This window comes from Triticum urartu, chromosome 6A (genome assembly GCF_056163025.1).
Source record: "Triticum urartu cultivar PI428250 chromosome 6A, HENAU_Tu73, whole genome shotgun sequence".
In the NCBI taxonomy this organism is placed as follows: domain Eukaryota; kingdom Viridiplantae; phylum Streptophyta; class Magnoliopsida; order Poales; family Poaceae; genus Triticum; species Triticum urartu.
In genome coordinates this window covers 604,639,400-604,709,178 of record NC_141878.1, presented here as the reverse complement: position 1 = coordinate 604,709,178, position 69,779 = coordinate 604,639,400, and the positions used below count along the sequence as shown (strand labels likewise).

Genomic DNA, 69,779 nt, shown 5'->3' with positions numbered 1-69,779 from the left:
ATCATCGTGGAGCATGTGGGAGCCAACATGGGTATCCAGATCCCGCTGTTGGTTATTGACTGGAGAGTCGTCTCGGTCATGTCTGCTTGTCTCCCGAACCCGTAGGGTCTACACACTTAAGGTTCGGTGACGCTAGGGTTGTGAAGATATGTATATGCAGTAACCCAAATGTTGTTCGGAGTCCCGGATGAGATCCCGGACGTCACGAGGAGTTCCGGAATGGTCCGGAGGTAAAGAATTATATATAGGAAGTGTTGTTTCAGCCATCGGGACAAGTTTCGGGGTTATCGGTATTGTACCGGGACCACCGGAGGGGTCCCGGGGGCCCACCGGGTGGGGCCACCTATCCCGGGGGGCCACATGGGCTGTAGGGGGTGCTCCTTGGCCTGTATGGGCCAAGGGCACCAGCCCCTATAGGCCCATGCGCCTAGGGTTTCCATATGGGAGGAGTCCCACTAGTGGAAGGCACCCCTGAGTGCCTTGGGGGGGAGGGAAACCTCCCCTGGCCGCCGCACCTAGGAGATTGGATCTCCTAGGCTGCGCACCACCCCCCCTTGGCCCTCCTATATATAGTGGGGGAGAGGAGGGATTTTATACCTCAGCCTTTGGTGCTTCCTCTCTCCCCGTTACGTCTCTCTCTCGTAGTATAGGTGAAGCCCTGCTACTGTGACGCCCTGCATCCACCACCACGCCGTCGTGCTGCTGGATCTTCATCAACCTCTCTTCCCCCCTTGCTGGATCAAGAAAGGAGGAGACGTCATCCGTTCCGTACGTGTGTTGAACGCGGAGGCATCGTCCATTCGGTGCTAAGATCATCGGTGATTTGAATCACGTCGTGTTCGACTACATCATCCCCGTTCTTTGAACGCTTCCGCTCGCGATCTACAAGGTACGTAGATGCATCTAATCACTCGTTGCTAGATGAACTCCTAGATGGATCTTGGTGAAACCGTAGGAAAATTTTTGTTTTCTGCAACGTTCCCCAACACATATCACATCACAACATGCCCTGCAAAAACAAGTTAGACGTCCTCTACTTTGTTGTTGCATGTTTTACGTGGCTGCTACGGGCTTAAGTAAGAACCAATCTCACCTACGCATCACAACCACAACGATAGTTTGTCAAATAGACTCTGTTTTAACCTTCGCAAGGACCGGGCGTAGCCATTCTTGGTTCAACTAAAGTTGGAGAGACAGTCGCCCGAAAGCCATCTCTGTGCAAAGCACGTCGAGGGAACCGGTCTCGCGTAAGCGTACGCGTAATGTTGGTCCAGGTCGTCTCGTCCAACAATGCCGCCAAACCAAAGTATGACATGCTGGTAGGCAGTATGACTTGTATCGTCCACAACTCACTTGTGTTCTACTCGTGCATATGACATCAACATAAATAACCTAGGCTCGGATGCCACTGTTGGGTTTCGTAGTAATTTCAAAAAATTTCCTACGCACACGCAAGATCATGTGATGCATGGCAACGAGAGGGGAGAGTGTTGTCTACGTACCCAACGCAGACCGACTGCGGAAGCGATGACACGACGTAGAGGAAGTAGTCGTACGTCTTCACGATCAATCGATCAAGCACCGAAACTACGGCACCTCCGAGTTCGAGCACACGTTCAGCTCGATGACGATCCCCGGACTCCGATCCAGCAAAGTGTCGGGGAAGAGTTCCGTCAGCACGACGGCGTGGTGACGATCTTGATGAACTACAGCAGCAGGGCTTCGCCTAAACTCCGCTACAGTATTATCGAGGTATATGGTGGCAGGGGGCACCGCACACGGCTAAGGAATAGATCACGTGGATCAACTTGTGTGTTCTAGGGTGCCTCTACCTCAGTATATAAAGGAGCCAAGGGGGGAGGGGGGCGCCGGCCAGGGAGAGAGGCGCAGGAGGAGTCCTACTCCTTCCGGGAGTAGGACTCCCCCCCAATCCTATTCCAACTAGGATTCCCCAAAGGGGGAAAGAGGGAGAGGGGTGGCCGGCCACCTCTCCTAGTCCTAATAGGACTAGGGGAAGGGGGGAGGCGCGCAGCCCTTGTGGGCAGCCCTTTCACCTTTCCACTAAGGCCCATGAAGGCCCATATGGCTCCCGGGGGGTTCCGGTAACCTCCCGGTAACCCGGTAAAATCCCGATTTCACCCGGAACACTTCCGATGTCCAAACATAGGCTTCCAATATATCAATCTTTACGTCTCGACCATTTCGAGACTCCTCGTCATGTCCGTGATCACATCTGGGACTCCAAACAACCTTCGGTACATCAAAATGCATAAACTCAAAATATAACTGTCATCGTAACCTTAAGCGTGCGGACCCTACGGGTTCGAGAACAATGTAGACATGACCGAGACACGTCTCCGGTCAATAACCAATAGCGGGACCTGGATGCCCATATTGTCTCCTACATATTCTACGAAGATCTTTATCGGTCAGACCGCATAACAACATACGTTGTTCCCTTTGTCATCGGTATGTTACTTGCCCGAGATTTGATCGTCGGTATCCAATACCTAGTTCAATCTCGTTACCGGCAAGTCTCTTTACTCGTTCCGTAATACATCATCTCACAACTAACATATTAATTGTAATGCTTGCAAGGCTTATGTGATGTGTATTACCAAGAGGGCCCAGAGATACCTCTCCGACAATCGGAGTGACAAATCCTAATCTCGAAATACGCCAACCCAACATCTACCTTTGGAGACACCTGTAATGCTCCTTTATAATCACCCAGTTACGTTGTGACGTTTGGTAGCACCCAAAGTGTTCCTCCGGCAAACGGGAGTTGCATAATCTCATAGTCATAGGAACATGTATAAGTCATGAAGAAAAGCAATAGCAACATACTAAACGATCGGGTGCTAAGCTAATGGAATGGGTCATGTCAATCAGATCATTCAACTAATGATGTGACCTCGTTAATCAAATAACAACTCATTGTTCATGGTTAGGAAACATAACCATCTTTGATTAACGAGCTAGTCAAGTAGAGGCATACTAGTGACACTCTGTTTGTCTATGTATTCACACATGTATTATGTTTCCGGTTAATACAATTCTAGCATGAATAATAAACATTTATCATGATTATAAGGAAATAAATAATAACTTTATTATTGCCTCTAGGGCATATTTCCTTCAGATCGAAGGAGTGATCAAGCCGTCAAAACACGGATACCGGCCATTCTTCTTCCCCTGGATGGCCACCACCGCCGTGTCGTTGATCTGAGACTGGGCGACCTCAGCAACTGGAACATCCGGATGCAACTCCTGATAGTGATGAATGTAAGACCCCAGGTGCTCCTCGGTCTTGCCGTAGTACTGGCTCTCGCCCTCCTTGCGATGACTCCGCTCGCGGGCCAGCTTCCACGACTCCATGTCTGAGAGCGGCCTCTTCAACTTGTCCTCCTACAACGTCAAATAGAAGTCAGCCATACATAAGAACATGACGTAAATAAGAACAAAAATGCATCATGCACATAGATATACCTTCATGGCCTTGAAGCCCCAGTGGTTCCTGTTTCCTTGGCCGTGTGTCCCGTCGTCTCCACGGTTAGCCCGGGCCTTGATGCTCTTGGCAGCAAACTCTGCATCGGCGCCGAGCCACCTATCCACCAAACTCGCCCATCCGTCATGCCTTCCATAGCACCAACGAGGAACAACCTATGCAAATTTTGGAAGCATGACATGTGAGCACGAAACATATAGTTGACTGCTTGAAACAATGAAAAGTTAGTAATAGTTACCATCATGAACTGCTCCTTGCTCAAGGTAAGTCGTAGCTTCTGCACTTGAGTTTTGGTCATCTTTTGGTGCAGGTAGTAGTGGTAGTACCGCGAGACGGCAACCCAGCGCACCTCGTACTGCAACTGACGAGCTTTCTTCTTCGCAGCCGCAAGCAAGACCACGTCGGCTCTGGCCTTGTGCTCGTCAAGAACTCTATAGAGTTGCTGCAATCATGCATAAACCAGAAGCAAAAAGGCATGAGTTGAGTGATTCAATGATAAACTATGAAAGAAACTGAAGACAAGTGATTCAGAAGAGAACTTACCCAAAATTTGGTGATCACGGCCTTAGCGGTCGTCCCGTACTCCGCGTTGCTGCAAGCCTCGTAGTGGGCCCAGCTCGTGGCCAAAACCCGCTGCTGCAGGTCCCTGTCTGGCCGCGGGCAGAATAGGCCAGGCCAAAACTCTTTCAATAGGACAGTGATAAGGCTGTTCGTTTTACGGCCCTTTCCGCAAAGGATCCAGTTCTGCAAAAGAATCAAATGATTGCCATGTGTACAATAAGAAAATGTTGTCATGTGTTGAAAATATGATTGAGAGGCACTTACTCTGTCCCCACAGGTTCAATGAGCCACTTGTGCTCCTCGATAGAAGGTGGTGTAGGTAGTCCGGCATTACCACGCAGCCACCCCTGCGGAGCACCCGGTGGCAAGTCACCCCACAACGCGGGATCAACCTCCCCTCCACCCTCCTCGCCCTCCTCCTCGGCCTCCTCCTCCTCACCCTCCTCCTCGGCCTCCTCCTCCTCGCCATCAGGAACATACTCCTCCTCCTCAGACTCAGAAGGTGCCTCTGTATAGGAGGGCATCGAAGAAGACCCTCCTATTTCAGACACGGCCCGGAGTTTTTTGCCCCGGTTGCCTCTCCCCCCACCTCCTCCTCCTCTAGGGGCTCTCCCTCCACCGCCTCCTCCTCTAGGGTCTCCTCCCCCGACCCCTCCACCTCCCTGTGAGGTGTCATCCTCGCGTAGTCGGGAGGGAACCTTATGGGCTCGTCCACTCCGAGTAAGTCCTTTAAATTTACTGAGGAAACTAGCGCCGCTGGACTTGTCCATGATTAGCAAACCTGCATTGAGAAGAGAATAAACAATTAGTAAGGATATCAATTAAACAAGCATACAGGAAAAACATTAATACCAGAAGAGCACATTAAGCATACTATTGTAATGATCATTAAAAGAACTTACATTTTCTAGAACCCATATGAATCATCACTATTGTAATCTATTTGTGGACCGGTCTCATCATCACTATCACGCATATCTTCTTCGTTGTCTGACGGAGGTGGAGGCTCTTCCTCATCGTCAGCGTCTTCATTTACTTTTTCCCTTTACTTTTTCCTTTGCCCTCGCCCTCGTCTTCGCCTATGGCTTTGCCTTTGCCTTTGCCTTTCCCCTCACCAGCAGGCTTAAGAGCTTTCACCTGAGCAAGCACATCCGCACCGGAAAACGTTGGAATCTCGTTTACTTCATGGACAACTTTGCCTTTTGTGAAGTTCTTCTTGTCTTCCCTATCAGGATGGTCTGGAGGGAGGAACTGTCGATGCAGGTCAAATGCAACATACTTGCCACCCTTCTTAAGCCAAATGAAAATCAAGGCCTGCATGCACACTGGGCAAGGCATCTTTCCACTTGTACACCATCCGCAGAACAAGGCATAACCGGGAAAGTCATGCATGCAATATTGTAGCCAAACTTTCATCAAGAAATTTTTCTGCAGATGTCGGTCGTATGTCAACCTCGGGAAGTACCAAGAATGGTGCAAATCATCCACCAACGGCTGCATAAACACACTCAAATTCTTCCCCGGATATTCAGGCCCCGGAATTATAAGCGACAGGAACATGGTCTTGCGTTGCATTATGGCGCCGGGAGGGAGATTCAGCGGAATAACAAATACGGGCCAACAGCTGTATGGATTAGATGACATACCATATGGATTGAACCCATCACCTGTTATAGCAATTCTGACATTCCCAGCCTCGGTTACTTCCTCCGGGTACTCTATATCGAATGACTTCCATGCTTCACCTCCTGATGGATGTACAATTTTTTTTGGATTGTACCTTTTCCCTTCCTTGTGCCACTTCATCATTTTGGCAGACTCCTTGGTGATGAAAAGGCGCTGCAGTCTTTTTATAAAATCAAGATACTGAAGAACCTTCACAGGGATTTTTAGCTGCTGCTTCTGACCATGCTTATCGACCACCTCAATATACCGAGAGGAACCGCACTTCCTACAGTACTTGTCATCCGCATACTCATGCCTAAACAAAAGGCAATTCTTTGGACAAACATGTATTTTCTCATAGTCCATCGAGAGCGCCTTCATGATTTTCTTCGTACCGTACATGGTTTTCGGCAGTTCATGGCCCTCAGGCAGGCTGTTAGCCCATACTCCCAGATATGCTTCGAAGCAACCTCGGCTACAGTCGTACTCAGCCTTGACTGCCATCAGTTGCGAGATGGCATCCAGCACAGACAGCTTGGCACCCTCATAGAGAGGTTTCTTTGACGAGGCCAAGATTTCCAGGAAGGCCTTTGCGGTTTCCTCCGGCTCCTCCGGTTCATTCGCTGAATGTGACGGAGGTGTCGGCTGTGCAGCAAAGACATCATCTAGCATGTCTCTAACCCCATCGTCCTCATAACCAGCGACGCATTGTCGTATCACATCCTCTCTACCACGGTCCCGCTGGGCAAAGTTTATCGGCATATTAAAGTTGGGCATAAATCCATGCGTGCGAAGGTGCTTAGTCATCTCACTCTTATCTCTGCGGATACGCCTCTTACATCTGGCACACGGGTATTCTGGCACCATCCTCATTGGACTACGGAATATCTCTTTCAAAAACACATCAGTTTTCTCGACCCACTCTGTTGTTACTTGATTCCGACGGAAAAACCCACTATACATCCACTGATTATCTGCCATCTCTGCTTTATTGGAAGCCACACAACAAAATTAAGGATTCATTTAAATTACTCACATCAATATTTTATTTTTTTACAAGGTTGACGAGAAACGACATTTAATCCACCTACATCTCTAATAGGTAAAGATGGGTCCTAATCCCCGAGAATGTGTAGATTGAGTACGTTGTCCATGCTCTACCCCATTCCGAGACAAAATTTCGGCAGCACCTCCCCGCTGTTCTCCAAATACACGTCTCGGCAAAATGCCGAGAGAATGTGCATCCGGAGAACAACAGGGAGGCGCCGCCAAAATCCTGTCTCGGAACGGGGTAGAGCATGAACAACGTACCCAATCTACACATCCTCGGGCTGTCCGTGGAAAGCGCTGGACAATCCGAAAGAGCTGCGGTGATAAATATGCAATTGAATGCATATATATCGATGCAACCCTTTCAGACGGGAGACCTAGGTTACGCGACTTGATGTGAAAATTTAATCTAGTGACATGGAAAAAAAGTGGACGAGGTCATGGAATTGTTGCTCACCCTCAGATGTAGAGGATGTAGTCGATCAAAGGACGGACGATCGTGGACCAACACCTCCAACGTCGACGATCACTCCACGAAGATGGAACACCACAAATCCTGTTAATTCCACCGAGTGAAAAAATTAGGTCATCACCTCACATTAAGCATTGACACATTAAACTATGAAAAAAAATCATATTTTCTCAAGTGTCAATTTTGGAAGCACTTATCATATCCCAATTTAGGTAATCACCTCACATTAAGCACTGACATATCATTTTTTAGCAAGATCATCATGATGAAATAACCACTTATCATATCCCAAATTTGAAGCACATCTCACATAGCTACTTAACAACATCACAAACTGAAAATAAAAACTAAATCATGCATCCATTCATTTTGCCGAGATTCATCCATCCATCTAAGACACATAGAACATTCATCCATCTAACAACCTAACAACATCCAACATCCATCCATTCATGCATCCAACATCCATCCATTCATACATCCAACAGTAGCTAAATCATGCAAAAAAATGAAGAAAAAAAGACAAAGGAGCGCTAGCTCACCGAGGAGAGCGGTGTCGCGGCTGTGGAGTTGGGGCCGGCGGTGTAGGGGACGGGAGGGCCAGGGCGTGGCTGGGCCGGCCAGAGAAGCACGGCCAACGAGAGGGCCAGGGCGGTGCGGCCGGCGGGGAGGTCAGGGCGCACGGGGGTGGAGAGGGCAGGGGCGGGGTCGCGCGCGACGGCGTCGGGCTGGAGAGGCGGGGACGGGGCTGGGCCGGGGTGGAGGCGAGGCGGCGCGGGGTTGGAGAGGCCGGGTCGGGGCTCGGCCGGGTTGGACGGCGGCGGCGCGGGTGTGGAGGAGGAGGCGGCGCAGCGTGGCGGGTGGGGAGTCGGGGCGTGATGGGGAATGGGTGGAGGGGGCGAGCCCGTGAGTGGATAAGGCGATGTATGCCGACGACTAAGCCGTCGGCATATCTGACGATGCCACGTGTCACATATGCCGACGGCTTAGCCGTAGGCATATATATATATTTTAGATTTTTTTAATATTTTCTTATAGTTATATTTTTTCATTTTTTTAGATTTTTAATATTTTCTTATAGTTATTTTTTTAGATTTTTTTATAGTAATATTTTTGCATTTTATGTTTTTATGTATTATTATTTCATATAGATTTTTTAATTCTTTTAACCGCTCGGCCCTCTCCTCTCCCAGAACCACACAGAGAGGAGGGGAGGGGAGGCGCCGAACTCGAGTAGCTTCGTCCGCCGATGTCGTGGCATGGTCGCGGGTCTGGGAGCGCCATGGCCACTGCCTTGCGTGCTCGATTTGGAGCTTAGTTGGTGAGGTGAGTGAAGGGGGAGGGGGTCGTCGACGGTGGGGGTGGGGGCGGCGGCGGATCCAAGTCCGTCGGAGGGAGATGGTTGGCGCTCCAAGACACCTGGGAGCAACATCCGGGCCAAACCCACAGCTACATCCCCTCCATGTAGACCCAACGCGTCCGTTTCCCCCTCCGGATGCCGGCGGCGGCGCCGTCCGTGAGGGGGGCCACACCCCGAAGACGCGTGCCGCCTCTTCGGACATGCCACCACACCACCCTGCATGTATGAGGGCCCGGTGCGACGCTCCGGTGGCATTGTACCCCCTAGGGCCCAGTCCCGCCTAACCCTGTAGTGTTTGACCACAGGATCTAGCCCTTTGACTTTGCACGGACGGGCTTTGACCAGCGGACCTCCCCGCCCGGTTGTGTTAGGTCAGCCCATAGGAACACTTTGGAGCAACAACCGGGCCAGACCCACAGCAAGATCCCCTCCGTGTAGACCCGACGCGTCCGTTTCCCCCCTCCAGGTGCCGGCGGCGGCGCCGTTCGTGAGGGGGGGCACACCCCGGACACGCGTGCCGGGCGTTTGCAACCACCACAACACTTCCAAACTTGTGAGAGGCCGCCTACGCAAGATTTGGCGGCATGCTAGCCCCCGGAGGCCGCCGGCCACAGCCGTAGACGCGCGAAGGGCAATCCGCGTAGAGAGAATTTTTGGGATACTTCTCCATCACCAAAAATTATGAAAAAAATATTATCGTTCCTATAGCACATGTGCCCACGTCGTGCAAAAAAACTCATGATTTTATCGCGCTCCGAGTATTTAATAATATTCACGCCGCATCGTTACCACAGAATGGCTACTACCGTGTCATCGCCGTCCGTTAGGGGGGGCCACGCCCCGAAGATGCGTGCCGCCTCTTCGGACATGCCACCACACCACCCCGCATGTATGAGGGCCCGGTGCGATGCTCCCGTGGCATTGCTACCCCCCAGGGCCCCCGTCCCGCCTAACCCTGTAGAGTTTGACCACGGGATCTAGCCCTTTGACTTTGCACGGACGGGATTTGACCAGTGGACCTCTCCACCCAGTTGTGTTAGCTCAGCCCATAGGAACACTTTGGAGCAACATCCGGGCCAGATCCATAGCAAGATCCCCTTCGTGTAGACCCGACGCGTCCGTTTCCCCCCTCTAGGTGCCAGCGGTGGCGCCGTCCGTGAGGGGGGCCAAACCCCGGAGACGCGTGCCGCCTCTTCGGACATGCCACCACACCACCCCGCATGTATGAGGGCCCGGTGCGATGCTCCGGTGGCATTGCTACCCCCCCCCCCAGGGCCCCTGTCCTGCCTAACCCTAGAGCGGTTGACCACGAGATCTTGCCCTTTGACTTTCCACGGACAGGCTTTGAACAGGGGACCTCTCCACCCGGTTGTGTCAGGTCAGCTCAGAGGGACACCTGGGAGCAACATCCGGGCCAAACCCACAACAAGATCCCCTCCGTGTAGACCCGACGCGTCCGTTTCCCCCCTCCAGGTGCCGGCGGCGGCGCCGTCCATGAGGGGGGCAACCCCGGACACGCGTGCCGGGCGTTTGCAACCACCACAACACTTCCAAACTTGTGAGAGGCCGCCTACGCAAGATTTGGCGGCATGCTAGCCCCCGGAGGCCGCCGGCCACAGCCGTAGACGCGCGAAGGGCAATCTGCGTAGAGGGAATTTTTGGGATACTTCTCCATCACCAAAAATTATGAAAAAATATTATTGTTCCTATAGCACATGTGCCCACGTCGTGCAAAAAACTCATGATTTTATCGCGCTCCGAGTATTTAATAATATTCACGCCGCATCGTTACCGCAGAATGGCTACTACCGTGTCATCGCCGTCCGTTAGGGGGGGGCACGCCCCGGAGACGCGTGCCGCCTCTTCGGACATGCCACCACACCACCCCGCATGTATGAGGGCCCGGTGCAATGCTCCGGTGGCATTGCTACCCCCAGGGCCCCCGTCCCGCCTAACCCAGGAGCGGTTGATCACGAGATCTAGCCCTTTGACTTCCCACGGACGGGCTCTGACCAGTGGACCTCTCCACCCGGTTGTGTCAGGTATACCCATAGGGACACCCGGGAGCAACATCCGGGCCAAACCCACAGCTACATCCACTCCGTGTAGACACGACGCGTCCGTTTCCCCCCCCCCCTCCAGGTGACGGCAGCGGCGCCGTCCGTGATGGGGGGCACACCCCGGAGATGTGTGTCGCCTCTTCGGACATGCCACAACACCACCCCGCATGTATGATGGCCCGGTACGACGCTCCGGTGGCATTGCTACCCCCAGGGCCCCCGTCCCGCCTAACCCTGGAGCGGTTGACCACGGGATCTAGCCCTTTGACTTTGCACGGATGGGCTTTGACTAGTGGACCTCTCCACCCGGTTGTGTTGGGTCGGCCCAGAGGGACACCGGGGAGCAACATCTGGGCCAAACCCACAGCTAAATCCACTCCGTGTAGACCCGATGCGGTAGTTTCCCCCCTCCAGGTGCCGGCGGCGGCGCCGTCCGTGAGGGGGGCCACGCACCGGAGATGCGTGCGGCCTCTTCGGACATGCCACAACACCACCCCACATGTATGAGGCGTGGTACGACGCTCCGGTGGTATTGCTACCCCCCAGGGCCCCCGTCCGGCCTAACCCTGGAGCGGTTGACCACGAGATCTAGCCCTTTGACTTCCCACGGACGGGCTTTGACCAGTGGACCTCTCCACCCGGTTGTGTCAGGTCGGCCCAAAGGGACACCGGGGAGCAACATCCGGGCCAGACCCATAGCAAGATCCTCTCCGTGTAGACCCGACGCGTCCGTTTCCCCTCCAGGTGCCGGCGTCGGCGCCGTCCGTGACGGGGGCCACACCCCGGAGACGCGTGCCGCCTCTTCGGACATGCCACAACACCACCCCGCATGTATGAGGGCCCGGTACGACGCTCGGTGGCATTGCTACCCCCCAGGGGCCCCGTCCCGCCTAACCCTGGAGCGGTTGACCACGGGATCTAGCCCTTTGACTTTGCACGGACGGGCTTTGACCAGTGGACCTCTCCACCCGGTTGTGTCAGGTCCGCCCATAAGGACACCCGGGAGCAACATCTGGGCCAAACCCACAGATACATCCACTCCATGTAGACCAGACGCGTCCGTTCCCCCCCCCCTCCAGGTGCCGGCGGCGGCGCCGTCCGTGACGGGGCCACACCTCGGAGATGCGTGCCGCCTCTTCGGACATGGCATAACACCATCGATTGTGGTAGGTCATCCGATATATATGAACACTTGGAGCAAAGTCCCCTTCGTATAGACCCGATGCGGCTGTTCCCCATTCCAGTTGCCGGCTGGCGGCGGCACCGTTCATGAGGGGGATCACACCGTTCTGTACAGAACCGAAAAATAATGTATGTATGCTTATTAACACGTACTGTATGTAAGTTAGTTAAATAATAATAATAAAGAAAACAGTGAAGAAAAAGAAAAAAACTATATGTATGCTTATTAACACATACTATATGCTTATTAACATACTATATGCTTATTAACACATACTATATGTATGCTTATTAACACAATCTATATGTATGCTTATTAACACATACTGTATGCTTAATAATAATAATAATAATAATAATAATAATAATAATAATAATACTATATGGAAAAAAAGAAAAAAAGAAAAAAGCTATGCCGACGGCTAGCTGCGGCCAGGGCAGATGGACAGCGCCGCGGATCGATGACGTGTCAGCTATGCCGACGGCCGTCGGCATAGGTCCTGGTCGGTGCGCTCTGGATCGGTGACGTGTCACCCGTATCTATGCCGACGGCCACCCGTCACGGCCGTCGGCATAGATTTGACGTCGTTAGCCGGCCGTGATGAGTGTTGTCGGCGGGCCCGCATCTATGCCGACGGCCTACATATGCCGACGGCAGCTGTAGGCGTAGTCTGGGATAAGCCCACGGCTGTTATGTGCCGACGGCTGCTGTCGGCGTAGACGGGGATAGCCCGACGGCCATTGTACGCCGACGGCCAGGACCTAGCTGTCGGCATAGCTCGGATTAGGCCGACGGTGGCCGTCGGCATACATTTGGCTGTCGGCTTAGAGCCCTGTTCCGGTAGTGCGGGTCCTGGATCCTTCTCGCACCACCTCGAGGCCGGCGAGTAAGACCATCGAGACGCTGATGTCCCATTCCGATCCGACCTCGGCCATTATGTGAAACCTTCCGTAGATGCAGAACCTTCCCCGACGTACACGAGACTGTCATGTGATGGGTACCAACCTGACACCGGGCCGATGTCTTGCCACGCATATACCATTAACATAGGAGTTGCTTTGTCCGTCCTGACACCGGATATGTCTATGGCGCAGAAATGGTGGTGAGACAAGACCTCAATGACGAACATGAGGTCATCATCCAGCTCAGGGACATGCAAGACATGGGACAGGAAGGGCAACGTCGACTCACCGGCCTTGGTGCACTTGCGGGCGCCCGTGTGGAAGAAATATGTGTCGGTGGGGTCAGACCCCTGTCCTTTCATCGATGAACGACCGAAGGAGACGCAGATGGTGCTGCTCATGGCCATGGAGGTGTCCCAGGTGGGTGGCCCGGAGAGAGCTGGCGCTAGTGCCATGCGTACATGTGGGTGCCCCTGTGCCTTTTTGTGTGGATAAAGGGCACTTTTCTTAACTTAAAATGTAGCATCAAGTAGCTACAAAGTATAATGCACAACACTCGACCTCTGGATAGCTAACATGGTCACACTCAACACCAACGGTCCGATAAATAGATAAAGAGAAATTGAAATATCGGCAACAAAAGAGTCATATGACTGACACTATGCCTATATCGAAGAGAGTGATGGACTTATCCAGAAATTATGCTACCACACATGTTCCATAAAAACCAGACCGAACTAGTTACCTGGGCCTGCTTGGCTATCGGGTTTAAAGCGTTGCTCATTGGTTCCATTTCAAGTGGTAGTAGCTCAAACTAACAGAACCGTCATGTTCAAACAATGACTTCAAAAGGAAGCACTCGTGTTTTCTATTTAATAAAAGAGTTAAAGATCAAAGCAGACCCTGCACCCAGTGGCGAAGCCAGGAGTTCAAAGTTGTGATGTCAATTTAAAGTTGTGATGTCAAATACATATGCTTGTATGAAATTTGTACCGAGTTTGTTTGATGTCTATTAGTACATGCCAAAATGTTGTGTAGTCCGTTGACTACACAACTAACCCCTGGCCACCGCCACTGCCTGCGCCGTTGCCCAGCAGGGCGACTTGGGCGTCGCATCTACCCATCCCGCCCATAGAACTGCTTGCTCGGCTCCTTCCCCTTGCCGCCACCGGCCGGCGGCGGTAGCAGGGCGTCTTGGCTCGCCATCCTCTCCTATGGTCCTTGCTGGATGTCCATGGTGGCGGATGGTGTGGTGCATGAGATGGTCCGGGAGTGTCGCAACGCCGGTTCCTCGTGGCTCCTCCATCGTGCTCGTGTTCCATGTGTGGCAGCCTGCTCACTTCGGAGCAGGCATGGAAGTGCGGCGATTGCTCATGGTGATGGCTAGCGATGATGACGGCTGGGCGGCGAGCGGCCTTCACGCATCCGGCTGAGGCCCTCTGTAGTTTGTCTTCCTCGGATTTGACGACTCGTGGAGTGGCGGTTTGGCACGCGTCAGCTGGGCTCCTCGGCTAGTACAATGTTGTTTGCCAGCAAAACAATGTGCACAGAATTTTAAGGATATACCTTTCAAATCAGGAAGGTACTCCATGTGAGCAAGAGTATGCATACCCTTCTCACTCATATGCCCAAGCCTTTTGTGCCACAATACAACCGAAGTGTCTTTTTCAGCAATGTTCAACACCTCATTGCACAACTTGGTTTTAGTCACATAGAGATTACCTTGCTTAGTTCCTCGAGTCACAATCAAAGAGCCTTTGGTGAGCTTTCATTTTCCTTCACCAAAATAACTAGGATGTTTGATGTCATCAAGCTTGCCCACTGACAACAAGTTCAGCCTTATATCAGGAACATGCCTCACATCATCGAGCACCAATCTGCAACCTGTGTTTGTTTCAATGCATATAGAGCCCTTGCCAACAATTGTTGACGAACCACTATTTCCCATCCTCACTTGGCCAGTAACACCACTAGTGTAAGATGTGAAATACTCCTTGTGTGATGTGATGTGGAAGGACGCACCTGAATCCACAACCCAACTCATGGCATCATCACGAACAACTATAGAAATCTTCATCTTCAATGACTAGATAGTCTTCATCTGTTGCTGCCATCGCTGAACTGTTCTCAGCCTTTTGCTCGGTTTTCTTTGTGAGTTTCCCCTCTGCAAGCTCTCTTTTGTATTCCCTGCACTCGCTCTTTATGTGTCCCGGATTGCCATAATGAAAGCAAGTAATATATTTTCTCTGTTTTGACTTTGATCTCCCCCTAGATTTGTTGTTGCCTTGCTGAAATCCTGTATTGCTGCGTCCATGGTTCTCATTCTTTTCATGGGTTTCAGCCACATACGCATCAGAAGAAGAGGCATCACCCTTTTCCTTCTTTCTGTCTTCTTCATTCAGCATACTGTTCTTCACCATCTCCAAAGTCAGCTTCCCATCCGGAGCTGAATTGCTAAGTGACACAACAAGTGTGTTCCAACTATCAGGCATGGAACCCAGCAGCAACAATGCTTGCACCTCATCCTCAAAGTTGATCTTCATGACTGAAAGTTGATTTATATGGCATTGGAAGACATTCAAATGCTCAATCACGCTTGTGCCATCTCGGTACTCAAGCTTTGCAAGTCTTTTGATCACCGAGGCTTTTTTCATTGATGTCTTCCTCTCATATGTAGACTCGAACTTCTGCCACATCTCATAAGCATTTGTGTCATTTGGAACATGGTGGAAAATATTGTGGTTGATGTACAACCGAATCATACCTACTGCCTTTCTGTGCAACACTCTCCATTCTTCTTCCGTGACACCGGTGGGTATCTTATCTTTCACAATTGGCTCATACAAATCTTTGCAATAAAGGATGTCTTCCATCATGGGTTTCCATAATGACTAATTGGAGGAATCAAGTTTTATCATGCCACTTGTAGTAGCGCTTTCTTCCAAAGCCATTGTGAGCAGCTCTTCCAGCAACAATCAAGCAGCTGGAATTTGCAAACCTTCTAAGCAACCAAGGCTCTCATGCCACTCTGTTGGGAATTAGCACACTAATGCACTTGTGGTTAACTGAAAACTGCAGCGGAAACAAGGTAATCTCAGCACCACATCATGTACTAACTCAAGGATCGTTGCTTACCACGGAAGGAAACATACGCAGCAGCATATATGGAGGCAGAAAATGTTACTCAGCAGGCACGACACTCCTCAGCCTAGTGTCTTGTGGTAGGAGTAAGTTTCTGGACAGCAACAAGCATCAACAAAGAGACACCAGATTTTTACGTGGAAAACCCCCCAACTTGAGGGGGAAAACCACGGGCCGAAGCCACCCAAATCCTCTTCCATTATTATCAAATGTGGGATACAACAAGTTCTTCTCTAGATAGCACTAGAGGATCTCATACATCAAGATTTTTGAATCTTGGATGAACACAACAAGATTTGGGGCTCAAGAACTAGGGATTGGAGCAATCTCACCAAAGATGGTGGAACCGAAGCTTGTACTTCTTGGTTGGATAATCTGCTCATCAAATCCAAGCTTGTACTTCTTGCGATTGATGGATAACGTATTTCAATATAGTTCTCTTCATTCTCAATTGCTCTTGAATCAAATAGGACATGCTCCATGGTTGCTTGAAGGCACTCAAGTTCAATCTCTATTTGCCTCATCGTTGGTCTCTCCTCTCCGTTTAATTTCAAGCAGGATGCAGCTAGGCAAACTACTTCCTGGAGTTCACTACCTCCTTCCGCCACAACTTGTGAATCTAGTAGGTCAACTAGATTGTCTTGTTCAATAGTTTAACAAATTGCATAACAAGTCCATCGCCTTCAGAGGACCTATATGTGATTGGCATCTTCCTTGTAAGCAACTCAACAAGAAGAACTCCAAAGCTATAAACATCACTCATTTCTAATAGTTGTCCTGTGTAATAATACATAGGATCAAGATATCATATAGTCCCTTGCACTGCTGTTGCTATTATCCCCGTCTGGTCAATAGGAATGTACCTTGATGCACCGAAGTCGGATACCTTTGCTGTCAAGGCATCATCAAGAAGTATGTTGGAAGATTTGATATCTCTATGTATAACAGGGATTGAAACAGCAGAATGGAGGTATGCAATGGCTTTGCCTACTTCACCTGCGATCCTTAGCCTGTCTCTCCAAGATATTGATCTTGGTGATCCATGATGAAGATGCTCACTAAGGGTTCCATTAGAAATGAACTCATATGCTAGCAATGGGACTTCAGTCTCGAGACAACATCCATAAAGTTTCACAACATTCCTGTGATAATTTGTGATAGTATGGCAACCTCATTTAGGAACTCGTCAATATCTCTTTGAACAACAATATTTGACTTCTTGATGGCCACCACCTGTAGTTCTGACAATATACCTTTGTACACGGTACCATGGCCTCCTCCACCAACCTTACGAGAATGGTCAAAATTGTTTGTTGCCTTCTGTAGCTCCTTTAGAGGGATAATCATCCTCTCTCCAATATCAGACCTGTTGGATACTAGTTGTTGCAATAGCTGCCCACGATTTTGATTAAAGAACTTCATTGTTAGCTTCTCAGCTCTGTGATGCTTAAGCTTATGGATTATTAAGATTCCAACGAGAGCCAAAAGTATGAGGCAGGGGACAACAGAAACCGAGAGACCAATGATTAAACCTGCAAAATGAACATACATGTATATTTATTAATCTTCTTAAATTATATAGCAATTATATACATGTATATAAAGATTAATTTTCAGTGCATATACTACATTGACCACTGGACTAGCTGTTTGCTGCATATCTGCTAAAGTTGAGAATACTGTACATTTTTTTAATATTCACTATCGTTTCCTTTCTAAAGTTCAGACTGGACACAATGTGTGTAGATCACAATGTGTGTAGATCATGAACTTACTTATAATAGATATTTGTGTGGGTAATTAATAATTTTATATATCTCCCTGTTTCTAAGAACAAAGACACCACAAATGGTCGTAATTCTGTCAGCTAAGACATTTCTTTCAATGTTTGCCAAGTTCCCCAATAAAGACCCCCCATCGCTCTTTTAGGCACTTCCATATGTCATATGAGGACGATCCGCCAACTAACATTCAACCCAATTGGAAGTGCAGATTCCCCAAACCAATCTAGTAGAATATCCTCTCTGAGTTAGCGGCAATACCATGAGTTAAATGGTAACAAACACAACATTTGTTAGTAAGGGCATTTCGTGGCAGAGTAAGAGGAATATATACGATATATGTGTGAACCATAGTCAAACAACAATGACGATACTTAGATGAACAAACATTTTCCATACATCGATCAACTAGTTTTATTTATATGTTATATACAAAATGTTGGCAGGTCGCGGTGCTCACTTGTGTTCTTTATGGTCTTGACACAACCATCCGATTTGCTGGCATTTCCATGGTATCCTTGTGGACACCAGCCGTCGAATGATCCATTCTTATTGCTGCACTTGCCGAAACAGCCATTTACTTTTGGGTGCTTGCACTCGTCGATATCTACACGTATAACAAGGCTAACATTTCTCCACTTGACTTTAAAATAGCAAATTCGTAACTAGTTCAGAGGGTTCGATTGCATAACAGTTGACTTTCATGAGTTATCCTCGATAAGATGTACACAAATCACTTGACTAAACAAAGATAAAAACTATCACAAAATTATATATCCAGTAGAACAAAAAATCAATTCAATGCTAAACAAGAGGAAATGTTTCTTAGTAAGAACCACTCAATGATCATAAAAATTGTTTCTTACGATTGTTTGAACTCAAGAACTCGGTGATCACGACGACTGTGCATGATAACTAGACCTAATAACATGTGAGACCTATTTTAATGTTACTAACTAGTTTAGAGGATTCGATTGCTTAAATGGGCTACAGTCACTGCGACCTATTTTAATGTTAGTTTCTAAAAGAATGTAAAAATAAATATAGGATATTCCTGTATTACAAATAATTTGTACAAAAATAAAATACCTTTTTTGAAAGAATGTTCATGTGACTACAAAAAATATTCCCGTATTATAGAGAAAAATATTTCTATAAGTAAAATAATATTAATGAATTATAATAATGCTTGTATAATTTCAAACAATAAAAAATATATTTAATAAAATATAAGAATAATTTCTAAAAGTTTATATATTTTAATAAATTTTCGTATAATATTTTTAAAGTTTTCACGTTTTTATTCATGTAGTATATGAGAAAGTGTTTTTGTTGCTCCAGAGTGTGTTCACGTGTCTCAATAAAGTTTATGTGTTTCCAAAATACTTTTATATTTTTAAAAAATAATAAATAATTAAAAAGATGTATGTAAAAATAAGTAGAAGTAGTGAACTCATAGACTGCAGACCCTCAAATGCTAACTCTCAAATATTGTTTTAAAATATATGGACATTTTTATAATTCTTAAACATTTTTTAGCTATAGGAATATTTTTTAAATAACAGATGTATAATTTTATTAAATATCCTACAAACAATATGTTCATATTTATTAAATACATTAACACACATATTCTAATCTTATGTTTTACTGTGATTATACTTTGTGTATTTTTACAAATTTCTAAGGCATAAAAATAATAAACGAACATTTGGAAATAGGCCGTGGTGACTGCAACCCATTTAAGCCCCGTGTCCGTATATAAGGTATTAGGCCTAATTATGCTTAATAATGACAAACAACCTGAGCGGCCTTGGTAGCAATCAGAGCTATTGTAATTTGATGTGGTCGGTTTTCCTTTGTACTGTTTCCTGGCGGGCGGGGCCCAACAGTCATAGAGATGTATAGGCTCATTTTGGGGGAATTTTACGAAATTTTGTTTTAGTGTAGGGTGTTTCAATTCCGCCCAGTCACCGACAGTGGGCCTAGTGCCATGCTGTCATGCCACACGAGCGGCGTATATGGCTCTAGACGCGAATTGCACCATACGTGCATGCTCGTACCAGTTTTTGTATTCTTCAATTTTTGGCACCAAACTGCACATGTTGTGCAACTTCATGTACCACCGGTGTATTTACCTCTAGTTAGAATGAATCTGGTATTCGGCTGTAAACTAACATAAGTAGTTATTTAAAATGTTTTATATTACTCCCACTAATTCAAAATAAGTGTCGCAGTTTTGAACTAAGCTTAGTTCACCGAGGTAGTACCGTTTTCTTATCCAATCTATCTATTTGTCATGTAATAGATACTAGAATAGATTATATCTCGCGGATCAGAAACATATTTCCAAACAATGCAAGTTGGGTGTCGATATCAAACAACATAAACAGCACTAGGAGCAGGTAGACGGAGGACGGGAGGAGGACAGGAGGTTGCCTGTGGAAATCTGGCAAGTGGCGGCCGCATACAGGTATTATGGTTAAACGTTTGCTTTTTGTCATAATGAATACTTATAGCACTGATGAATTTATCAATGTAGACTATGTTTACTTATTGTCATAATCTGATCTGTAGGTTGTGATGATTCTTAAATTGCCAAAAGAGCCCTTGATAGAAATCACTCAGGTCTGCTTTTTATTGTGGAAACTCGTTGTATTGTATGTGTGAATTTATTTATACTCTCGGTCTCGGCGCACGGAGCCTACAACACGCCGAATGTTGCTGCTGCTGCTGTAAGCATTTGATTTGATTATGTTTTCACCTGTGGAGTATGTTGATAGAAGGACCAATCAGGAAAACACCCGAAATAAGTTTTAACTCGGGGAAGAGCATGAAGAGGATGTGCTCGCTTGGCGGCTTGTAGCGCATTTTGTGGTGGAGCAACATAGAAATCTTCGTTTCACCATTACTTTACTCTGATGGTTTATTTGCCATATGTTAGATTGGCGAGAGGTGAGGTACAAGGAGGGGGCGACGTTAAACTCAGTGCCAGTGGCGACGATGGTGAACAAGATGAGCTTGGGGCAGCGGCTGCCGCAACAATGCTGTACTCAGAGCCGATGCTATCCGAGCTCGACAATGCCAACATCTTAGTCCTTTTGCAGTCGTGTTCATCGACAAATAGTCCGTACAGTACCTTGGCGTCAACAACCATGGCCATGGTGATGGAGTCTTGCTGGCCGACAGCCTTGCTTCCATGCGCCGAGCAGTCTACTGATTTGAGATGACCGTGAGGACTGCTGGGCTGAAGGGGTTGAATGGTGTTCACCACATGTGGTGGCAACCTGGGTGAGCTACCCTTTGTTGGCCTTTTCTGCTACATCTAGCCTGGTTTTAGTGTTCTGACAGTAATTAGCAATGCTAAACTTGAGACCAAAAGAAGTTGTGAGAAGAAAGGAGTTGTAAGAAGTGTTCCTTACAAATTTACAGTAAACTGCTTGCACATTTTCATGTAGGTTGGCACTCATCTTGGAACCCAATTAGATGAAAATCAGTAGCAAAACACAATCTGCATAGTGGTAATCTAAGCCTAGAATCAAGGTTCATTTATATATTTCGAAGTGGTTCCATGATTTTATTTTCTGCGTACTATGTTTGCACTGTAACATATAACCTGGTATTTTAAGTGTGCGAGTTGATATGGGTTATAATTGAAACTTACATTGGTTCTACTGAATACAGAGAGTGGCTTCTACTGAATACAAAGAGTGGCTTCTAATTGTACTAAAATTTCTAAAGAGCTATAGTAACTTTATTATGTAGCAATCTGTTAATTAAGAAGTGATATCTCCCCCTTGCTTTGAAGTGAATGCAAATTTCGGGGTATGCTCTTATTCATTGCAAGCATCACTAAGCGCAACTTCTGGATCTTTAAATTAATCAAAAGAATACTGAAAAGTATATTTTCATTATTTTTCTACTCCCTTTGGTACGCCATGTCATATAAATGTGATGCAAATAGTTGTAGGTTCAGTTTTACATGCACCTCCGGCCCAAATCACAAGTGTCTATTTCAATATATTCCCTTTTTTTCTATTTTACAAAATACACTTGCCTCCATGGAAGTGGCATGTGTTATTCATGAGAATAGGTTTAGTTTGAGTTGATACCATATTTTTTTCTTTTCCATTGGCTAACAACATCTCCTTAATTTATAGGTATTCTGCCAGACCGTTTGATTTTCTTCATTGGAAGACTTATGTAATACTTGATGTCTTGTTTTAATAGAAACTTCATCTTTGCTTATAGTTTTGCTGGTGTTGTTCTGCGCCTGATTCCTTAATTCGGATAGAGTTTTAAAATTATGATACAATATGATAGCATTCTTTTGGGAATATCAAAAGAGTAACTTCAACTTCTCAGCACACATGCATTTCTGACTTCTCTTTGTGAACAGGAACATAAGAAAACCAAGAGTACCCATTGGTCAGATTAACACAAGTGATTTTTGCAAGGGAGACCAGGAGTACCCATTGGCCAGATTAACACAAGTGACTTTTTGTCCTGTTAAATGGTATGCATTTCATCAGCTATTGCTTATCACCATCGCTGGATGTAGTGATACTCCAATGGAAATGAAATGGTCAAAGTCGATAATTCTCACCATATGGCTTGATTACCGTAGAATTTACTACAAATCTTGACCTCCCTTGTGTTGCAGTAATTTCCTCAAGATTATCTTATTAGCATGTTATCGTTTTTACAACCTAACAAAATTAGGTGAATGGTTGAACTTCAGACTGCAATGGAGCTGAACGTGATGAACCGGAGGTGATCATTTTGGACCAGGCACGGATTATCTTCTATTAGGTATATAACATTGCAAAAAACATAATTGGGTATCAGTTGAATTGCTCGGATGTTGTGGTGGGAGGTCACAGGACATCTGAAGTTAGTGACATTGGGAATGAATTTGGCATACTTGAAGAAAAGTCATGAAAATTTGGAGTGGGGCTGGGAATAGCAACAGGAGTTTGTTGGACTTGGAGAAATCATGGCATATTCGGAGCAGGGGTGACAACATATCGAAGCGACGTCGCAATGACCAAAGACCAGTAGCCCAGGGCTTGCCATAGATTCATTTGTTGGTCCGTGGCAACGCACGGACATTCAACTAGTGTGTGTGTGTGTATAGAATATCCTACGCGCTGGCCTAATTAGGTGGGCGGGTCGCTCCAGTTCTCCCCACCGATTAGTTAGTTGATGGTAAAACTGGTTGAAAAACTAGTAACGGAATTAATTTGATTACCATAGTATGCGCGTACGCCCCGCTTCTCCGCCATCCCCGCTGATTAGTTAGTCGAGGGTAAAACTACTTGAAGAAATAGTAACAAGATTAATTTGATTACCATCATATGGCATTGGTCCACATATGCCCCACTTGGGAAGTTACTAATTATTGGCAGTAAAATGAATAGAATAGGCGATAATGGAAGAAAATACTTTACCAAACAAAGAACTACGGGTGGTTTAGTCCGTTAGCTCTTAAGTCTAGTAAAAAAATACTTTACCATCTGCATGCACCGGCCCAGTTTAACATTTTCGTTTCCTACACTAGTAAAAAAATTGGCAAACATAGTAACAGAACTAAAAGATTTACCATAAGTATTCCACCCCCTACACCCTGCACTCTCGTTTCGCACCCTAGTAAAAAGCCCGCTAAATAAGGTAACCAAATTAAAATATTTACCATCTGGATGACGTGGTGGGGTTAACTTGAGAATGGCTTAACTGAGCGGGCAACTGGGTGCGCTCAATGGGGCGGAGCGTAGGATAAAATACAATGTGCTCAGGCTCACTTTAGCAAGCCTCTTCTGTATTCCTGGGAGTATGTACTCCCATTCTTAATATACCTCATATACGCATTAATTATATCTCTTTAAATTCTCAATATACTTTATTAAATATTCTAAGATACCTCAATACGAGTTTTGTTGAAAAATATCATCTGTGATGTATTTTTTATAATATACATTTTTCACGTACAAACACATCAGTATATACGTAAACATTTAAAAATATGTAGACTCACATGAATTTTTTCATGAAACTCATTTTGGGGTATCTAATAATTACTAATGAAGTATATTAAAAATAATAAAGTGGTATAAAAGATTCATCTATGTGGTATATGAGAAGCGGAAGTACGTACTCCCAGGAGTACACAACCATTTTCTTATATATATATATATATATATATATAGAGAGAGAGAGAGAGAGAGTGTACAAAACACACTCTGCATAAAACATTTGAAAAATGTTGAACAAGCATTTGGAAAATGTTAAATGTGTATAGAGAAAATGTTTGTCATGTATTATGAAAATTGTATACAAAAAATAGAATTTGTATGAAACAAATTGGTCATGTATTTAAAAATTGTAATCAACAATTTGAAAAAAATGTGGAACAATTATTTGCAAAATGGTAATAAAGCATTTAAAAATGTGAAATGTGTATAGAAAAAATGTGGACCATGTATTAATGAAATGATGAAAAAATGGGGATCATGTGTATACAAATGTTAATCAAGAATTTAAAAAAAATTGAGCAAGTATTTGAAAAATGTTAATGAAGCATTTAGAAAATGATAAATTTGTATAGGAAAAATGTTGACCATGTATTAAAAAAATGCTAAATGTGTATCGAATTGTATTTGAAAAATGTTTAATGTGTATAAAAATGTTCATCATGCATTAAACAAATCATAAACTTGTATTTTAGAAAATTGAAATCAAGCATTTGATAAAAAAATATCGAATATGTACAGAAAAATGTTGACCTTGTACTACATAAATGTTAACCAGGTAGTTGAAAATTGTTAATAAAGAATTTAAAAAATGTTAAATATTTTATAAAATAATGTATTTGATTACATTTGGTCCTATCTCTCATTTGCTTTGCTTTTCCTTTAAATGTGCGCTAACAGACCAGCCCTTTACTGTGGAATTTGATGGCCGGAGATACTTCTGTCTTGCTTAATGCGAGATATAGTTTTGCAGTCCGTGCGTGCTTTTGGTGGACCCGTGTTATGCGTATGGGCCAACAATTATTAATACTAGTTACTAGATGAAACCCCGCACGTTGTTGCGGGAATATGTTGCTATGAGATTTGGAATAATATGACAAATAAAATTGAAAATACAAATGAGTAGAATTATTGGTATTAAAAAGAAAAGATAGGTGCCGACACGTGGGCGTCCACTCCAGTCCAGTTCAGTCCAAGGGCGACATTAAGAGCATCTCTAGTGGAACGTGTAAATTTGGACGTGTATATCTTCATATACACGTCCATATACACCTTGCTAAATTATACACCTCCCAGCTTTTCAGTGGAACGTGTAAATTAGGACGTGTATATTCCAACGGCTATATTTTTCAAACGGCTATATTTCCAACGGCCATATTTCCGATCTATATAAACCACTCCTACCACCTCTTCCAGCACACTTCTCTCCTCACCTAGATTTTTCTATCGTTTCTCACGCAACACAATGAACACATCCACTTGGGACATGAGTTCTTCGTCATCTTCATCTGGCGACGATGAACTCATACTTGCAGCATTCGCCGAGCGCGAGGAGGAAGAGAGGAAGAACGCTCGACGCCATGGCGGTTCCAAGCATGGACGTCAGTCAATCGATCGAGGAAGAGATGCCGGATTTCTTCTTCTGTGGGACGACTACTTCAAAGAAGTTCCTCGCTTTCCCGAACATTTGTTTCGACGAAGGTTCGTAATTAGTACACTTCTCTGCTTTGGTCCTTTTTTCATTTCCCTGTCTCATTTAATTTTTATGCACAGATTTAGGATGTTGCGTACTTTGTTCAACCGCATAGCTAATGGTATACTTGAGCATGACTATGATGATTATTTTACGCAAAAAAGAAGTGCTTCTGGAGCTCTTGGGTTACATCCTTTGCAAAAGATGACCGCGGCGATGCGGATACTAACATATGGAGTAGCAGCTGATTATGTTGATGAGTACATCCGGTCCGCTGAGTCTACTAATTTAGAGTCTTGCAAGAAATTTGTGATCAAAATTTGTGAAGTTTTTGGGAAAAGTACCTGAGATCTCCAAATGAAGAAGACATTGCTAGGTTACTTGCAATAGGGGAGGAAAGAGGATTTCCCGGTATGTTAGGGAGCATAGATTGCATGCACTGGGGGTGGAAAAATTGCCCCAAAAAATGGCATGGCATGTTTAAAGGCCATGTGAGCGAGCCCACTATGATCTTGGAAGCAGTTGCTTCACAAGATCTTTGGATTTGGCATGCTTATTTTGGTTTACTAGGGTCTCTGAATGATATAAATGTTCTTCAACGTTCTCCTGTTTTTACAAAGCTAGCCGAAGGCCAAACTCCTCCAGTGAATTATAGTATCAATGGCCATCAGTACACAATGGGGTATTACCTTGCAGATGGTATCTATCCACGGTGGGCAACATTTGTGAAGAGCATACCAGCTCCAACTAGCAGAAAGCATAAAACTTTTGCCAAGAAGCAAGAGGGGGCTAGGAAAGATGTGGAACGAGCCTTTGGAGTTCTGCAATCCCGTTTTGCCGTTGTTCGTGGACCTGCTAAAGGATGGAAACGTAAAGAAATCACTGATGTCATGAAAGCTTGTGTCATAATGCACAATATGATAGTTGAAGAGGAGCGACAAACTGGTCGGCAAAGCTGCACTTTTGAGGCAATGGGAGAAAGAGTCACAGTCTCTCGTACTCATGCGGAAGAACTGAGCTCTTTTATTCAGATGACTCATCGGATTAGAAATTTCGATGAACATGACCAGCTTAAACTTGATCTAATTGACCATGTGTGGCAAAAGTTTGGAAACGAGTAATCCATGTCTTTGTAATGCAGCTATCAATAAAAATTTTTATGCAATGAGTGATGTAATCCATGTCCTCAACTAGCAGAAAGCAGTAAATAGTTCTTACAACTACAACATATAGCTCACATTACCCTAGGCCGCGAGCAAGGATCTCCTTCTGCTTAGCTTGCTAGAACTGCTTTTGAACATCAGTCATACCACTTGTGTCGATGAGCATGATCCTCTCATCTAATTCAAACTGTCTCCGTGCATCCTCCCTCTCGTTTCGTGCATCCTCATTCTTTTTGAGTGCAATCTCCTCTTTTCGCAATTCCAATTGTTGTGCATAGCGAGCATTTCTTGCCGCCTCTTTGATCTCATCCTTCTCTAGCTTTGCTGCCCACACAGTTTCTAATGACAGCTTACAAGCACTGTCATCAGCTTTACCTCTCTTGTCCCTCTTCACACCATCAGGTCTTTTCTCATGTTCAAGAGCATCAGTGTGTATCGAGGTAGCATCAGTACGTACCGAGGATGCATCAGCCGGATCATTGGTGGCTGTGCCCGGACTTGCATCAATGGTCTTCTTTTGTTTCTTAAGAGAAGTTTCAACTTCTCTTGTCTGCCACTTTGGATACTTCAAAAACTCTATATAGCAATGCATCAGTGTGAAAGGCTTCTTTTTTTTAAGATCCATTTCCTTGAACAAAATGTGTGCATCGTTTGTCTGCACATATAAATATGTTGTTAAAATAAGCACAACACATATAGAATATTGCACATCACATATAGAATTACAAGAAAGGCGCATACCTTTTTCTTGTATAGTCCTTCCACTTTCTTGCCTATTTAAAATCTGCTGAAGGCAACCACAAAATTTAAAGGTCTCTCTGTTAATCATTGTGTAACGGCAATTGATTGCATTAGCATTACGCTCCGGCCATGATGATTCCTTGTGTGTGTTGTAGTACTCTGAAATTCTATCCCAATAAGCATCCCGGTTTTGATCTGTCCCAACAATATCCAAACTTGTATTTGCCCATACTGCTATGAGAACCTTGTCCTCATCACTAGACCAATTTTTGCCTTTGTTGGATTTTCCTTTCTCTGTTATTGCAGAACGATGCTGAGTTGATGGAGTTGCCTGCTCTTCAATTGGACTTTCTAGTTGTGTTTGCGTGTAACCAAAATCAAGGATGTCCAAGAAGCTTTGGTCAGTATCCATCTGCAAGCAACCAATGCACAGCTATTTTAGACCACAATCTGGCATCAAATTGATAAGCAAAAATTATTTTCTTCTCCTTCCAAAGAGCTATGCATCTCCCCTGCATCTCCTCCCGGCGCCGCTCGTCCCTGCATCTCCCCACGGCGCCCCGCTCGTCCCCACCACCGCCCGGCTCGTCCCTGCATCTCCCCCCTCCCCCCCACCGCCCCTGCATCTCCCCCCTCCCCTCCACCGCCCCTGCGTCGGCCCAGCCCCCCGTCCCTGCACAGCTCCGTCGCCCAGCCCCTCGTCCCCAGCTGCCGCCCCTGCATCTCCCCCCTCCCCCCCACCGCTCCGCCGCCCAGCCCCCCGTCCCCAGCCGCCGCCCCTGCGTCTCCCTCCTCCCCCCCACCGCTCCGCCGCCCAGCCCCACTCGTCGCCCAGCCCCCCGTCCCCGCCCTCTATTCTCACCAGGGCGCGCGCCGGCACCGGCGCCGCCGCCAGATCGGGCTGCAGGGCGTGCTGCCGCCGCCCCTCTGCTCCCGCTCGCGAGAAAGGAAAAAATGGTTACCTTGGGCAGCGGCCGGAGAGGAGACGCGACGGTGACCTTGGGCGGCGGCCGGAGAGGGGCGACGGCGACCTTGGGGAGGTGGCCGGAGAGGAACGGGAGCGGAAGCGGGAGGCTTTTTTCGGTCGTGGGAGCGGGAGCGCGAGGCCACGAGCGTGGCTCGGTCGTCTTTAGTCCCACGCCAGGTACGCTCGTGGGAGCGACGTGTATAGGTGCACCACCTGATACACGATTCACTGGGGAAGCTTTTTTGATTTTGATCGTGTATATTTAGCATCCACCTCCATATACACCATCCACTAGAGATGCTCTAATAGAGTGGTGAAATGTAGGGATATGGATGCCAGGCTGGAGGGAAGGGAAGGGACGGTGGAGGGAGGAGTTGACACGTGCGCAACATGTCAGCGGACTCTATCCCATCACATCATGCAGTGCAGTGGAAGGAAGGAGGCACGAGAGAGTGCGATGTGGGCCACACGCTCCACTCCACTCAGTCTCTCTTTCTCTGAGTCTGAGTCTTTCTTGAGTCAGTCCTCCTTCCCCACTTCCACTTCCACTTCTACTTTCCTCTTTCTTTCTTTCTTTCCACGAGAGAGTTCATCCGACTCCGAGCAAAGCAATCGCAATCGGAAGGTAATCATCCAATCCTGTCTTTCTTTCTTTCTTTCTTTCTTTCCTTCTTTCTACTGCCTCCAGAGCATGCCATCAATCCAATCTTCTTCCTTTTTGTTTGTTTGGTTTTCCGACAAACAATTTCATCTTAGTATCTTATCTTGTTCCTTGCTTGGTTTCCATCAACACTCTATTACTTGCTATTAGGATCGATCCATGATCAGTAGTACGGATTGGATGATTGATTCTCTCAAGTTTGTTTTACTCCGACTCCGTCACATTTATGATAGCCTACTTTTCCAGTGTGGACATCACATAAGTTGTACTCTAATCTATTCATCCATCTTTTGCAGACTTGCAGTCCCCGATTCGATTCGCCGGAATCCATGGGGTCACGGAGGGGAAGGCCGCAGCAGCAGTATCCTCCCCCTGCCGCCGCCGCCGAGGGCCCGCGCCCCGGAGGCCCATTCCCTCAGCAGCAGCAGCCGCAAGGGGGAGGGCGCGGCAACCAGGGATTCACCGGCGCCCCGCCGCAGCAGCCAAGACACGATGCGGCCTTCGGCAGAGGCAGGGGCCGTGCTGCCCGTGGCGCCGGTCCCTCGTCCGCTCCCGCCGCAGGGCCGTTGGGCCGCCTGGCTCCCGAGCTGCGCCAAGCAATGGAAGAAACTTCGCCCACGCAGGCCGAGGCCGCGATCCCGGCGTCGAGCAAGGCTATCCGGTTCCCGCTGCGGCCGGGCAAGGGCAGCGCCGGCACCAGGTGCCTGGTCAAGGCCAACCATTTCATGGCACAGCTGCCGGACAAGGACCTCCACCACTACGATGTGCGTCTGCTGCTCTCTTGATTTTATTTATTTACAATAATATTATCCTTGTGACTTGTGATCTAGGTACTTTTATTTTTTGTTACTGTCCTGCCAAAACTAGTTAACTGAATTTCAACCGCAGGTTTCGATCACCCCGGAGGTCACCTCGCGCGTCGTCAACCGGGCGGTCATCAACGAGCTGGTGAGCCTGCACAGGGCGGCCTACCTCGGCGGGAGGCTGCCGGCGTACGACGGCAGGAAGAGCCTCTACACGGCGGGCCCGTTGCCGTTCGCTTCCAAGGAGTTCCAGATCACTCTGCTTGACGACGACGATGGCTCTGGCGCCCAGAGGTCGACCATTTCACAGTCCATATTTATTTTGTCCCCTGGTCTGTATGTGCTCAGTGTTTCTGTATGTATTTTCTTCTTCCATTTGATTCAGGCGACAGAGGAATTTCAAGGTGGTGATTAAGTTTGCCGCACGAGCCGACCTCCATCGCCTCGGGATGTTTCTGGCCGGGAGGCATGCGGAAGCTCCTCAGGAGGCGTTGCAGGTTCTTGACATTGTGCTGCGGGAGCTGCCCTCTGCAAGGTAGCAGTGATGCACACACGCTACTGATATTCGACAGATGCCATTTAAGAAATGAATATCGATAAGTTTTCTAATTAGTTTTTCTGACAGATATGCGCCATTTGGACGGTCCTTCTTTTCGCCCGACCTGGGCAGGAGGCAGCCCCTCGGCGACGGATTAGAGAGCTGGCGCGGGTTTTACCAGAGCATTCGGCCTACTCAGATGGGCCTGTCACTCAATATCGGTAAACTCTCTCCGTCCTCTTCTCTGTCACATGAAAGAATCTCACCACTGGAATCTTCTTGTCATATTATGTTCTGCATGAATTACTAATCCGGCTTTGTCTGTTCCATTTGAGAGAAAATGTATTTATTTCTCCTCATTTTTCCTCTTGTGCTTTTGCAGATATGTCAGCGACAGCTTTCATTGAGCCATTGCCTGTAATAGATTACGCCGCGCAGCTGCTGCGTTCTGACATCCATTCGAGACCCCTCTCAGACGCCGAACGTGTCAAGGTCTTCTTACTAAACTAAATTTCCTATTACAAGAGCAAATAAAATGTGGGTTTCTTGAGCTAAAATATGCTTAATGCCTACTGTTCCAAAACTTATTTCTGTGCTCTTGTTGATACCATAGATCAAGAAGGCGCTGAGAGGAGTAAAGGTGGAAGTTACTCATCGTGGCAACATGCGAAGGAAGTACCGGATATCTGGTCTGACAACTCAGGCAACTCGAGAGCTAACGTATGCAAGTTTGTTATGATGTTTTCAGAAAGCATTTACCAAATGAACCCTGCTTGCTATATTCTCTGAAAATGATCTGTTTTTCTTCATGCCGCAGTTTTCCTGTTGATGAAGGGGGTACAGTAAAGTCAGTCGTACAATACTTTCAGGAGACATACGGCTTTGCGATCCAGCACACGTACCTTCCTTGCCTCCAAGTTGGCAATCAGCAGCGTCCAAATTACTTGCCTATGGAGGTGAGCCAAGTGCCCAAAGCAATTAAATGTTTGCACCAAATATTCAAACCATTTTCATTTGGATATGTTCTGACCAGAGTTGAGCTTGTTCAGGTCTGCAAAATAGTGGAGGGACAGAGGTACTCCAAGAGATTAAATCAGAATCAGATAAGAGCTCTCTTGGATGAGACATGTCAGTACCCGCGTGATCGGGAGCGTGATATAACCCAGGCATGAAATTTCTTGCTTTTTCATGTCTGATGTGTTTCTACGTACAGTTGTCTGTGCAACTTCAGTATAACTATTGCCTCTCTCTTTTTGTGTTTCGGAAACACAGATGGTCAAACACAATGCTTATCAGGAGGATCCTTATGCGAAAGAGTTCGGCATCAAGATCAGCGATCGTCTGGCATCAGTAGACGCACGGATTTTACCGGCCCCACGGGTAGGCCGTCCCACTTATTGTGAATTTTAATCGCTATTTCGCCATCGTACCCCTTGGTATCTCCCAGCAGTGCAGTTGCGCTAAGTGAACGAGGCATCCTCTCTTTGGCTCATTGGCTGTACAGAAAGTGATGCCTTGAGCTCCTTTCCCTGTAAACTTTTGACTTTACACGCATGCTTTATGTCACCTTTTCTCTTGATGCAGCTTAAGTACAACGAGACTGGTAGAGAAAAGGATTGTATACCTAGAGTTGGTCAGTGGAATATGATGAACAAGGTAATCACATAAATATTCTTCTGTTCACAAAGTTCACTCATCTTTTGTTTCGGGAACAAAGGCTATCTTTTCTTTTATCTATTTATTTATTTGCTGACTCTACTCTAAAGTAGCCTCATCTCTGATAGATGGAAATAACCGAAAGGGGAACCAACTGAAGATTGAAACAAATAACTTGCTAGTTAGACTTTGTGCCCGACGAACAACTAGCAAAGATTGAATAAATAACTCTTAGAGCATCTACAGCCGGACTTAGCAAAGTTGATGCTCTTAGCCAAGTTGATCGCAAGCAACTTGCTGCAGAAACACAACTGTGCATGTCAACAGCTCCTATGAGTCACTCACACCCTTCACGCTGCATCTTTTGTGATGTTGGCAAGCTGCATGATAAGTAGCATTCCAGCTAGAAAGTTTGACCGCAACTGCTCCTGGTTTTGATCTACCTGTGTCTTGCTTTTGTTCCATCTTAGCCTTACAAAACGCAAGTCAGGAGAATGTGCACGCATGCCTTGTCTGTTGAAGAGCACAATACAAGACAAACAAGTATTGGAAAAATAGTATTCTATAACTGGCAGTTATTTCTATTTGAGTTTATGTCCACCATCAATCAGTCGATGTCTGGTTTTTTTCCTGAAAGTCAATTGATTTTCAGCACTGACCAAGTTTCATTAACCAAATAGACGTATATATTTGTTTATTCTCCATAAATCTCTAATGTCCCTTTTCATTTTTCTTAACCAGAAAATGGTCAATGGTGGCAAAGTCAAAAGCTGGATGTGCGTCAATTTCGCCCGTAACGTGCCGGACAAGCTTGCTCGTGATTTCTGCCATCAACTTGCTCAGATGTGCCAAGACTCGGGAATGGCAAGTATTCTTGGCATGCTTCCTGCAAAATTAATGTGCATATCAGCATGAAGGAATCATACCAAGATCCATAGATATAAAAGCATCAACATGAATCGTAATCTTTTGTACTTGAGTCTCGTCTATTCTTCTGCAGCAGTAACAGTATCATGCATCATCATGATAGGACTTTGCTCTGGAGCCTGTTCTTCCACCCATGAGTGCACGTCCGGATCAAGTGGAGCGAGCTCTCAAAGCTCAGTACCATGAGGCAATGAACATTCTTGGACCGCAGCGCCGGGAGCTTGATTTGCTTATTGGAATCCTTCCTGATAACAATGGCTCACTTTATGGTATCTGACAAATGCAACCTTCCTAAGTTTACTGTTTATTGTTGAATTCTCACTATTGTGGTGCACATTCATGATGTTCGTTGTTACAATTACTTGTTTCTTTATCTGATGCTAGGTGATCTGAAGCGCGTGTGCGAAATAGATCTCGGAATAGTTTCGCAATGCTGTTGTACGAAGCAGGTGTTCAAATTGAACAAGCAAATTTATGCAAATATTGCACTGAAGATAAATGTCAAGGTTAGTGTGCCCTGATGCTGCTTTTCTTCACAATTTACATCTTTGTTCCATGTTCCTTATCCTGTTTTCTCTTTGTAAGGTGGGGGGCAGGAACACTGTGCTGGTGGATGCATTGTCGAGGCGTATTCCTCTGGTCACCGATAGACCTACAATCATATTTGGTGCTGATGTGACCCATCCACATCCTGGCGAGGACAGCAGTCCCTCAATTGCTGCTGTAAGTTGAAAAATATTAGTACCTGACTACCTGTTCTCGAGTATTTGACTTTTTTTTGGCAAGAGGGGTTTGGTACTCTGCTGATCAGTCACTGTGTGCTGTCTTGTAGGTTGTAGCCTCCCAAGATTGGCCCGAGGTTACGAGGTACGCGGGGTTAGTTTCTGCTCAGGCGCACCGGCAAGAGCTGATAGAGGATTTGTACAAGGTCCGGCAAGATCCACAGAAAGGACCAGTCAGTAGTGGCATGATTAGGTACACTGCTCGTCTATTTTAATAGTTCTTTGATATGAACATTGCTAACAATTCATTACACTACAATAATGCAGGGAGCTACTTATATCATTTAAAAAATCAACCGGTGAGAAGCCCCAGCGGATAATATTTTACAGGTTTGTGCCCAATCAGAGAACACCAGGTCTTGTGCTGTCTGCTTTCACTAATGCCCTGTCTCATATACCTTTATCAGGGATGGCGTTAGCGAGGGTCAGTTTTACCAAGTTCTGTTGTTTGAACTCAATGCGATCCGAAAAGTAAATACCTACTTTATCCAGTTCTTTATTTATCCGTATTCAGATGCTTCCATTAGATCCTAATCTCATTGTGTGTGACCCAGGCCTGTGCTTCCCTGGAGGCAAACTACCAACCACAGGTGACTTTCATCGTGGTTCAGAAACGCCACCACACGAGACTATTTGCGCACAATCACAATGATAAGAACTCGATGGACAGGAGTGGGAACATACTCCCAGGTGCATACATTTTCTAAACAACTCATACCACACATTGCTACTATATATAGTTTCGCCAATGTACTCTGCTGCTGCTGACTCGTCTCAAAATGGGCTTCCTTCCTTCCCCCCATGCTCTACATCTGAAGGTACTGTGGTGGACACGAAGATCTGTCATCCGACTGAATTTGACTTCTACTTGTGCAGCCATGCTGGCATCAAGGTAATCACCAGACAGAATTTGCTTACATCTCATCTTGTGATCTAATGATCCGACAAACAATCTATATAATATCCTCTTGTCTCTTCTAGGGCACCAGCCGTCCCGCTCATTATCATGTCTTGTGGGACGAGAACAACTTCACGGCTGACGGACTGCAGACGCTTACCAACAACCTCTGCTACACGTGAGCCCCCCTATCCTTCAGTGATTTTTTTTTACTGAAAATTAGTTTCTAACTTGCGTCACTTCTGCAGCTACGCAAGGTGCACTCGTTCGGTGTCGATTGGTAAGTCACCTTCTTCCAGGGATCACTCTCAAAGTTCCACTGCCTTGTTTCGGTGAAAAATATTTCTACCTCTTTGTCTCCTTACTGAAGCCATCTTTCCTGAATTGTTCCACTGCAGTTCCACCTGCATACTATGCTCATCTGGCCGCCTTCCGTGCCCGTTTCTACATGGAGCCAGAGAGCTCCGACAGTGGCTCTATGGCAAGTGGGCCCGGTGGGCGTGGACCGACGTCCGGCTCGTCGGCGTCACGTGGTACTCGGGCCCCCGGCGGTGCAGCTGTTAAGCCCCTTCCAGCTCTGAAGGACAATGTGAAGAACGTCATGTTCTACTGCTGAAGCCCATGAAGGCGGAGCTTAAAATGCTCCTTAAGTCGGCGTGTCGCCCCTTGTCATTGTAATTATGTGAAGAAAGTAGTAATAATCCGCCAGCCGCTGTCTCGTGCGCCGTACTATGCTGGTCTATGTTTGCTTAAGTACCATCTATGTGTGTACTTTGTTATGTTGTAAATGTTGAATCTTGAGTACTTTTTAAGGGCCTGGAGCTTGAAAACCCGAGCATTCAAGCCACAGCTTGCGCTGTTATTCTTCTTCTTTTTGATGCTTTACTAAAATCACTTGGCTCTATCTTGGCGACGTCGAGGATGAATGTGCGGTGGAGAGGTGTCAACTGTCAAGTGTAAGTTTGCAAGTTAGTTTCTGTAGCCGTTTTTGAGCTTTCCTAGTTCTGCTCTGCTGTCAATGGTGATACTTGCTTTATGTTGTTGTGTTATCACTGATAAGTTATCAGTATTTGTTGCTGTTGCTTCACTCATAATGAGTGCAGGGCTCACATTTCCCCTTTTCTTCACACTTTGCATTACCCTCACAATCATCATGGACAGTTCCAGTTTCATTGGAACTTTCCAAATCAATGGCACACACACAGGAACAGGGTGCAACACACTTCTCACTCAAGCAAGCACAGTTCTGGTTTATGGTGTTTGGTCTTCACTTCAGGCTGCATCCTGGGAGAAGTTGGAGGCTGGGAGCACTGGGCCGAATAAGTTGGTCGCGATCCTGCACAAACACATTATTCAAATATTAATCAGTTTTATGCAAATGTGAGCTGATGCTTCTTTTGCTGTTTTGCAGCTTGATGATTGATGGCAATTCTCACCTCTGAATCCTCGTCTGCGGCCTTCTGAAGAGTCGAAACAACAAACGGTCAGGTCAGTTAGCTGCTCCCCCGCGGTCTCTTCAGTAAATTTCGTAACAGCGGGCACACTTGCCTTTCTCTTGGCCTCGGCGCAATCCTAGCGGGCGCCGTGCTTCCCGTCGCAGGCTGTGCGGGTTGCTCGCCCACCTTCGGAACAGTCTTCACCTGAAAACAGTAGTAACAGATGACATCAGTGAAAATTGGTTTGGGTTCTGTTTGTGTTGGTGTTGCACTGGTTCTTCTCAACTCACCAGCTGCCTGAACTGAAGGTTGTAGAACATCTGTAGGTAGAGCTGTTTGGCCTGTCTCTCTTCCTTGTTCAGAGTCCTCCAGAAGCCGTACATCGACCCCATGTTCAGAACTTTAGTTGCGTAAATCTGCCACGTGTAACTACAATCATAGACAAGGCATTGTTAAATTAGTTTGCAAAGAGAAAGCACAACGTGTTAGTAAGTGCACTCGATTTTAGGATAATGACTGTATAAATTTAGGTTTTAGAAGATCCTTGGTACCACTCATAGATGCGCTGGAGTCCAGCAGTGGACATCTTGTTCCAGTAGGTGGGGTCCTCCTTGCATTTCTGAAAGAAGGCTGCTATCTTGTCGCTTGCCTCCTTGCCGTTGAGTGGGTTGATGTGGAAACCCGAAACCTCATTGACGATGATTTCTGCGGGTCCTCCTTGATTTGTTGCAAAGGTTGGCAGCCCACAGTTCATCGCCTTGATGACCGTCAGTCCAAATGCCTCGTAGAGTGCAGGCTGAAAGACACGATTCAGTCACATAGTCAGTGCTTGAGTTTCATGCTTAACTGTATTTGAGTTTTTTTTTTACCTGAACGAAGGCGCCCCTGGTGTCTGCAATGCAACGGTACAGCTCGCCGTTGCGCACGCGCTCGGTCTGTGCTTTGATCCAGCGGATCTGTCCCTTGAGCTGGTACTTGTCCATCAAGCTGTGCATCTTGTTGATCTCCTCGATCTCTTCTCTGTCGTTTGACTGTGAAGGTTCCAGGAGCCCCCCAACGATGACCAGGTTGACAAGGTCCCTGAGCTTCTTGTTCTCACCATACCACTCGACCAGCCCAGTAATGTTCTTCACCTTGTCGAGCCTTGCCATCGAGAAAATGATTGGCTTGCTTCTGTCCCCTAGGTACCCTCTGGTTCAATCATATCACAGTTCAGAGTTATTAGCAATTAATGTTTGTCAAATGGTAAATAAAAAAGGCTATTACCAAGGAATATGTACATATATATACTTACAAGTGCTCATCATTGTCCTCCTTGCTGTAGAGTAGCTCCTCGATTTGGGGGTGCAGGTCTGTCAGCCGTGCCTGCTTTTGCGTGAAGGGGAAGTAAACAGATTGATCAGCGCCTGGGGCGGCGATGTTGAACTTGGGATTGAAGACGTTGACGCCTGTGGCGTAGCGACACAGCCCTGGCATTGTGAAGGCGTAGTGGCTCTCATACTGGCCTGGTTTGTCTTTGCTGCATTTTGTCAGGGAATCCTGGGATCAGTTGCGCGACATTGCTGAGAGAATGCTTTTAGTTTACGGAGTGACTGACCTTCCTGCTATTTCTTGGTAGGTGCTAGCGATGATGAAGTCGCTAGTGTTCATGGCGATCATGTCGGCAGTAAATTGGCAGGAGAAATGGTACTTGTGATCCATTTCTCTCCACTTGACATCCGAATCCTCGTACTTTGTCTTCTCAAGAGCATGTGCGATCGTTCCCTGTCAGTTGATGAATTTTTCGGTAACGTGATGTCAGATTTGGATGGTGACACAAGAACAGGTTTCAGGTTTCCATTTTGATGGCTCATTTTCACCTGGGTGACCCCGAGTTTGCTCGACAAGAGGGATGCTACTAGATTGCCATCAGTGTAATTGCCGATGACCATGTCTGGTTTCCCCTCCAGAATGTCAAGAATCCTGACAGAAGAATCCTGAAACCACCACGATAAAGGTTTGTTATCAGTGTCACATTCAGTTCATTCACAAGGTGTTGCCAATACCTAGGAAAATTCCTAGCTGAACATACCTGGGCATATCTCTCCAGGTAAGGATAAATGTCAAACCGGGAGACCCACTGGTGAAGATCTTTCCCATCATCAGTCTTGAATGGCACACGGAGGATGCTCGAATGCTTTGTGTGCTCTACCGGTTCAAGCTCAACGTTGCACTTGGTTCCCTTTGCGTCCGGTATGAGTCTTGTTAACTGCAAGATGTTCGAGCAGCTGTCAGAAGCTTCCTCCTGACAGTGTTAGGTCATGGTAGTTTAATGAAGGCGATCGAAGTTTACCACAAGAATCTTCGGGGTAACATTCAGGCCCTGCCGCTTGATTCTTTGCAGAAGTTCCTCTTCAAGAGCTCTAACTTGGTCTAGGATGTAAACCACCTGTCAAGAAAATAATGATTTGTTGGCTTCTGTTTCAAGCATTGATAATTGTGGATTCAGGGTTATCTACCAGTGTGATATAAGGATCATCGTACCTGACCGCCGGTATCTGGCAACCCAAGGACCTTCTCTTGACCAAAGTAACCGTGGATGGAGAAGATGACGATGTTGAACACCGACGGCACCCTGCTGAAGAACTTCTCCATGTTGATAGGATCCGGCGCCTGGAGCACTTCAGAGAGGAAGTTGAGTGTTTCTCTGCATGTTTCGGCAGTGTCACCCCACCCCTTCTCCAAACCCCACTCCTGAAACCTGCAACGGCCGGCGACCATATCGTCGATCGGTCAGGTACAAATATGTTTGTAGATGTCTGGTTACAGAGTGATCTGTCATTTACCTTTGTTCAAACTGCTGGTAAGGTGTGCTTTTCTCCAGGCCGGCGACGAAGACCTCTGCGAGAAGCAATGCCGTCTGAAGCTTGTCGGCTGTGTCGAGGGTGTCGCTGATCATCAGTTTCTGCATGATAGTGAGGAGAGGCCGAGCTCATTCTACCATCGACACTGACCATGCCGAATGGAACGATCAGTCAACATGCATGCTTAGCTGCTTACCTCGCCGCGGTAGTTCAGTGCGAGCAGGTAGTCTAGCAGCGGCTTCATGCTCTCCGGCTTGCCGCTCAGCTTCGAGGACATGAACCGGGAGACGAACTGCATCCCATTCCCGATGGAGGATGGCAGCGTCAGGTGAGGCGTGGAGAGGTCCAGCGCGCCGAAATCGACCTCCAGCGAGTTGTCATCGCGCGCCCTGAAGAAAACAGCAACAGCAGGTAATCAAGCCTGGGTTCTAATTTTTGGCTCATCAGGTTTCTTTCTTGTATGTATGTACAAATGAATTGATGATGCAGTACCATTTTTCGTCGTAGAGGGTCTCCTTGCACTTGAGGTAAGCGGATGGCGTGATCTCCTCGACGGAGAGGTCCCCGGAGTGCACCCTGATGAACTCCCAGACGCCGGGGTTGGTCCGGACGGCGAAGGCGACGAGGGGAGGGAGCACGACGGCCTCCTGCGTGGAGCAGATGACGTAGCCGAGGAAGCCCTCGGCGAGCCTGGCTTTCTCGGGCTTGTCGTCGCCCGCCGACGCCTCCAGCTCCTCCATCAGCTGCTGGTTCTTCATCAGCCTCTGGCCCTTGGAGACATACCTCTGGAAGCACCTCTTCATCTGGTAGCGGCTCTGGCGCAGCGCCTCGGGCATCATGTCGGCGACGCTGTCGGACCTCTTGAGGGGCATGTAGGAGGAGGAGGAGGCCATGGCTGCGCCGCGGTGGAGATGGAAGCCTGGATGATGTATCTTGGTGGTGGTGTTATGTGATGGCAAGGCAAGTTAATAGGCAAGGGGAGGAAGATGGAAGCAAGTTAACTAATTATGCTCTCCTCTGTCTTTGTCTGTCTCTTTCACAAGAGGAAAATGAAAGGCAGGAGAGGAAGCAAAGCAAAGAAGAAAGTTGGGTGACATTTAAGCAAGGCATTTTGCTTCCCTTGTTAATTATACTACGTGAGATTTAATTTAATTAATCGTTTGGCAAAAATAAATAAAAACAATTAAATATATATATATATATATATATATATATATATATATATATATATATATATATATATATATATATATATGAACTCTTTGTAAATGCAAAACTGAATTTCATGTGGGAATATGTTCATCTTCATGTTCAGTTGAATCTTATCTGGGTGTAAACTTAGCAAGAAAGAAGGAGAATATTTGTTCCCTCTCAGTCAGTTTGAGGCTTGCTTTGGCGTGCTGGCATACAAAAGTACGTAAGCTAAGATGCATGGTTACCTTTTACCTAGCCTAGCCTAGCCTAGCCTTTTGGGTTTCTACCTTTACAGGCAAGAAGAGTCTTGTATTATATGCACTCGTGCACTGAAAAAGTTCACCATGTCAAGAGTCCTGATTTTTTTTCTCCTTCTAAATCTTAGTATTCCGTGTATTTCTGTAGTGAAATATACATCCTTTGCATTTATATTGTCATTATATCTTCAAAAATGTCTACAAACTCCTGGAAACAGATAATTAGCATCGTTTATATAAAAAAAGCATGTTATCCCCCCTTTTATCTGTAAATAGACAGCTTTAATTACTCCCATTGTTCATAAATATAAGATGACGCTGAGCTGGTGAGAGGGTGCGCGCTCATGGCTCTCGCGAACCCGCCTGCGCCGGCGGCGGCGCCGCCTTGATCTCCCGTCTCCGGCCTCCCCTGCACCTGCCCGACCCAGATCCGGCATCCTCTCCACGCCCTTTCGCAGCTCACGTGTTTCTCCTCGCGGGTGGCGCCATGGCTGCTCATCCTCGACCTCGGCCCGCATCTGCATCGGTCGCGACGGTGGCGGCCACTCCTGCCGTGCCGAGCGCCGGCTCACCGCCGCCCACTGCTCCAGCTCCCGCGGCTACCCTCGCCTCCCGCCGCACCGACCCACGACCTCGGCCCGCATCCGCGTCGGTCGCGACGGCGGCGACCACTCCTGCCGGGCCGAGCGCCGGCTCCCCGCCGCCCACCGCTCCAGCTCCCGCGTCCGCTCTCGCCGCGGCCGCCCTCGCCTCCCGCCGCTCCGACCCAGCCGTCCAAGGGCGAAGGGTGGCACATACGCTCCTTGAGAAGGAGGCGATGACATCGACTTCGACAGAGACCTCCGCTCCTGCTACAGCTGGTGCGGCCTCCGTCCTTCCACCGTCGTCTCCGGTAGCACTCGTCACCGACTCGTCCCCGACAGCACCCGTCTCCGGCGCGTCCCCGGCAGTGGCCCGTCTCCATCTGGAGCTCGACTCACCTCTGCTCCAGTGCGCACCATGTCCTTCAGATATGGCAACCGTCGCCTTAGACATGGGGCGGCCTGTGTCTTGGGCTCCCCTCGCTGACGAGGATGTCGAGGATGAGGAAGAGGAGTTGGCCCCGTTGACACCACCGGCTGCCAAAAGCTCTGTCCCGGCAGCTCCGACGACTGAGCCCTGTGTGATGCACGAGACAGAGGCGAGTGAAGGATGGCAAGAGGTGCTGCCTCGGCGCGGTCGGTGCTGTCCAGCCTCACCAACTCCGGCATTGCCCCCTCGTCCCATTCCGGCTTGGCTCTTTGGTAGGTGTTGCAGATGTCTTGTTCCTGGGCATCGTGCGGCTGTTTGCAGAGATCCCTTGAGGTGCTCCCGCTGTTTGGAGAACGGCCATTGGGCGCGTGGGTGTCGCAATGCTTCGCGTCCATTCAGCTCACTTGCATGCCTTGCCATGCCGCCACGGTCTCGCCTCAGCAGCGAGCATTGTGCAGCTCTAGCTACTTGTGAGGGTCCGATGGAATCCCAGCTCCCCTCCAAGGTGCTTCACCGCAGGTCCTGGGCATCGGTCGTTTCCGTTCACGTTGAGTCGGCAACCCCATCCGATGTACTGCTCCGGTCCACTATAGCAGCGCAGGCAGAGCTCCTGGTGCGCGTTGGGAGCTTTCTGGAGCGAGCAGAGGCTGCTCTGGGAAAGCTCTCTTTTGTCCCGGCTGTGTTGCAATCCGCTCCAATGCCACGTCCTCCTAGTGAGGTCGATGTTGATGGCTCAGTGGAGAACAGTGTTGCGGAGCTCTATGGTTGTTTCTCCCCTAGAGCTGTGGACAACTCGTCACCTTCGTCTGCCTTGCCCATTGTGTTGTCTACCGTTGAGGGCGGAACCATTGCCGTGGTTGTGCCTCCGGTGCTGCAGGTGATGCCCAAGCTTCAAGTGGTATGTGCGAGCTCTGATTTTCCCCTATCAATGGAGCAAATGATGGTGGACACGCAAGCAACCACGAGTGAGGGACATGATTCAACCTTGACATGTGAGCAGAGTGAGGTGAACTCGCCTGGGCGCTCACATGTGATTTTGGCACCCGTTCCACCCCCGCCGATGGATAATTCGAGTGCTCTCTTTGCAAAAGAGCTTTGTGACTTGCTCGCTAGTGTGGAGGCTATTAGTCCTGGAACTGGAAGGGCGATTGCTTGCCTCCTGACGGGATCGACATTCAAGGGCAAATGCAAGAAGGCGAATGATTGCCCTCGGACCGGTTTAGTGCAGGAGAAGTCACTAAGGTGCAAAAGCAAGAAGAGTGGCGTCATATGTAAGGCGCCCGCAGCTGCTTAGTGGATGATTCTCGGTCCCTCGGCTCATCCTCACGATCGGCTTGTCCTCATGGGTTGGGTCGTCATTGTGGTTTTGGTGTGGTACACTATCTTTTGTTGAGATGTTCTTGTCGGGTTCGATTGTGGTGTACAAGCGTCAGGAGTTACGTTTGTAGTATGTTGGGAGGGTTTGGCGGGTTGCAGGTGTACTCATGGGGTCTCATGATTGGTGAGTAGTCCAATTATAATCTGATTGTATTGGTTTTAGCCCGGTTTTTCGTAAATTAACTGGGCAATTCTCTTCTTCTTAATTAATCGATGAGGTAATTCTTTTGCCTCCGTTTCGAAAAAATAAATATAAGATGTTATGGATATTTCGATATGCTGTTCATGCGGACTAAGATGCGTGAAAATGAAATAAAATGTGTCTATATACATATGATTCTCGAAAAAAGTTAGAACATCTTATATTTGTGAACGGAGGGAGTAAAAAAATATAATAGTGGGAATAATAATTTATAACATCTGCGCTTCAGAAATTTGACCGCTTTTTAGATATGATTGTGTGTTATACCTGAAATAAAATGAAAAACACATGAATTATTGTGAAACATATGTGGTTTGTTTGCACCACATGTGAACTTTCAACTGTTCGTAAGATTACAAAGGTGAATTTCCCTTGCATGAGTCTGGACTAAGAAAATAATAGTACTACTTTCGGTATGTAATGCAAATTAGTCCATGAGGAAAATTTCATATGTTCTTTCGACGGTCAGAATTATGTTTTTTCTCGAATGAAAGTTGCTGGTAACAAAAGCAGAAAGAATAAGAAAAGAGACAGTTGAAATCTGTCTTCGATGGGCCAGAGCAGCAAAAGAAGCGAAGCAGGCCCAGACAAACAAACAACACCTAAATGAATGGCCCACTAGAAAGGACCAGGCTAATTTATCAAGCAGAGCCTTCCGGAAAAACCTATTCGCCGCTCGCTGCGGCAAGATGTCGCTGTTTCGCACAGGCAATCGAGGGATCGTTCGGATTTGGGCCGGCCCGTTTAAGTGGTTTCAGCGTTCCGGTTTTGGGAACCTTCCCCAAGTTCCCAGCTGGTTTTTTACGGTTTTGGAAAACTTCTAGAAGGTTTCAAAAATTTATTGGAATTTAAAAAATGTTCATGTTTCCTGATGTTTTTTCACTAATTCAAAAATTGTTCACCTGTTTAAAATTTTGTTTATAAATTAAAAATGTTTGGGAATTTCAAAAAATGTTTATGTTTCCACATTTTTTTGACAAAACCAAAAATGTTATGGGATTTCCAAAATTCATTCCATTTTGCAAAATTTTGAAAATTCAAAAAATATTTGTTTTCATGTTTCAAAATTTGTTCACCAATTCAAAACAATTCTACATTGTTTAATTTTTGTTCAGAAATTTAAGAAAATGAGAATTTTAAAAAATGCTCCTGTTTTCCAAAATTGTTCACATATTCTAAAAGTGATATAATTCTCAAATTTTGTTCACAAATTAAAAAAATGTTCGGCTTTCAAAATTAATTCGTGAATTCAAGTAATGATTGAGTTTCTGTTAAATTGTTTAATTTTGAAAAATGTTCAGTTTTTCAATTTTCGTTATTGTTTTTTAAAATATGTTTTGCATTTATGAAAAGTAGTTCGTAATTTCGAAAAAAGTCCTGCATGAAATTTTTCTTTCCTATGTGTTTGTAAAAATTTCGAGTGCCCAAATAATGTTTGCGTTTCAAAAAAAAATGTTGCAAGTTTATTTTTTGGAATTTGGAGAACTGGTTTTTATTTTTTGCCGCTGCTGGCCGTTTGTTTTAAGCGTGGTGCTGCCAATGGTGCCGAGTAGCTTGCCTGATCTGGTGGCTAGCCCGTTGCGCGCGTAAGAAGCAGGTCATGGGTTCAATTCCTAGCAGTAGCCTGATATTCTTTTTTGCGAATTTTACGTTCCGCGCGAGACAGCGAACGGGCCGGCCCAGTCGCGCGCCCCCTGTGCGTCGCGTGAGCTATTCGCCGCAAAATGCGGCGTATAGGAGCTCCCGAGCCTTCCCTCAAAAAAAAAAATCAAGCAGAGCCAACTAAGCAGATCATCAAGCGGAAGTCCTATTCTGCACCCGAGCTCAAATGCTCCATGGTGAACAGTAAAAAAAATTAAAAGCTCACAATTTTTTTATGATAGACTTTGACAAATGTTTTGTATTCTTGCAAAACTCGGCACAAAATGACGTTCGTGTATTCTTTTTTGCGAATTTTACATTCCGCACGAGACAGCGAACGGGCCGGCCCAGTCGCGCGCCCCCTGTGCGTCGCGTGAGCTATTCGCCGCAAAATGCGGCGTATAGGAGCTCCCGAGCCTTCCCTCAAAAAAAAAAATCAAGCAGAGCCAACTAAGCAGATCATCAAGCGGAAGTCCTATTCTGCACCCGAGCTCAAATGCTCCATGGTGAACAGTAAAAAAAAATTTAAAAGCTCAGAATTTTTTTATGATAGACTTTGACAAATGTTTTGTATTCTTGCAAAACTCGGCACAAAATGACGTTCGTGTAAGGCGTGGCAAAAAAAAGAAAAAAAACAACATCAGCACTCCAAAATGTTTTCGAAACTAGCATTTTTGGAACATCAATTTTGTTTTTTCTTTTGTCATGACTTCCACGAATGTCATTTCGTGCTGAAACTTTGCAAGCATGCAAAACTTTTGTCAAAGTTTACCACAAAACAATTTCAGAATTTTTTGAATTTGTTTAATATTTTTGTTGGTTTTACTGTTCAGCAGGGAACATTTGAGCTCGGCAGCAAATACTCCAGATGATGTCCAGATGCTGCTGCTGGATGCGGTGCATGGCCATTATTCCAGCCGTGTCCAGGAGTCTCAGGGTTGCTGCGGCGGATGAAAGGAATGCTATTGCGTTGGCCAAGTACTCCTGAGCTATGATGAGTTGATCGTATCGACAATTATCTTAAAGCAGCGCTTATCAAGTATCCATCATTGTTCTGCAAAAATGAACCCCCTCTTATTCTCAACTTAGGTTCACATGGAATGCAAGACGCCTAAAACCAAAAGAAGGTCGGAATGTCCGCTTGCTTTTTAAGATCCATCGGAAGACGCCTAAAACCAAACTTACGAGCTATCCGCCTCCAACCCCCCAAAGTGATGCAGCAATGTGGAGAGGCCTACTCCCGTTTTGGTCTGCTTGCTTTTTAAGGTCCTCCCAGTTCAACACTGTGTTTTGATTTTCGGTTTGAGCTTTTTTTCGCCCTAGGCCGAGATGGCCGAAATTCGGTCAATTTCAAAAATTTCGGCTGAAAATTGACCAAATTTTGACTTAAAGTTGACCAAAATTTATCAAATTTGACCAATTTCAGCCTAAAGATATTTTTCGTCCCAGGCCGAGATGACTGAAATTCGGCCAAAATCCGTTTTTTTTTCGGCCGAAAATCAAAACACACTTCAACATCGTTTCAGTCATGGCTGCAAAAATGGGTTCATTATATCAAACTGAGCAGCATGTGGACAAGCAAAAAACAATAGATGACGAAAAATAAGTAAAATGGACCTAAATGAGATTATGTCTCAGGAGTTGTCGCCAGCAAAACATCGGTAATCTAAGTTTTACATACTACTAGTATTGGAAAGACAAACAAAAATACATGGCATTAATGTCGTGGGACAATACTCTCAAAATTATAAGGACGCCCAACAAGGGACTGGATGACACAGATTGTTTCTGTTAATATTGTGTAGTTGTAGAGATCGGATATACTCGATATCAACTTAATGTTGATATATATGGTCTTTATCGAAGAAGAAGAAGAAGAAGAAGAAGAAGAATATAGGTGATGTATCAGCACCACTAGAGGTCGAGACTAGGTACTCGATCAGCACCACTCAATCAAAGTCATCTCATGTCGTCTCCTCCGCTTGCCTCGATCCCAATAGCAGCTTACAGGCACGGTCCTGAACGGCACAAAAAAGCACTCAACAGCGAAAGCTCGCCGTCGCACACACGACAAAATTTCTGACGAGAGAGGAAAATCACAAGAACCGCCAAAAATCCATCCTCACAGGTGGCAGCCGATGGCTGATCTACGCGAGACAACGCCACCACATGCCGCCACTAGCTCCGCCGTCCTTGCCTTTGGCAGCAGATCATCCTGAGGGGAGGCAAATTCGTCCAGTGGATGTCGCAGCCATCTGCCCTCTGAGGATGGTGGCCCCGCCATCTGCCGCATGGCCACCGTCACATCCCACTGCACCCTGTTGCCTCTTGGCTCATCTCCAGATTGGGCAATTGGGTCATGGTGGCGCGCGGCTGCTGCTGCTTTTACTCCTCTGATTGGTTGGTGCGGATGATGGCTTTCTTTTCTCCATCGCTTGGTGCAGCCGCAGCATGCAATCGCTGCAAGAGAGGAAGACGCACCACCAAGATGCACAGAGGCGCCGCTACCACTGCCTCAAGTCTACATCGAGAGATCGACGTCCGCGTCCGATCAGCCACAGGAACTGAGCCCCGCGAGCAAGCCCGGCGGCGTCGCTTGGCGGCGGCGAGGGGAGAGCGCTCGGAGTGAGGGATCCGAGAGAACACTAGCAAAAGTTGTTTGAATGTGTGGTGAGTTCACCACAATTCAACTACCTGGGCACTTTGATTCATTGTCACAGGTTGCATGATAACATTTGGAAAGGGGTGTGGACTTGGGGCTGTTGCAGGTTGCAGCCCTGGTCTGGTGGCTCAGGGAGTGAAAAGTAGGTACAAGAGGTGTCTGCCACTATGTATTAGAAAAAAAAACAGATGAAGAAGTGTTTGTGGAGCCAAGACTGTTGGATCTAATTCTTCACCAGTTTGTTTCCTGAAGAAGATTCCAAAATAGCAATGCAAGCAGTTCCTCTCAAGTATGAAAGTGCCGGCATGCCAAAGCGAGTTATTTACCCAAAACCACCACACTTGGGGCTAGGGTAACAACTTGGTACCACATTTGAACCAGGGCACAAAAAACCACCGAAAATGAGCCTAATACGTAATGCGGAGCATTGATGCTAGAATTTGGTCGTGAAAACAGCGAAACCGACAGGTAGGACCCACTGTCAGGCTAACGTGGCGAAGACCAAAAACTTTGACCGGCTGATGTGGCAAATGGGACGCAGGCCCCACATGTCAATGACTAAACGGTTGTGTTCTTCACAACATTCTTTCTACGGGGCATTCCATCGAGCAGCTTCCGTGCGTTCATCTTCTGGTCGCCGAGGAAGGCACATCACGCCATGGGCACGCCGGAGCAGTAACCAGAGGAACGGCGGGCCAGACGCCTCCATCACAGCCGTGCGCTCGCGCAGCTCTTCATGTACTCCTACCAAGGGGGTGACCACCTTGCGAGTTGGCATACACGGCGGCGCGGGCAGGGTGTCGATCGGCCCAAGCTGTGGCCACGCGGGGAAGGAACGAGAGCTCACCCTTGAGCACGTGTGCGTGCTCGGACACAAGGAGGTACCACTCGAGCGACGTCCTCGTCAGCGGCAGCGGCCGACGGAGCATGGCGGGGTGGGGGACACGGCTCAGCGATCCGCAGCTTGTGGACGTTTGCAGCGGAGGCATCGGGAGGATGTGCCGAAGCCCAGTGACCAGATGCGAGGCGCAGAGGTTCGCCGGAGCGGGAGATCGAGGCCCGGTGGTGTGTGGTCGGAGGTGGAGAAGACGACCACAACGCGGCTGATTCTGCACGTCCCGACCAAATTGCTTCGGTAGGGGTGGTCAGGGAGGCCTTCCATAGCTCCTAGACAAGGTGGTGGAGCTCGCGGTGGTCTCTGGCCACGAGAATGATGGCCGCCGGCGACTGGGTAACGGGGACGAGTTGCTCCTTGTGCACGCTAGGGAGGCGGGTGGCTGCTAAGCGGTCTGGGTCTCCTCTATGACCAGTGCTGCTAGCTAGCGAGGTGGTGAGCAGGGAAGGAGCGCACACCGCCGGCCAGAGCAAGCTGCGCACATGCCCGCCGTGCGGCTACAGGAAAAGACCAGCGCCTAAGGGAGGAAGATAATAAACAGACTCATTGACATGTGGGACCCACGACTCCTCTGCCACGTTATTTGCCACATCAGTCGATCAAACTTTTTGGTCTTCGCCACGTCAGCCTGATAGTGGGCCCTACCTGTCGGTTTCGTTGTTTTCACGACCAAATTCTAGCATCAGTGCTCTGCGTTACGTATTAGGCTCATTTTCAGTGGTTTTTTGTGCCCTGGTTCAAATGTGGTACCAAGTTGTTACCCTAGCCCTAAATGTGATGGTTTTGGGTAAATAACTCTGCCAAAGCACATGTCCCCTCGTGACACGTGTGTCTTCTTTTATTTTATTGCTCAAAGTCCATCATCAGCGAACGGAAAAATATCGGTTTTCGTCCTCTCCCTCAGGTCGTATTTCGTTGTGCTGACGGAAACGGGAGCAGAGCCGGCGACGGCGGGGAGCGGAGGGAGGGAGGCGGAAGCACAAGGAGAGCGGGAGCGAGAGGAAACGCAGCAGCGGAGGCGGAGGGATGAAGAATTTTTTTTCCAGAAAACTTCCGCTCTATTTATCAAGGTAGTATGGAGGACACTGAAAAAAATTGTCCATAGATCGCCTAGCGACGACTACAATCACTGAAGCGAGCCGGCAATCATTGCCCCCTTCCTCGTCGGAGCTGGGCAAACCTTATTGTAGAAAACAGCCATCGTGTTAAAACCCTATAGGACCAACGCACCAGAACAACAATCATCGTCGATGAAGAGAAGCGTAGATCGGGAGGATCCAACCCGCGGACGCACAGACGCATACGAGATTCACGCGGATCCGCCGAAGACAAACGTCAACCTAATCACACGAGATCTTCCGAAGATACACCTCCACACGCCCTCCAACGAGACTAGACGCACCATCAATACAAGGGCTAGGCGCGGAGAACATTATTTCATCTTTAGGGAGCCGCCGCCTCGTCTTTCTAAGTAGGACACCAACCCTGAACAGACTCAAACAAACACCTAACAACAGATCTGGAGCCCTCTCGTTGGCACGAACCAAGATCTACCACACCTCCATTGTCTAAGACCACATCAGACGGGGTAGACTTGCGGCAGCGCCGGCAGGAAGCGAGCAACCGCCATCTTCTGAGTCGCTATAGCACAACCGCCAATGGGTACGCGTGACAATGAAACTTATGATTGTGTGTTAAAGTTTCCTGATACGGAGTATATGTTTATTACTAAGTCATTTTCAAAAGAAAAATTTATGTTTTCTTTGGAATTAGCAAAAAAATGTACGTTTTTATCATAATATACCATTTTTGTATTAACAGAGAAAAAATAGCAGAAAACCAAAACTGGAAACTAAAGCAAAACATGTTAAGAGCCACTGTTGTGAGCAAGATCATGTACCCAAGTGTAAAATTTGATACTCAATGTATGAAATTGAACTTCCTAGATAACTTCTTGTATCAATAGTGCAATTCACTCCTTTTGCAACTGGAAGCCTTTTGTAAGGATTTTATGTTCCGGCATGGACAGTGCAATTCACTGTTCATGCAATTGGAAGCCTTTTGTGAGAATTTTATTTTAGATGATAGAAATGCTCAGGGGGCATATATACCATAGAAAAGCTTGCAAAGCAATCATACACCATAAAGTGATTATACCCCATTTCAACTAGATCGGGCAGAGCTCTTTTCAACAAATTATTTTAGCTTCTGCTATTTTTTGACAATTTCAACTCCAGAAACCTTTCCTGAAAAAAAAAACCCAAGAACCTTGAAAAGGGGAAATTTCACTGCTACAAGTTAAAATTTTGTTGTGTCTGAGTCAGACCGAAGAAAAGTCTGCACCACATGTCTGGACCGGCCATTTTGCTTGGTGGCACAAATTTATTTGCTTCCTCGAACATCTGGATCATGAGAAATAGAAAACATTTTCAGAATGAAGCCCCTAATTTTGAAAAGTTGTACAAAAGCTTCAAAATTCAAATGATCATGGCACGCTCATTTTCTCTTTCACTTGTTTAGAGTATAAACTCCGTAAATTTTATTTGGTATGTTAGAGTTGTGTCAAATATAGTGTACAAGGTAGGTTACAGTTGGACTTGTAGTTGTATTATGTTTAGATAGGATATGAAGTCATGTCCAAGTAGGACACTTGTATCCTACACGTCTCATATATAGCGGGGGTAGACACACGATGTAACATATGCCAACATAATAGCACCGGAACGCAAGGGAAGCCGGCGACATGTGCCGACGTCCAGGGCGACCGGGTGCGGTATTGTAGCGGTGTCATGGGGAGGAGCGCCCATAGTCAGGCCCCGGGGATGTAGTCATATCGGTGAACCTCGTTAACAAATCTCGGTGTCGTGCTGGTGTGATTGCTTGGTCCTCAGTAGATCGACATAACCCCTCAGATTTATTCTAACAAGTGATATCACGAGCTAGGTTACGAGGTTAGAGGCGAAGGTATCGTGCAAGAATTAATCGTCGGCGTGATCGGAAGAAACGGCACGGTCGAACAACCCCGAGTGGATACGTACTCGGAGTTGACGAGGTCGGGACGTGGCCTACGGCAGTGCGGCAAGGCAGCTGGGCCAAGTAGGTGCGGTCCAGCAGGGACACGAGCAGGCAGCCCAAGCGGCGGAAGGACGAGTGCAAGGACGGCTGAGTGTAGACTCGATCAGTCGCGGCGTGCAGATTTTAGTGATACGTGTGCAATCGGAAACAACAACAAAGGCAACGTGCTGAGTGAGATTTGTTTTGAGAAAAAAAGAAGACCGAGTCTCCACGTATGACACGGAAGAGAGGCAGGCAAATCAACCGGCGAAGAAGAAAATCCATCGTGTGTTGTGCATCCGTTCGAAAGCAAGGGCAAGGCAAAGCAATTAGCTAGCATTAGAATATTGTGCAAGGGAGCTACAGGTCACGTGAAGATCAAGATCATTCTTGGTTGGGTTTTGCAATTAGTACACGGAGTGTACCACGTCAGGTTTGGTTCGTGTATTTGAAGGGAGTTCGCTTAATTCTTCACAAGCTCAATCGTACGAAGAACCATGGTGTTAACAGATACTTGGTTTGAGATGGAGAAGTTCAACGGAACTAAAAACCTTGGGTTATGGCAGATAAGGGTGAAAGATTTATTGGCACAATGAGAATGTTTGAAGGCGCTGTGGGAAATCATGTCAGCTGATATGGAATTATCATGTGATGGATGAAGATTCGCGGAAAACGGTTTGGGAGCCTCGAGTGAGTCGTACAGTCGAACGACTTTGGCTGGGTCGGACTAGGCAGTCTGACGGATCGACGCGAGTCGGTTGGTACAGAAGACGGTGGCGGGATCGGCGACGACGACATAGGTGCGTGATGCTGATGGTGACCGACTTCTGGACGTGGGAACACGTGGTGCAGGACCCGAGGGCTTGTGTGGCTTCGATAAGACTATGGCGTGGGGTTGATTCAAGATGGCGTACGCATGTGAGCCTGGAGTCGACGGGATGCAAGGGTGGATTGATCATCTACCATGGAGTCATGTTAAAGGTGGAGCTGGATTGAGGGGCTATGGCGTAAGTGCACAGAGAGTCGAAGCCTATTCAGCGGGAAAAAGCGAGTGACACGTAGTTCGGACTGGAGCCTAGTGGTCTGATGGAAGCGTGAAACTCGTCATCGGTCGGTGATGATCGGTGGTACTCTGCAGTGGTGGTTGAGTGATGTGGTTTCGCGACTCTTGAGACTTGACCGGGACAGCGGAGCCTCGGCGGTAATAGCAGCGAGGCGTGCGGTTAGCACGGAACATAGAGACGGGCCAGGGCTCTGATGGTCATACATGTGGTGAAACAACTGCGAATTTGACTCGTATTTAGATGTATTTTAGTTCCAGATACATGCCTTTTTATCTATTTTGATGACAAGTATTTTTGGACAGAGGGAGTAGTAAATAACAATACTACATGAAATTTAGTATCAGGATTTCCAAATTAAGCTATTAGTCTGGCCAATATCATTTATATTGGCCGCTCTTCCGCTGCAGTGATCCAATCAATTCATGTGCTTGTGTCCATATTTTGCTGAAATGACTGCCCAACCGAAGATTATTACCAGGGGCCAATATACTACCAGTGTTTGCCAGAACATAATACGTGCGCAAATGAAAAATGCTTCACTGCTGCCCAGTCGAACATGTAGCGCTCCTGCTAAACCAATGCCTCTTACAGGTTCCATGTTTTAAATAAAAAGAAAAATGACCCTCGGCCTCTGCATCTGATAGATGCATGCAGCCACTTTATTGATTATTCTCGAGGCCCTTACAAAGTATCACAACAATACGCCTGAACCCGCCATCTTGGCATCATATGCCCCTACTCCTATCCATATGATGAAGGGACGCTAGCTGGGCCAAATACCCGGTCCACTCACCTCAGCCTATCATCAAAAGCTAGAAGTCCCAGCCGAGCCACATACCGGGTCTAGGGTAGAACTGGTCTGACACACTCACATGTGTCGTCGCCGCCATCTTCCACTGGTCCGTCTTCAGAGCAGATATTGAGGCTTCTACCTTGTTAGGCCTCTCTGCTATCAACGTCACCATGACGCCAGACAGCAAACCCCTCCTGCGCGAGTCCAGCACCGCGCATCGGGCGCCGAGTCTCCACTGCACCACGCCGCCGAGATCCGCCGTCATCAATGTGCAAGATGAAGCACCGCTCCACCAAAAAAAAGCCGCTCACTGGTCCCTCGAACCCGTGTACGCCTCCAAGAATGACGCCCCCAAGAAGGAAACGACACGAACGCGCTGCCGTCATCTGATCTACTGATCTAGGGTTTCCCCCGGAGGTAGCGGATAGAGCTCTGGAGCTTCTTCACGGCGATGCCTTCAAGAAGGTAATGACACAAAAGAGTGCCGCCAACGCCGGTCTTGGCATCAAGCCGAGAACTAGGTTTTCACCCGGATCCGCTGAAGGAACCTCCATCAAACATCGTGTGCACGGGTCGCCGCCGCGTCGCCACCACCACACCGGGGCCCCAACGCAACCGCCAGCACGACCACCGTGCCTAGCAGCCGTGGAGGCCCGGTGTCACCACGCCCGCCGGCAGCCACGCCCGGGTCTCGACCGGCCAGATCCAGATCCAGAGAAGGGGATCGGGACGGAACGGAGACCTTCGGTCGCCGCAGCCGCAGGCAACACCACGGTACGGAGCTCCATCACCCCCGCAGCCACTGCGCCATGCCGCCGCCGCGCCCTCGCAGCACCACGCCGCCAAGCGCCGCCGCCGACAGAGCACCGCGCCATGGTCAGAGGGCGGGGAGCCACGCCGAGGAGAGACCCCACCGCCGCCGGCCGTGCCCGGGCTTTGCCCGGCAGTAGCCCTTGGCGGCGGCGAGGGGGAAGGGAGGAAAGGAGGTCGGCCGGCCGGTGGCTGGGATCTGGATTCCCCCGTGTCCATGTATCCGAACCAAGACATCAGGAACACCAATGCACATATTGCAATTGCCGTCATATGCGCAACATGAGCCAAAATCAAATACTGGCCTAACGCAAAAGCTGCGCCCAAACTTGTGACCGAACAGAAGGCACAATATGCTGATATGTTGTAGTGAAGACGCCGAATGCGCAAGTCAACCATAGTCATTCCAGCATACATGAGATTGATGGTTGCTGCAGCGGATAAAAGGAATGCTAATGTGTTGGCCATCATGAATGCGTCAAATATATACCCGCCAGCAAGTGCTGGTATTGTAACCGCCAGGCACAGTGAAAGATGCACCAAATGTGACTGTTGCATTAGCACGGGACCAATAACCAGAGTTTGTGTTGAATTTGCTAGTTTGTTTGATTCAATCCCTTCATCCTCTTGTTTCTTGTTAGGAAAGTACCGTGCTATGTGTTGATCACGTCGGAGATGATAACCATGCCTAGCTTGGCAGTATGTTAAAGCACCATGTATCAAATTCCCAGCGTTCTGCAGAAGAGAAGAAGAGAAAAAAAATGTTAAAGCTAGGGCTCAGTACTGTTTCTTCTTCCAAACTTAGGTTCCCTACTACACAATTTATTAAGGTTTCAAGGGAACATTCCTAAAACTAAAAGGAGAAAAGGACGGTAAATTACCCATCGATAGGAATATCCACTAGCAGGTATCTTACTCCATGTTAGATCTAGAGGAGTTTCCCCGTTGTTATTTGTCAAATCCAAGCGTACTGTCTTGTTCATTAATAGAGAGCAAAAGCTGTCTAAAACCCCAAGTTGTACTGCTAAATCATAGGGACGGGGACGGGAAAGTTTCTCTCCCTGCGTGCGGGGATGGGGACGGGGACGACCATGAAGTTGGTGTCAGGCGCTGGGTATTCCCCATTGCCAGGCTGAGCTATGCATAGGTGGCTGATGCCCCCCCCCCCCCCCCCCCCCCCACGCGCGCGCGCACGAACGGGAAAGATTTTGAATTTCATATGATTTCTTACCACCACTTCTTCATATGATTTCCATGGATCATGGTGTTGTACTAGAAGTATTCTATGTGAATGGCCCGAACCCCGCACAAACACAGCCGTCACACTTTTGGGACCTTCGTTCCGCCGAAGACCAGCGCGTCGACCACATATTAGCCTTGTCGTTTCTCACTTTAAAAGGAACCAGCGCCGACATGGTTCCTTGCTGGCAAGGCGGACCCATGCGCCCTTCAGAGCCCCGGCTGAGGAGAGAGCCCCGTTTTGTGTGAGCTTAATAACTATCTCATTGAAACACTTTAAAAAATATCCATATGAAAAAGATTTTATTGTGTGATGGGTATTAGTTTTTTACTCCTACATGGTTTCTTTTTTGTAGTTCAAATTATATGGTTTCTAATCTCACAAATTAGGACAAGATTAATGACAGCCGAGTTAACAAAGGAATTCACTCTCTAAAACACGAGGATCTACATGTGTTTCAACGGTTTGACATCGGGTGTCAACGATATTTTTTTTTCTATATAACAGCAAAGATTTGTTTTTTCCAATCGAAGCTGGCGGTAAGGAAGCTGAGAAAAGGCCGAGCACGGCGCGGTGAGGGAAGCGGGCCCACGCAAGCGAACGGCCCGGTGGCCCGCCAACGGTTACTTAGCAGGTCGGTTTCCTCTCTCTCCTTGCCGTTCCTTCCGCAGGATTTCAAATTCCAAATCCCACCCCCACCCCCAACCTCCCCACCTCCTCCCCTCGCCGGCGGCGAACGCACCGGCGACCGACCGATCGATCGATCCATGGCGCCGGCCGACGGCAAGGACGCCTCCCCTCCTCCCCGCCCCCCGCCTCCCCCCGCCGGGCCGGCCCTCCCCGGCGGCGCGGAGGAGTACGTGCGCGACTCCATCGAGGCCTCCCTCGGCCTCCCGGTCCCCGACCGCTCGCTCCGCGCCAAGCTCGCCGCCTCCGAGGACCTGCGCCGCCGCCTCCAGGACCGCGTCTTCGCGCTCGAGGAGGAACTCCACGCCGCCGCCCGCCGCATCGACCTCCTCAAGGTCCGTCCGCCTCTTCCCCCTTTCCCCGTCCGTTCCGTTCCATTCCGCATCGGCGGTTACCTGTTCGCTCGCTCTCTGTTCGACGGAATGCCTGACGGATCGGAACGGCCCCCGTGCGTGCGTGCAGAACGAGTCGGCGATGAACGCGGAGGGGATCCGGCGCTGCGTGGAGGAGAAGGAGGCCGTGGCGGCCGCGCGCGACCAGCTCGCCGCCCACGCCGCCAGGCTCGAGAAGGAGTGCGGCCTCTACGAGCGCGACCTGGAGCGCGCCATGGAGTCCTGCGACGAGCTCGCCAGGGAGAGCGACGACCTGCGCAACCGCCTCAGGGACGCCCCCGACGTCAGTCTCCCTTTCCAAGCTCATATTATCAGTTGTTCATTTCATGGTTGATGACTCCTGTTATCCACTGATTACTACATTCTGGATATGATTTCTTGTCTGAACTTGTGTGTTCTGCCATTGGGAAATTTGGTTAGTTGACGAATTAGTATATCATCCAGAGCTTTTATTCAGTTCATGCATAATCCAGTTTGACTTGTCCTGTTACATGGTTTGTTTTTGGTCTGGCAACTATAGTAGAGCTCCATCACCATCAATCAGGTGAGGTGATTTGGTGTTGGATCAACTCTAGAGCTCTGTCACCATCATTCAACACTCTGCTTGCTTGCATGATACTCCTATATGCTACTGCGCTGGCTGCTTCGTAGTAATTACTAGTGCAGTGCTGTTTAACCAACCTGACTGATCCTCCAACATTCATCTTACTTACTCACGCGCAGCTTACTGAACAAGTGCAAGCGCTGCAGAGGGACAAGGAGATACTCAAGACCAACCTAAACAAAGCAGAGGAGGAGGTACCATATATGCTGAACCTCTCTTGCCCTTGCAACTGCAAACATGTTCTGCACCTGCGACTTTTATCGCCTTCTCAGCGAATGTCAATATATTTGATTTGTGTGAAGCTAGTGTGGTTCTGACGGCTGGAAGTTTCTTGCGTGTTTCAATTCAAGGTTAAGTTGCTATTCGAGGAGAACAGAGCCCTCGACGAAGCCAACAAGAGGCTGCTGTGCTTGCTGGAGAAGGAGCAGAAGCATCGGTCCGAAAGAAAGCACTCCGCCAGTAATTCCACCAAGGTAAAAAGCACCAACCAACCAACCATAAAAGCTCACACAAGTGTGTACTACTGATTTAATTTAATTTAGTACACGCACACACACAGGCAGTAGAGCTGTTAGTCGAAACCATGAATTACCTACCCTACTGTCAGTGTCAGTCTGGTTACCTTGGTGACTATATTAACAATGCCGTCCTTTGTGTTGCAGCAGAAACGCAAGTCGTCGAGCCTGAAGGACACGAGCCCGGTCGGCCTGGCCATCGATTTCAACAGTGCGGACGCGTCGAGGCAGCCGCTGCTGCCCTTGCAGCCAAACTCTCCGGACTGCAGGGTGCATAAGAAGTGAAGCTGGCCGTCCCGGCATTCTCCTCTGGATGGCTTAAACTGAAGTGAACTGAACAACTACCCCTTAGCTAGGCATCGTCGCTTGCTGCTTGCCTGATCCATCTGACTAACTTGCTGAGTTTATTTGGCTGGTTCTTGTCGGTAGAACCTCCTCGGTCATATGTAGCCTGCGTTTTCTGCTTTCTTCTTCCGCTTGTCTTGGCAGCTGCCTGTGTCTATCATGATCCTTTCATGACAAAATTAGTAGTATTATCTTAGTAGTTTTGTGTCTGGTGATGAGCGTGTAATGCGCTGATTCGACGCTTATTGTGGCAAGTTCGTCGTGTCTCTATATCACTTCTCTGTTCCCTGGCTGTCAATACTGCGGCGTTTTTTACAGGAAGGGAAAACTTGTGTCAGGCAGATGTATCGTGCCTGGTTCGACATCCTGAAGACGTATGTTATCCATCTCAGCGAACGCGTTTCACCTGACCTCTGCTGTAAATATCGGTCGATGTACATATATTCCTAGCTGCTCTCTTGTCCATGGAAAGACGGCACTCTCGTGTCATCCATGGCTTGCATACATACAGATACAGGTAGCAAGATGATGTACCCTGGCTGTGGGTTTGGTGCTTCCCTGATGTTTGAGTTCCATGGAAGCTCGGCAATGGAGATGGCTGTCTTGTTTTTGTTGGAAATTCGCCCTCAGGATCGATCACATCAAATTGCACGAACACACGCGCACAAAAATTCAGATAGCCAAGGGCCCTTGTCGTGCCCTCTTTTCTCTTTATTTCTATTTTCTCTCTTTTCTCATGGTTACAAATCGATGCCATGGCTCACTTACTTATATATAGACGCAGCCATGACCCCAAAAAACCGACTCCAAGCTAGGCTCGTGATCTAAACTGACTCCTACACGGATTGCACCGGACACAGCCAAGGCAAAGCCTACTAAGACACGGCCATATACTACTACTCTTGGTCCGACACAAATTCACTTGCCTAATCTAATCTAATTACACGGCCACGCTGATCATAAGCCTAACACGACTCCAACTCAAACTTGTATACGTATAGACTCAAATACTTGGTAACTTATCTAATTGAAACCAACTTATGTTTGGATTATCTAACAGTTTTTCTTTTTAAGTCGTGCTAATTAATATGCCATGAAATCGGTTTGATTTTTGCATCAGATTGCTGTTACCAGCTTGTCATAGTATGCATACACAAGGGAGCGCACTGAACTTTCAGTGCACGGCGGCATTGGCGCACTTTATCAACGCCGTGCGCTGCATGCATCATGATGGAGCTAAAGAGCGACAGTGTGTAATACGTGGAACATATACTAGTCGCATGCATGCGGTAGCTATTAACTGGAGTTACGGTCCAGTATCTCGTGTCCTACGCCACCGAATCCTCTAGCACCCGTTCCAGATTTCTTAGTACGGGCCGGGCCCAACTCAGAACAGCTCCCTTTGCGTGCACTAGGTTGTATGGCACAACTAGTTGTGGCCGAGCAAGTGGAGTGCATGGAAGTTCTCTAGCTCCATGGCATGCATATGCTAAACACCAGGCACTTGTTTTCCGTCTATGTGGCGTGCTTGCACAATACCGCAACGGACGTGACTGCTCGAGCCGGGCTGTGGCTTACTATATATCGTCTCTCTTACTCTCTCTGTTCACTTTTATAAGACCTTGAAGACATTTCAGACAATGTGCAAAACAGACTATTTTGAGTTGTCTGAAACGACTTACAAAAGTGAACGGAGGGAGTAGCAAAAATATAGTGCCGACGCTCAAACAGAGGGCCAGCTCACGGGGTCAAGTGTTGCATGCATCCACTGAACGTGCCTTAAGTGTGTGCTGGATCTGGTCTAGCATGTATCTTGGCCGTTGTTCTCAAGTTCAAAAAATTTCAAACGATGAAGAGCACTGCGTGTGGTAACCCTACTTGGTTCCCTATGTATGATGTTGTGCTCGTGTAAACAATCTGTTTTTAACCTCCTGCATGGGCTCTAGGCAATCAAAAAATATGTTTGACTGGCATACATTATATTGGTCTGGATACTGATTGCCACGGTACAGTACATAAGGATGTTTGTGCAAACCAAACTCCTGCTATCTGACTTGATAAACTATTGAGCCGACTAGGGGGGTACATTTCTCATCTGGTTTCTGAAGATGTCTACCAAACTACAAATTGTTTACAGTTGCTCTGATGTGCTGCATTGCCTTGCCTTGTACGGTGTGTCCGATTTGCTGTCCTCAAGCTTCAGAACGTCTTGGAGGATGGCTCGGCGATAGGCACATATATTTTCCTGGCAGATAAAAACATACTGGAATGATTGTATGTGTATTTTAAATATGGTTGGAGAGTTGTTCTAGCAGACAAACCTTCGTGGTCGGGTTCCGTAGTGTCTCGCCTCATAGTGCCTTGCCATGAATAACGAATAGATGGCGGACTCCTCACTGAAGACGATAGCAATACATATTAACGTTTGATGGCATCAATGAACATATGTTAACGTTAAAAAATACCTTGCAATTTTTTCTATCATCAAAGTAGGAAACTCTCTGGTCCATCCATCACAAGTGCCTGGCCAACTTGAGAATAAAGTTTGCACACATTTGAAGAATGCCCCACGGATAGCATGACTGATTTGTTCATGGAATTTGACTCTGTCGGATGTAAATCCAAATGGGCCTGCTTGCGGATCTAGAACAACAATCCTCTTCCTCAGCATATCTAAAATATAACAGCACCATCCATAATGCAGAGGGGTGTGGAAAATGAACTGCATTGCAATGTAGACACAAATGAATATTCATTGTAAAATATAATAGAGCAGGGGGCAGGGGAAACATATATGTGACGTACCATCCGGCACTGGTCGATGTGTTTCTCCATTAGGAGTTCTGTTTGGACTAAGACGGCCAATGTTGGGTCTATGTTGCGGATGGCAAGTGTCTGCAAACATTTGGTATTATTATCAGAACTGGTCATCCTGAAAAAAAATTAAAGTTGCATAGGAAAAATAACCAACATAGTAATGTACCGTAAAGTCTGGCTCGACGAACTTTCGCCAAATTGCAAAATCTCCATCTTTCGAATTGGTGTGTTGGATTTGTGCTAATCGACGAACAATGGGAGTCAAGCATTCATGGCTTATTGCATCTTTTCTGATGATCTAGTCACGTAAAATATACCCCTGCACTAACAACAGCCTGGGCGTGGGGTGCTCGATCCATGTCCTGGTACATAAAAAGGCAAGTAGAGGGAACATGAGTTAGAACAGTATGTTGATCATAATACAGTTTTGTTTACTGATGGGATATTACCTAGACATGCTGTCAGGCTGATCATTAGAGATGCAGAATGCAAAGATTTTGCTTGAATCAGCCGGTGGGGTGTGTGACGGTGGAGTCGAAGACCATGGGTCTGACACAAATGATTTTCAAGATAAATGTCTGGCGGGTGGGGTCGTGTCTGTTAACTGTGAGAAAGAAACTCCCGTGCAATCTTGGTAAGCGAGTACGATACTGGAAAAAAGACCATCATGATAGAAAACAAGGCTCGTTAGGTCAGCGGATGAGTCGATGCCCCTTTCTGGAGTGGATGGATTGTCGTGGTTGCCGTCATGAACATAAGTGCCTTGTTGGTTATAATAGTGCTGTTTTGGCCTGAGATTGGGCAGAAAATAGATTCAGTTGGGCAAAATGGTGCATGCTTATAATTAATTATATATAAAAACAAAATTGATTAAAAAATACCGATGTGCGTGTCGTCCATAATGTTATCACTGCTCTGTACATATACCCTTTTTCCGAGCTTGATGTACATGCCCAGTGGAGCTGCCTGTTGTTAAGTTGATGAAGGGGAGATCATAAGGATTCAATCAAAGGCTGCATATCGCTGTATTGGGTGTGAATTAGCTTTTTGTGACGAGAAACAACCTTCGCTGTCGGAAAGATCGTGCTGTTGTCCCAGCCGGTCATTGACAATTATTTGTCCTGTGTTCCATGCCGATGATGACTTAAACGAAAACATCTAGACAGAAAAATGGATCTACCCGTACGACAATAATTGATTTGGTGACAGTACCTGCTGTGTTGGTATCTACCAAACGGCATGTCGTAAGACCGGCAAGTTGGCAACATATGCATCTGCTGGACAAACATGCCCCTAGCTCGTCGAGAAATTTTAGCATCCCAATTTGGGTGGTGTGCCGTATCTCGGAGATGTTTGCCATAAGCCTGGTATTGTGCTCCTTCAGAATGATTCCAACGAGGTCATTTGCCTGCATGACAACAATTAAAACTTTGCACATAGATAAAATTTAACTGCTGCCTAAATCTAAGATATTAAGGTTTCAATCTGGTGTGGTACCATGTTTGGGTACTCGCGTCTCATTATGTTGGCAAACTCTACAGGGCCAATAGTGCTTCGTGGCTTAATTAATCTTACTAGCAGCACGAAGGGGGACCTTTGAAGATGAAGGGTCACATATCTTGTTTGTGACATGGTTGGGATGGTGAACTTTTATATTCGATATAATATTCTCTGAATGAACAACCTCCTTCAGATCACACTAAAAAACAACAACACGTAACATGTGTGAACAAAAAAAGACTGCAGGCAAAAGGAAGAATTAATGGTGTTGAATAAAAATGCTTTTGAGATTACATCTGTGCCAGCAAAAAAACTTCTTGTCCTTCGTGGGATGTAATTGAGTCAATTGCCTTCTTTACTGATTCGTGATCGAAAACTTTGACATGGGGGAGGATATTCTGTGCAATGTGCCTGCTTGATTTTTCGATCTTGTCCAAAGCAATTACCTGCATGGACAAAATAATGTGAGGTCAACATGATAAAAAATGTCCTACCTAAAAAAAATATTTACAAGATTGTTGAGCATGAATACCTGGAGGAGAAGGTGACATCCAACTATGTGAATTGTGATGTTGCCATTGGCGATATCGGATTTGATCTTTCTGACGCCTTTCATCAAACTGTCCGTGACTAACCTACACCAGTTGTACGAATTCATCTCTGACGGGACAACAAGTGCTGCCCTGTAATCAACACTAGTATAATCGTGCTTGGCGCATGGGTTCAGGACATGGCCAAATGAGAAGATTACAAATGCTATCTTAAAGCAGTCACATTCCACTTTGCTTGAATTCTCATCTAGATTCTTTGATAAAATAAATTCAGCGGCCTTCAAACTATGCACGCCTTTGATACTAATGCTTGAAGCCAATCTGCTGAACTCTATGCAAACTTCAGAAAGATCTGAATGTCCTGGAGGAATGACCCTACTTCCTTGGGGCAAACCAAATGCATCGTTTACTTCTTGGTCTGTGATTGGAATTTTCTTTGATTGATCCAATTCTAATAAGCATTGTTCTGGATCTACTCTGACCATCAATGAAGAGCTGAATTTCAAATTCAGTTTGTGTGTAATTTTTAAATGCATCAGCCCTCCGAAACCATCAATGAAGAGCTGAATTTTTAAATGCATCGTTTACTTCTTGGTCTGTGATTGGAATTTTCTTTGATTGATCCAATTCTAATAAGCATTGTTCTGGATCTACTCTGACCATCAATGAAGAGCTGAATTTCAAATTCAGTTTGTGTGTAATTTTTAAATGCATCAGCCCTCCAAAACCTGTTTCAGAAACAAGACCGCGCTTGAAGTTACTAAACTGGGATACCACACAAGAAAACTTCTGAATAGATATGTGAGAAGTAAGAGTTGCATCTGCTAGCGTGATCCTGACAGATTCTTCTTCTCTGCCAGATATTGGGCTCGTTACATCTTGGGGGGTGGCTCTCCGTCTGCGTTGCTGTGGCTGGACATCGTTCTAATACTTGACAATCTGGCGATGAGAGACTACATCTTAGATAGGCGGCGAGTTTAGAGGGCAAATACAGCAGACTCGATAAGGCAACACAACCAAAAAAACTGGATTGCGGAGCCGCACTAGCTATGGGGAACTATGATTGCAATGCCTACTGAAATATAAATGGAGATGGATTTGTCGATCTAAGAGAAATTCACGGTCGATGCTGCACTTGATATGCTTAAAATCCATACCTGGTGTGGGACGAGTGGGGCTGGAAGCATCGAAGAAATTGGGGCACTGGGGGCCAAGGGTAGAATCCGTGACGGCGACGGGGGCGGTCGGAAACACTTGAGAGTTTGATCTCCGCCGCCTCCGTTAGCGACTTTGGTAGGTGAAAGATGGGGAGGGGGAGAAGAACAGTAAATGTTTTGCATGTTCTGCATGTGCGTGGGGCTGAGACGATAAGGGCTGGCTGGTCTGACCAAAACAAATGGTTACAGTGGTACATACCGGGCGATTTGTCTTGGCAATTAGAATCTCTAATGGTTCATATTGGAAGATATTAAGTTTAATAAATAAGAACTGTCAGCGTAAACCAGGTTGACGCTGCATGAATGTGTCTGTGAGGCTCGTACAGCACTGCACGCGATCCTCGGTTAAACGCACTTGATTAGATAAATAAAGCGGGAATAATTAACAACTAATTGTTGCATTAACATCTATAAACAAATGTCAACATGGCCGACTAATTGTGCGTTGAAGACTTATTTTGCTAAACCTGACAAACAATCCAGCCGAGCGAGCTGGCATAATTTTACAGTGGCCTAACTTGTGCTCGGGGCCAGTTGGTCCAATATGCAACCTGTTCTAAATTGCGGCCTCTCATGGTGCTGGGTCGTGGGACATCTGCTGCGCATGCGGAAGGATCCAGGACCAAACCGGCTGGATTACACGGCCAATACAGCCTGGTGAAAAACAAACGCATCACTCCTATACATTGCACAGTTAATGGGAGACGATGATCCACAACATGCAACCGACTGGTGAGGATATGCATACCAATGGACGCCGTGCACCAAAGGAGCTTTTCGGCATACACAAGTCTTTCTTTGACATGTAAGTTTTCCGAGGCTCCCAAGTGACTTGCTGCAAGTGTAACTAACTTCTATGTGATGCCATTCACAATGAAACTATAAAACGGATAGTGTATCGGCGACAAGATTTTAGAAACTTTGGCATTGGTAGTTCAGAAAACATATCTCTGAATGAGCTAAAAACAGAGCACGAACCTAATTCCGCAATGCTATATATATAGTACTCCAATACTAAGATATTTCACAAATATAAGATGTTTTGGATAGTTTATTAATATGGACTGCATACGAACTGAAAATGAGTGAATAAACAGTCTGTATATATCTGATTCAGAAAAAAGTTAGAACATCTTATATTTGTGAAGGAAGGGGGTATTTGTTAATTTAAACGACACGATGGTATTCTACACTGGCCATTGCACATAAATATAAGGTAGTGAGAAGATAAAAGTGCACAGGAAATAGAAAGGGGGACATAATAGAACTGGAATGTAAACTCGAATTATCTGCCTGAGAAATGCCCACACCACATGGTTTTTAATTTTGTGCAGAATGCTTATGCTGCTGCTTGTTCCATTCCTTTGATGGAATATAAGGCAGTACAAAGTAGTAGAAGGAAACAAAGAATATAGGATGTATACTCGTCTGGCAACACAACAGGGTAGGATGATCATGGATGGTATGTGCTCCTTTCCTATCTTCTCCGGCTTCGGCGCCGATGGTTCTTCCGCCGAATCGTTCTCGCCGGCACTTCCAGCTGAGGGGGTGCCGGGCTCCGACATTGATCGTGGGGTGCATCGAGCACCACGCCTGTATGCAGTGGCGAGTCCAATGGGCAGGCTTCAACAGGCTGAAGCCTGCCCTTGATAGAAAGCGATTTTTTTTTACTACTAGTATGCTTCGTTTTGGCCCGGACCAACTAGTCCCAGCGTCCAGCCCATCAACTCCCAGCTCCCAGCCAGACGTGTTTCTCGTTCTCGTTCGAGCCAGCAGAGAGCAGAGAAGCGCCGCCCCCAATCCTAACCCTAGGCAGCAGGCCCCTCCGCCCCTCCCCTCCCCCGGTCCCCCGACTCGACCTCGTACAGGCGCTCGACGGCGGCACGGCCACCTCGTCCAGGCGGTCCACAAAGTGCGCGCGTCGACGACAGGCTGCAGGACTCGCGCGGCATCGAAGGCCCCTGACGGCCTGACCCTGAGTGCAGCCACCAACTCGTCGTTGGCCAGAGAAGTGGAGCCGCCAGCTGGCCAGAGCGAGCATTCGGCTCGCATAGCCGCACACTGCCACGCCCCGTTCCAAGCTGAGCGCATCCAATACTGGCTAAGGTATAATTCCCAGTTTGCTTCCAAGTTCCATAATTCCATTCCTTTCTTTAATTTGGCTCATATCAATTACAGTTTGTTTGCTAGTTCATGCGCTATTAGTTGATTTAGGTCAATTACAATTTATTTGCAGATTTAAAAATGAAGAGAAAAACTATGAGTATGCATAGTTTTTATGCAAGCAGTTCAATTACCCCTCCCCAAAGGCCTGCTCCTCCCCCTACCGATGTCGAACCTGAACTTGAACCAACTAATGTGACTGCAAATCCCCTCCCCTTAATTGTTGTGGGCACAATCCCTCCTCCTGAACGCCCAAATGAATCCCCAAATGTTGAGATGAATCATACCACAATTGATGAGAGTACAAACCAACCAAGGCAACCTATACCAGAATTTCATCCAAGTCAAATTATTTCAGATCCAGGACTTCGAATACCAATAGAAGATTATGCTCCTGAAATTAGAAGTGATGTGAGACGAGCTTATTTGTTGAAAGGGAGAAACAAAGCTATTGGGCATAATTTTGAAAAGACAAAGGATGGTAGAATTTGAAGATCCTTTCAACCTGCGTGGTTTGATACGTATGATTGGTTGGAATATAGTGTGGAAAAGGAGGCCGCTTTTTGCTTCCATTGCTTTCTTTTCAAGAAACCATCACAAGCCATTAGATTTGGAAATGATGTTTTCACAAAAGATGGTTACACTCGTTGGAAAACAGCCCTAAGTAATTTCAGGAAGCATGTTGGTGGTCCATCTAGTTACCACAACATTGCTAAGGGAGATTGTGATGATTTCAACAATCAGAGAGCAAGTGTGGCTACCCAATTCCGTGTGTACAGCAAGGAGTCTGAGATATCTTATAAAATCCGCCTAACTGCATCATTGGATTGTGCAAGGTATCTCATAGCACAAGGTGAAGCTTTTCGTGGGCATGACGAATCCTCCACTTCCATCAACAAGGGCAATTTCAGAGAGTTATTGGACTGGTATAAGGACAAGAAAGAAGATGTGAAGGAGGCATTTGATAAGGGGCCAGGAAACGCACAAATGATTTGTTCCGACATCCAGAAGGACCTTGCTACAGCTTGTGCAATGGAGGTAACCAAAGTTATTAAGAATGACATTGGAGATAAGAATTTCTCAATACTTATTGATGAAGCTAGAGATTGCTCAATAAGGAGCAAATGGCGGTGATTGTCAGGTAACACATGCCATATTCTAGTGTTTTTTTAAATTGTTCTACTAATGTTTACTAATCTGATTTCCTGATGCATGTAGATTTCTAGATGATCATGGAGTGCTTCAAGAGCGATTTCTTGCAATTAAGCACATCACAGATTGTACATCTGCTGGAATTAAAAAAGCTTTGGTTGATGTGTTGGAATATCATGGTTTGTCAACTTCTAGGCTACGTGGTCAGGGTTATGATGGTGCTTCCAATATGAGAGGGGAATTCAACGGTTTGCAAAAACTGGTTAGAGATGAAGCTCCGTATGCATTTTATGTTCATTGCTTTGCTCACCAGTTACAGTTGGTGGTTGTCAATGTGGCTCAATGTAGTCCTGCTATTGCTGATTTCTTCAACTATATTCCGTTGATAGTTACTCAAGTGTGTTCATCTTGCAAAAGGAAGGATGCATTACTTGCCAAACATCAAGATGAGTTGTTAGATTTGATGGAGAATGGAAAGATCACAGCCGGAACCGGGCTGCATCAAGAATCTAACATAACAAGGCCAGGAGATACTCGTTGGGGCTCACATCTCAAAACTTTGCTTCGTATATTCACAATGTGGAATGCTGTGGTGGAGGTGCTAGGAATTGTTGTGGTTGATGCCCGAGAACACACATGTCAAGGTGGAGCTAGAGGTTTGCTTAAAAACATGGAATGCTTTGAATTTGTGTTCATCATGTTGTTCTTAATAAACTTGTTGAGCAACACAAATCATCTATCCCAAGCTTTGCAAAGAAAGAATCAAAACATTGTTGAAGCCATGCGTTTGATCTTGGATGTGAAAGAAATCTTGCAGAGCATGAGGGACAATGGGTGGGAGTCTTTATTCTGCCAAGCCAAGAACTTTTGTGAAACACATGGTATTGATGTGCCAAACATGGATGATCTTGTTGGAGCTATGGGTCAATCTGTTCGCACTAAGAATAAGGTGACTCGACTTCATTATTACAAGGTTAGCATATTCAATGTTGCCATTGATGCAACTATCACTGAGATGAATCACCGATTCAATGAAGTTTCCACCGAGTTATTGGATTGTATGTCTTGTCTTAATCCAGCAAACAACTTCTCAAAGTTTAACGTTGACAAACTTATTCGGCTTGCTGAAATTTATGATGAGGACTTCACAGAAGCTGATCGGTTAATGCTAGGAGTAGACCTCCCAAGATTTCTTATGAACATTAGGAGAAGTGAGGAGTTTAATGGATGTCGGGATGTGTCCACACTTGCTCGGTTGATGGTTGAAACAATGAAACACACATCTTTCCAGTTGGTATATCGCCTCATTGAGTTGACACTTATTCTTCCTGTGGCCACTTCATCCGTTGAGAGAATATTTTCAGCAATGAAGATAATCAAGACAGATTTGCGCAACAAACTATCAGATGATTGGCTAAATGATTTGATGGTGTGCTACTGCGAGAAAGAGATATTTAGAAGCATTCCTGATGACCAAATCATGATACAATTCCAGAAAATGAGGGATCGGAAAGGACATTTGCCACATGAGTTTCATGTGATTTCTTAGAGGTATTGATGCCACTGTTACTAGTTTCAATACTTATTCGTTCATGACTTATTGTTATATCACTAACAAGTGTACTAATGTGAACAGATGGCTTGTAGGAGGTGCCTTACGCATACATTTCTATATTTTGGTGTGAAGGTGTTCTATAACTACAGTACTAGTTAGTAAGAGCAACATTTCATTGTCCTTTTGTTGTTACTTCTCTTGTACTTTGATACCTTATGTATGAATTGTATTAACATTTCTAGTATGGTTAAACATGTTATTACTATTGCTCTTGAAAATTTTCATGTCTTTTTGAGCACTGGTTTGGCAGATATTGTCTTTGCAATACCAATATTAGTTTGAAATTCAATTGTTAAAACCTTTCAAAAAAATCCAGTAAATAGTACATGTTTCCAGTAGTATTCCTGGAAAGCTTGAGCACATTTGCACAAATGGCCTAGAAAATAATGGCTATTTAGCTAAGCAGATTCAGAATTTAGTTCAAATTTAATATGTTTCAAACATTCCAGAGAAAAAATCCAGTAAATACCACATGCCTCCAGTAGTATTCTGAGAAAGTTTGATCACATTTGGACAAATGGACTAGGAGATGATGTTGTTTTTCATCAAACAGACGTTTCGTTTTTTTTCTCTGTTAACTTTGAGCCCACCCTCCATTTTCTTTCTGGATTCGCCACTGCCTGTATGATATGTCCAGCCTTATGGCCCAACTGCATGATCTTGGAGTTGGATGGAATGCTAAGGAGAGAGGGCCGTCAAGGTTCTATGCTGGCAAGTCGCGGTCATTCAAATCGCTGGACAGCGTCGAAGGCACTGGAGGATCTACCGGAGCCGGAAGCAGAAAAATAAGGAGGAGGAGGGAGATGCAGCTGCAAGAAGAAGATGCGAGCAGCAGACCTGCATGGCCCCACCAACCTGTCCAAGTTCATCGGGAAGAAGCTGGGAGTAGCAACCTGAGAAACGATGAGACGACGATGCCTTGTGCAAGCCGTGTGAATTAGTACAACTATTTGTGTTTGGCAAGAAATTCAGACCATCCTAACTCAGCCCAACAAACGGGTGCAACAACGTTGAGAAGCATCAGTGCTACCTATCATGGGCGGGCTCGCGTGTGATATGTAGGTAGGTTTTTATCTAAAAAATGGAAGAACCGGCCTGTTGAACTCGCCACACTTATGGTGGTTCTATGTGATTTACTCCCAGTTCAACTCTTCGGCGACACTCATGTTGGTAGCATCTCCCTTCCACGTCGGCAAAATCA

At 46.7% G+C, this 69,779-nt stretch overlaps 5 protein-coding genes, 1 long non-coding RNA gene and 3 pseudogenes across 8 annotated transcripts; 6 read left to right on the top strand and 3 right to left on the bottom strand.

Moving 5' to 3' along the window:
* Positions 1-14,529: 14,529 nt before the first annotated feature.
* LOC125530744 (wall-associated receptor kinase 3-like) lies at positions 14,530-22,968 on the bottom strand (annotated as a pseudogene).
* A 2,096-nt stretch (positions 22,969-25,064) lies between these two features.
* LOC147967204 (uncharacterized) lies at positions 25,065-26,918 on the top strand (annotated as a pseudogene).
* On the bottom strand, positions 26,645-27,307 carry LOC125530747 (uncharacterized; annotated as a pseudogene).
* Positions 27,308-28,743: 1,436 nt separating this feature from the next.
* Positions 28,744-35,403, top strand: LOC147967203 (protein argonaute 1C-like). Of its 2 annotated transcripts, none has more exons than XM_087529334.1 (23): positions 28,744-28,901; positions 29,234-29,701; positions 29,826-30,034; positions 30,126-30,275; positions 30,366-30,499; positions 30,661-30,770; positions 30,892-30,998; positions 31,096-31,234; positions 31,328-31,444; positions 31,551-31,658; positions 31,863-31,934; positions 32,676-32,798; positions 32,965-33,130; positions 33,246-33,367; positions 33,447-33,584; positions 33,694-33,836; positions 33,911-33,973; positions 34,051-34,114; positions 34,198-34,333; positions 34,462-34,535; positions 34,625-34,719; positions 34,790-34,821; positions 34,940-35,403. In XM_087529334.1, exons 2-23 carry the CDS (start codon positions 29,267-29,269, stop codon positions 35,155-35,157), a joined length of 2,955 nt encoding a protein of 984 aa, XP_087385460.1. In that variant the 5' UTR covers positions 28,744-28,901; positions 29,234-29,266; the 3' UTR covers positions 35,158-35,403. The 2 variants fall into 2 exon arrangements, with proteins under 2 accessions (XP_087385460.1, XP_087385461.1); XM_087529335.1 differs by having other exon boundaries at positions 28,767-28,901; positions 29,242-29,701.
* Positions 35,404-35,635: 232 nt separating this feature from the next.
* On the bottom strand, positions 35,636-40,019 carry LOC147967201 (sucrose synthase 7-like). Its single transcript, XM_087529336.1, has 15 exons — positions 39,313-40,019; positions 39,017-39,209; positions 38,803-38,921; positions 38,501-38,717; positions 38,310-38,405; positions 38,049-38,225; positions 37,837-37,953; positions 37,575-37,741; positions 37,272-37,496; positions 36,847-37,168; positions 36,529-36,773; positions 36,268-36,406; positions 36,090-36,181; positions 35,978-36,001; positions 35,636-35,877 (listed from the first exon to the last, which is right to left on the bottom strand). The coding sequence occupies exons 1-15, from the start codon at positions 39,711-39,713 to the stop codon at positions 35,814-35,816; spliced, it is 2,598 nt and encodes an 865-aa protein (XP_087385462.1). The 5' UTR covers positions 39,714-40,019; the 3' UTR covers positions 35,636-35,813.
* On the top strand, positions 37,019-38,977 carry LOC147967202 (uncharacterized). The gene is made up of 6 exons (XR_015609167.1): positions 37,019-37,096; positions 37,307-37,485; positions 37,596-37,663; positions 37,779-37,973; positions 38,067-38,753; positions 38,841-38,977. It is a non-coding gene; the product is annotated as an uncharacterized LOC147967202 (long non-coding RNA).
* Positions 40,020-40,074: 55 nt separating the features above from the next.
* Positions 40,075-42,885, top strand: LOC147967200 (uncharacterized). Its single transcript, XM_087529337.1, has one exon. The coding sequence runs from the start codon at positions 40,759-40,761 to the stop codon at positions 42,574-42,576; it is 1,818 nt and encodes a 605-aa protein (XP_087385463.1). The 5' UTR covers positions 40,075-40,758; the 3' UTR covers positions 42,577-42,885.
* Positions 42,886-55,709: 12,824 nt separating this feature from the next.
* LOC125530748 (uncharacterized) lies at positions 55,710-57,861 on the top strand. 2 transcript variants are annotated; one of them, XM_087529333.1, is made up of 5 exons: positions 55,710-56,042; positions 56,170-56,382; positions 56,823-56,897; positions 57,054-57,176; positions 57,369-57,861. In XM_087529333.1, the coding sequence occupies exons 1-5, from the start codon at positions 55,788-55,790 to the stop codon at positions 57,501-57,503; spliced, it is 801 nt and encodes a 266-aa protein (XP_087385459.1). In that variant the 5' UTR covers positions 55,710-55,787; the 3' UTR covers positions 57,504-57,861. The 2 variants fall into 2 exon arrangements, with proteins under 2 accessions (XP_087385459.1, XP_087385458.1); XM_087529332.1 differs by having other exon boundaries at positions 57,366-57,861.
* Positions 57,862-67,037: 9,176 nt separating this feature from the next.
* On the top strand, positions 67,038-68,710 carry LOC125522724 (uncharacterized). The gene is made up of 2 exons (XM_087527525.1): positions 67,038-68,514; positions 68,600-68,710. The coding sequence occupies exon 1, from the start codon at positions 67,193-67,195 to the stop codon at positions 68,510-68,512; it is 1,320 nt and encodes a 439-aa protein (XP_087383651.1). The 5' UTR covers positions 67,038-67,192; the 3' UTR covers positions 68,513-68,514; positions 68,600-68,710.
* The last annotated feature ends 1,069 nt before the right edge of the window (positions 68,711-69,779 follow it).

Excerpts from the sequence above, each read along its gene's own strand:
- LOC147967201 (XM_087529336.1), bottom strand. The coding sequence starts at position 39,713 with ATGGCCTCCTCCTCCTCCTACATGCCCCTCAAGAGGTCCGACAGCGTC. Across the intron at positions 37,954-38,048 it reads ACCTGGAGAGATATGCCCAG|GATTCTTCTGTCAGGATTCT; the intron begins GTATGTTCAGCT and ends TGGTGGTTTCAG. Across the intron at positions 37,169-37,271 it reads GAGGACAATGATGAGCACTT|AGGGTACCTAGGGGACAGAA; the intron begins GTAAGTATATAT and ends TGATTGAACCAG.
- LOC125522724 (XM_087527525.1), top strand. The coding sequence starts at position 67,193 with ATGAGAGGGGAATTCAACGGTTTGCAAAAACTGGTTAGAGATGAAGCT.
- LOC147967200 (XM_087529337.1), top strand. The coding sequence starts at position 40,759 with ATGGCTGCTCATCCTCGACCTCGGCCCGCATCTGCATCGGTCGCGACG.
- LOC125530748 (XM_087529332.1), top strand. The coding sequence starts at position 55,788 with ATGGCGCCGGCCGACGGCAAGGACGCCTCCCCTCCTCCCCGCCCCCCG. Across the intron at positions 56,898-57,053 it reads TAAACAAAGCAGAGGAGGAG|GTTAAGTTGCTATTCGAGGA; the intron begins GTACCATATATG and ends TTTCAATTCAAG. Across the intron at positions 57,177-57,365 it reads CCGCCAGTAATTCCACCAAG|CAGAAACGCAAGTCGTCGAG; the intron begins GTAAAAAGCACC and ends TTTGTGTTGCAG.
- LOC147967203 (XM_087529334.1), top strand. The coding sequence starts at position 29,267 with ATGGGGTCACGGAGGGGAAGGCCGCAGCAGCAGTATCCTCCCCCTGCC. Across the intron at positions 30,276-30,365 it reads CGGGAGCTGCCCTCTGCAAG|ATATGCGCCATTTGGACGGT; the intron begins GTAGCAGTGATG and ends TTTTTCTGACAG. Across the intron at positions 33,585-33,693 it reads GCAGTCCCTCAATTGCTGCT|GTTGTAGCCTCCCAAGATTG; the intron begins GTAAGTTGAAAA and ends GCTGTCTTGTAG.